The sequence below is a fragment of the Peromyscus eremicus genome, chromosome 7 (genome assembly GCF_949786415.1).
Source record: "Peromyscus eremicus chromosome 7, PerEre_H2_v1, whole genome shotgun sequence".
In the NCBI taxonomy this organism is placed as follows: domain Eukaryota; kingdom Metazoa; phylum Chordata; class Mammalia; order Rodentia; family Cricetidae; genus Peromyscus; species Peromyscus eremicus.
In genome coordinates this window covers 53,553,429-53,625,517 of record NC_081422.1, presented here as the reverse complement: position 1 = coordinate 53,625,517, position 72,089 = coordinate 53,553,429, and positions in this window count along the sequence as shown.

The window sequence follows — 72,089 nt, the reverse complement described above, 5'->3', positions numbered from 1 at the left end:
TCCACTGCACAAGCTCTTTCTACAGCTTGCTCTAAGGCATTACTAGGGATGCCCTAGCAGAGCAGCCTCAAGCTGGTCTCACGTCATATAGAGGTCTCTTAATTACTCAGTAATCTGTGTGTGTGTGTGTGTGTGTGTGTGTGTGTGTGTTGTGTGTGTGTGTGTATTTGTCAGGATGGGGGGTGGGGTGGACAGAGTCTTTCTATGTAGCTCAGGCAAGACTTGAACTCTCAATCTTCCTGGGGCTGGGCTGGGGTCCCAAGTACTGAGATAGTCACCATGTCTAGCTCAGTATCTTTTCTTTCTTTTTTTTTTCTTTTTTCTTTTCTTTCTTTCTTTTTTTGGGGGGGGGCAAGGTCTTGCTAGGCAGCCCATTATGGCTTTGAATTCATCACATAACCCAGACTGACCTCAAACTTATCATCCTCTTGCCTCCACCTCACATGTGCGGAATTCTAAGGGCATGCAGCAGCACGTCCATCTTCAGCATCTTCTTCAATACACTTCTTTTCTGTTTCAAACAACCAAAATTGGTTTCTGTTGCTTGCTCACTCAGAACTCTGGCTGATTAGCATGCATAATGCATGCTATTTTGCATATGTTAAATTGGCACAGAGAAAACCATATTAACAATTACGTTTGACAATGATGTTGGCCTGGGAGAGGTGCGGGGAGCTGCGTAGAGGGATAAGGGGGCACACAAAACAGGAGTGGACTTAAGACTGCGGAAAGGAGAATAACCGCATGTTTCGTGGTGCATCTCATTCCAGCTTCGAACGTTCAGTACGTTCACATTCTAGCACAGCCTCTTATCTGTTGAGAAGGACGTTTCCGGGGCTTTGGACAAGGCTGTATGTTTTTCAGAACATCCCAGCAGGCACGGTGGAGGAGCCAGGAATGGTAAGTGGTCCTTTTACCAGTGGACTCCTGACCACCTGCATTAGAATCAGCTACAAGTATGTTTAAAAATTCAGTTTCTGGATTCCACTGCAGACCTCCTGAATCAGATTGCTGCCTGGAGTGAAGAAGCCCAGAGTTCTGTAGCCACGGGACTGGTACTGAATACCTGGAGCCCAGAGTAAGCACGGAACTGCTTGGCACCTGTCCCAGGCTGGTGCTGTGGGCCCCGTCTTTTCAAAGCTGCTTTTTAAAGCCTTTCTTGGCTGTTTTTGCCCAACAGTTCCACTTCCTGGAACTTATCCTAAGGACATAACCACATGATGTGAAAGAATTATGAGAGAAAAATGTTCATCACGGCTCTTGCTTATATTAATGAAACATTTGGAAAGAACTCAGATATCAATCAATAGTAGAGTAGTTAGGATAAATCTGGCATGTCCATATGACAGACAGCTACATAGGCTTCATAATTGTGAGGTAGATGTCCGTGCAAAAATTAAAAATGTATCTACATATATTGTGCTTTATGGGAGGGGGAGAATCAGATGGCAAAAGAATAGGGAGCTCTCCTATGCGACAGATGGTACTTACATGTATGCATAACTGTGTGGTGTGGATCTATCTTGGGGACACTGTTTCTTACCCAAGAATACAGACCTATACACTATCATGGACAACCTTGAATCCATTCTCTCTCTTACACACACACACACACACACACACACACACACACAAGTAAAAACACTATGTCAGTGGCAAACATGTACAGACATTGCTGTAGTTGTTCTCTGAACATCGTGACAGCTATTTATATAGAATTAGGTATTGTCTTAGTTAGGGTGACTATTGCTGTGATAAAACACCATGACCAAAACAACTTGTGGAGGAAAAGGTTTATCAGCTTACACTCTCAAATTGTAGTTCATTACTGAGGGAAGTCGGGATAGGAACTTAATTAGGGCAGGGACCTGGAGGCAGGAGCTGATGCAGAGGCCATGGAAGAGTGCTGCTTACTGGCTTGCTCCTCATGGCCTGCTCAGCCTGCTTTCTTACAGAACCCAGGACCAACAGCCCAGGGATGGCATCACCCACAATGGGCTGGGTCCTCCCCAAACAATCGCTAATTTAGAAAATGCCCTAAGACTTGCCTACAGCTGGATCTTAGGGGGAGGCATTTTCTCAACTGAGGCTCCCTCCTCACTGATGACTCTAGCTTGTGCCAAGGTGACACAAAACTAGCCGGCTCAGGTGTCATAAATAAGGAGATAGTTGAAAGCATACAAGAAGGTGCGTACAGGTTATACAAATACTACACCATTTCATTTAAAAGACTAAAAGCATCCATAGGTTTTGCTATTTTGGGGTACCTCAGAACCAGCTTCCTCAGGGAATGTATAAAGCTCTCAGCGTACCTGTCATCTAGTTCCAGTAGTTATCAAGGCCTGGTGCTGAGTGTGTAGCTCAGTTGGTAGTGTGCTAGCCTTGAATGCACAAAGCCCAGACCCGGGTTCAGTCCCCACCAAGCACCACATAAGTTAAGTATAGCGGTGCATGCCTATAATCCCAGCAATCAGGGAGATCAAAAGTTCAAGGTCATCCTCAGCTACATTGGTAGTTCAAGACCAGCCTGAACTATATGAGATTTTGTCTCTAAATGAATTTAAAAAAAACATCAAGGCCAATTTTATTCCATCATAACTTTAACTTTGTATTTTTTCAACCTGGGGAATTTGAGAGCACATATTTTTTTTTCTAATTTTTTAAATTTTGTTGTTTGAATACTGATTCAAATAAAGGATGATACAAGTCTCTTTAATATTCTTTAAGTCTCTTTAGTCTACAAATTTTCTCATATATTTGTTCCCCTCTTGTTATTTTTTGGTTGAAAAAAATTCTATAAAGCTTCCCTGTGCAGTACAGTAGCCACATTTGACAATAACACCAATTCTGGGAAGAAATCAGGAAAACAAGCCCATATACCACAGCCTCAAGACTAAAAAAAAAAAATAGAAGACTGGGGGGCTAGCTCAGTCAGTAAAGTGCTTAAGGCGTTAGCATGAGGACATGAGGTAAATCCCTAGAACACACATAAAATAGGGACATGGTTCAAGGAAGTGTCCTCTAACCCTAGCACTGAGGAGGCAGGAGATGATGCATCTAGACGGATCCCAGGGCTTGCTGGTCAACCAGCCAGCCTAATAAGAGAGCCTCGGGTCTTCTTAGTGAGAAACTGTGTCTCCTAAAACAAGGTGGATGGTTGCTGAGGAATGACACTCAAGTTTAACCCATATCCATCACACACACACATATACATGAGTATCTACACACACACACACACACACACACACACACACACACACACACACGCATGCATGCATACATACCTACACATATTCACAAATATGAAAAAACCAATCAATAAAAAAGCCAGCATCTAGGACAAGTATGCTTTTGAAAAGTGGCTAGTGTAACTGAAGAACTAAAATTTAAATGGTATTTAAGCACAGTTAATATGAATTTAAATATAAAAGGGACTATTTGAATCTGTTGATGGGAAACTTGGAAATCTGGAACACATTGGTGTGTAAATTTTATGGAAACTGATGTAAGTTTAATGCTTCTGATGAAAATGTAGAATTAAGCTGGGATCTATTTCAAATGTGAACTAATAAAAATAAATAAGTCTTTCTTTAAAAACGGAGCTGGTGAGATGGCTCAGTGGTTAAGAGCACTGACCGTTCTTCCAGAGGACATGGGTTTGACTCCTAGCACCACATGGCAGCTCACAACCTGCTCTAATTCTGCTTCCAGAGGATCCATTGTCCTTTTCTGACCTTCTCGGGCACCAGGCATGTATATGGTTCACAGTTATACATGCAGTCAAAATATCTATACACATTAAATACATAAATCTTTAAATGTGAACTGCACATGTAAAGACCCAATATAAAAAGAGTATGTACTGTGGTGATTTGGATGAGAACAGCTCCCATAGGCTCACATGATTGAAGACTTGGTCTCGGTTAGTGGAACTCTTTGGGAAGAATTAGGAAGTGTGGGAAGAATTGGAGGACTGTGTCACCAGGGGTGACAGGTTCAGGGTCTCTCTCTGCTGCTGCTGCTGCCATTCTCCCCACCATGATGACAATGGATTCACCTCTGAAATTATAGGCAAGCCTCCAATTAAATGATTTCTTTTATAAGAGTTGCCTTGGTCATGGTGTCTCTTCACAGCAATAGAACAGTGACTAAGACAAATACTATCCAATAACTGGTTTTTACAATGGTTACACATTACAGTGATACCATTTTGAGTACACTGTGTCAAATAAAACATTATCAAAAATAATTTCAACGCATTCCTGGCAGTATACATCTAAAATACCAGCAGCAATGGCGATGTCGAGGAGAGGAATTTCATGTTTGAGGCAAGCCTGAGCTGTGTAGTAAGATCAGGCTCCCCCGAGACAAGGGCTGATTTTGTAGCTGAGTGTAGAACACTTACCGAGCATGTACAAGGCCTGGGGGTTGATCCTCAGGAACATGATTTTTTTTTTTTTAAACTTGTTCCTTTTCTTTTAAAGACAGATTACAGCCATGAAGGACTCTCTTTCCCTGGAACTGTAAATAACCAACAACCCTTTCTCCTTTAAGTTGCTCATGTCAGGGTATTTTATCATGACAACAGAGGAGAATCTAAGCCATTAGGCAGCACTCTAACACTGTGAACACCTCCAGACTTTGGGTCTAGTCTTAAGTCTTTCAAATGTGTTTCCCTCATGGAGATTCTGGATATTTCTTACTAAGTTTACACCTAGATACTGTATTTTCTTTTTGTTACCACAGACAGGCTACTTCCTTCCCCTCTATCTTCCTCATGGCCTATATGCCCTACCCCTGTTTTGCTTTGTTTAGCTTTGTTTTGTTTTGTTTTGTTTTTTGAGTCAGGACCTAATGTAGCCCAGGCTGGCCATGGACTAGCTATGTAACTGAGGCCAGCCTTCAATTCCCAGTCCTGCTTCCCTCTTCCAACCATAGAGATTACAGGCATACACCACCACACCTGGCTGGTTTGTGTCCATGAGTGATATAGATTTTTTGTATGTTGATTTTTAATTTGTTGCTTTGCAGAATTTCCTTCTCTTTAGCAACAGCATTTCCTTTGATTCCTATGGGGTTTGGTTCATATGGGATCATGTCTTTCATAAATACAAATAATTTAGCATTTTGCATCTATGTTTTCTATGTTTTCAGTTTGACCTTTGTTAGGTGGGGATTACTGTTATACCTATTAACTAATTTAATTTGGAATTTTCCCTTTTCATTACTCTAAATTAGGTAACACCAGACTACCTAATTTTTAAGCATTTAGTAGAATTTCCAAGTCAGGTTATTTGGATTTATGGGTTCTGTTCAGAGGTGGTCTAAAGTATGACCACAAAGAATCCTCAGGAGATGTTTTCAGGAGAGGGGATTGGTCATTATCTTGACTGTCCTATGGTTGTAGGACTGTGTGTACTCACCGGAGTCTCTAAGCCACACATTTATAGTGGGTGAGTCTATCACTCAACTTGGAGCTTGCTGATTGGCTAGACTGGCTGTCCACTAAGCTGCAGTTTCCACCTCACCTCACCCTCAGTTCTGGGGTCACGGGCATGCACAGCCATATCCAGTTTTCCACGTGGATGCTGGGGATCCAGGTCTTCACGCTCACACAGCAAGTGCTTTACCAACTGAGTCATCTTCCTAGGCCTGAAGTAGATCTGATCCCAGCTGTCTGGGCTCTGGTCCCTCAGGTCATTCCAGCGGAGGCTCAGAATGCGCTAGCATGGCACAGTGCTGGTCTTAGTCCACTAAATTACAGGGCAATGAAGTAGATGTGGGAACATGTCCCTTGTGTGTTAGTCTTCATTTATGAAATCAGGATTTTTATTTCTTTTTCTGTCTAAGTTGCCATCCATTTATCTTCTCAGGCCTTTCTTTTCTCAAATGACTTCTTTTTGTTTCATTTTGTTTTGTTTTGTTGTTTTTCAAGGCAGGGTTTGTCTGTGTCACAGCCCTGGCTGTCCTGGAACTTCGCTTTGTAGACGAGGCTTGCTTTAAATCAAATGACTTCCTTTTTAAGCTCTTCTAATCTTATTGTGCTGTTCTTTCACACATCTATCATTTTCTTAATTTCGTTGAGTTTACTATATTAGGTTGTGTTATCTTTTCTTGGGGAGGTCTTCTGAATGCCGCATCATCTATAAAAGCACTGTTCCTTACTTTCTTTTGTCTTAAGTGGTTTTGTGGGTAGGTTGGCTAACAGTCACTTTCTCTTGCTCACTTTTAAGAATGGGAATTTTTGTTCTTTGAGAAAAGAAAGGTAGGCTAGGACAAATTTCCTAGACTCACTATCTTAGAAGTTCTCCTTCTATTTTGACAAAATGATATTAAAAATATCTGTCGCTAGACATTTTCTGTCTTGAGCCCCACTACTCTCCCTTAAGCTTGATAATTTTCTCTTTCCCCCACCTGCCCTCTTCCTGTCGTCTCTGGGATACTCAGCTGAAATTTGTTCCTAAAAGGTACTTTGTCAATGCAGAACTTTATCCCCAAACAAAAACCGTGCTGATTTAAAAGACTTAGACAGCCCAGAACCTTCTAGAATCTTCCATCTTCGAGGGATCCCCTTGCACACATGTGCAAACTGGACTCTGAAACTTCTCACTTTCGTCTGATGCTCTCTGACTGAGCTAACAGGATTCTGAAGGCAAGTTTCTGGTTGTTGGTTCCTGGGCTCCCAGACTCCAGTTCTTCCTCTTCCCTGTAGATGAAATTCTAAACAGTCTTAGTAAATACGAAACACAGAGTCAAATACAGAGGAAATAGCCAAAGAGATCAGAGCAATAGCCACGACTAACTTTAGCTTACCACCAGAGAGAGCGTTTCTTCCTGTCTGACTTGTCTTTTTATTGCCTTTCTGTTCTGCCTTCTCATTGGCTCTAAGCCCAGCCACATGACTTCCTTGTCAATGCCTGTCTATACAGACCTCCAGGTCTCTACGGTTGGTACTGGGATTAAAGGCTCATGTCACCACGCTTGACTGTGTCATTGACCACACAGAGACTCTGCCTGCCATGTGATCAGATTAAGGGCGTGTGCCACCACTGCCTGACTCTGCTTATGGCTCGCTATGACCTCTGATCTCCAGGCAAACTTTATTTATTAACATACAAATAAAATCACATTTCAGCACAAATAAAATATCACTATACTTCCCAGACAATTGTCAAAGGTTCTCACTGTCATCAGTAGCTTGTGCTCACTTGTGTATATTTTGGAGTCTGTGACCATGTCTTTGCCACCCAGTTTAATCGGAGTTCATTGCTATTCACACCATAGAATCGGCAGGACCAGAGGCTCCCAGAGGGCTGGTTAATGCTCAGCTGCCACATCCCACACCTGGAATGTCTGAACCAGAGGTCCGTGCGAGACCGGGTAACGGGGATGCTTCAGAGTTGGAGACCCTCCCTCTAGAACAACAGTTATAGAAACCTGTGAGTTCGTTTTGTTTGCTTCTTTGTTTTGCTTTGCTAATCTCACCATTTTGTCTGTTTTTTTTTTTTTTTAATTTTTTTTTGGAGGAAACTGACAAATTAAAAAATTACAGTGCTGCCATTTTGGTAAACAGCCTGGCAGTTCCTTGAGATGCAAAACACAGTTCCTACAGGAGCTGGGAGTCCTGTTCCTAGATGGGCAAAGGTAAAGGAAAGGGGCTGGAGAGGTGCAGCTGAGCGCACCGGCTGCTCTTCCAGAGGACTCGGGTTCAACAGCCCTCACTCCCATGGCAGCTCCCAGCTCCCTGTCACTCCCGTTCTGGGGTCTGGTGCCTTATCCGGCTTCTGCAGGTATGTGTTTGGTACACAGACATACACGCAGGCAGAACATTCATACACATAAAATAAAAACTGAAAGAAAGGAAATGAAAATGTAAGTTTTCACAAAAAGTTGCACCTGAATGCCTATATAAGGGTTTTTCATGATAGCTCAAATATAGAAACAACTCAAATGTCCATTAATAGATGGGTGAATGAGTAAAGAAAACATAGTATCTTCATGCAATGTGATGTTATGCAGACTTTAAAAGGAATGAAATTCTAACACATACACCAACATGGGTGACCCTTAAGGGTCATTATGCTAAATGTAATAAGCCAGGAACAAAGGGCCAAATATTGTTATGATCCATTTCATGAAAATTCCAGAACGGGCAATTTTATATCGACAAAAAGTAGATCAATAGTTATGTATGTGAGGTGGAGGGTGATGTCTGGCAGGTGTGTGTAAAATTTCTTCCAAGACAGGGTTTCTCTGTGTAGCTTTGGAGCCTTTCCTGGATCTCACTCTGTAGCCCAGGCTGGCCTTGAACTCACAGAGATCCACCTGCCCCTGCCTCCCAAGTGCTGGGATTAAAGGCGTGCACCACCACCACCTGGCCAAAGTGTAAAATTTCTAAATGGATTGTGGTGATGGTTGTGGAAATATGTGAATCTACTAAAAAGGAAAACACATTGGATCGGAGCTAGAGAGATGTCTCGTTGGTCAAGTGCTTGCCACTTAAGCTTGAGATGAGTTTAGTCTCTAGCACCCATGTGTTAAAGCTGGGCATGGTATATGCCTACGATTCCGGTGCTGATGAGGCAAGGACAGCAAGATCTCTAGGGCTTGCTGGCCAGTCAGTCTAGCTGAATTGGTGAGCTCCAGGTTTAGTGAGAGACCCTGCCTCAAAAATAAGACGGAGAGTGATTGAGGAGGGCACCAGATCTCTGACCTCCATAATATACACACATATGCATGAGCACCAGCACACACATGAACACACACACACACACACACACACACAGGAAAGGTCTACCGAATTATACAGTACATAAATTAAATCCCAACAAAGCTGCCTGTTTTTAAAAAGCAACTATCTTGTCACAAACTGCCATCTACCCAGAATTCTCTTGTTTTGCAAAATGCCAATTATACACAAATGTCGGTCCTTCCATTCATTGTAACACGTTTCATGAACAAGGCCTTGCAGACAGTCACAGCGTGACATTCTGTCGCAGGGGCTGAGTGCCCCCTGAGCGAGGCTTTATGGTTTCGGTCTTTTACTCTCTGCATAAGCCACAGTGATGCAGAGCGGAGTGGCCATGGTAAAAGCCCCTTTTGGCCTCTGAATCAATCTCCTCCACTTGGGGGATCACAGCCCCTCACTGGCCTTCAGTGCAACCCACAGCCGGCTGCCATTGCCATGAAAGGAAACAGATATCTTCCTTGTTGACCATTCTTTTCCCGCCCCCGCCTCCGGCAGACAGACCCCTTCCCAGCCCTTCACTGGGTTCCAAGGGCTGTCAGGGTCACTTCCAACTCCCCAAGCCTCTCCCACCCCCTGCCCCGCCAAGACATATTCTGCTTTCCATCTTGTCAGACAACAAAGACACTGGAGGAATTTATTTATACCTCCAGACAGCTAATGAGACAATTCAATGAAAAGCAGCCCCAGCTTGCTGGAGCCTCCCTGGGCCTTTGATTGCCTTTTCTGTGTTCCAATTCCCAAGCATTTATTCTACATATAAATTTTCCACGGTGAATAGACACCATTCTTCTGAGAAACCCATTTGTTCCCTTGGCCATTTTATTTCAATCCCTTGTTTTGCTTTTTATTATTATTGTTAAACTGTAATTAATTCTTCTTCCATCAGCCCCTCTTTAGTGCTCTCTGCCTAATGTAGCATGAAGTGTCTTTGCTCACCCCCAACTGCACACCTATTCTTGAGAAGAATGAAGCCTCTGACAACCCCAAAACCCACAAGCTGCTAAATCTTTCCCTCCATGGAATGGGGTCGGGGAGGGAGACAGGGAGGGAGGCCGGTCTGGGCAGGCAGGCAGGGCTGAACGATTTCAAAGGCAAACGACCACTCAATCTCGGTAAAATGGAGTTTACTCAGCAGACAAACTCTACAGACACTTTAAAAGCTATATAAGAAGGGTTTAGAGAGATGCCTTAGTGGTGAAGAATACTGTTTGTTCTTCCAGAGGACCTGGGTTCAATTCCCAGTACCCACATGGCAGCTCATAATGCTCTGTAATTCCAGGTCCTAGGGATCTGATGTTCTCTTTTGGTCTCCACAGGCACCAGGTACACAACAGATGGGCATGCAGGTAAAACACTGATACTCATAAAAAGAAATTTAATTTTTTAAGTTATACGCAAAGGGGCTGGGGAGATGGCTCAGTGGGCAAAATGCTTAATGCATAAGTGTGAGAACCCATGTTTGGATTCCTTGAGCTTGGATCCCCATTCCCACGTGATAAAGCTGGGTGTGGGGGCAAATACTGGCATGTGTCTGTGAGCCGAGCCCTGGGGGACAGAGATAGGCTGATCCCTGGAGCTCACAGGCCAGCCAGACTAGACAAGTTGGTGAGCTACTTACTGGTTCAAGGAAGACTGTAGGCAGTGCTCCATGTTGACCTCTGGCTCCCACATTTAGGACAGACATACAGAGAAACTGATGTAAGCATAGAGACAGAGATTGGATGTGTTTACAAGAGACACTCAGCATTTCTGGGTAGTACCAGAGGCTCCAAAAGAACTAAATGGATTCCCTCCTGGTTCCAATGGGAGTGAGGCCCTGCTGACAGCTTGATTTCAAACTTCTAACCTCTGGAACTCTGAGAGGAAAAACGAAAAATAAAAACAAAAACGCTATTAGGTTGAGCCATTACGTTTACGGTCATTTGTTACAGCAGCCACTGGCAACTAACAGTATTTCCATAGTTTGTCAATTCATTATGAGCAGAGAACACAGGAGAGAAAAACTGAATGCTAGACACAAAATCTTTGCCTTCAGAGTGTGGATGACAAAACTGTTAATCAGTGGAGGCTGTCCATAGAACTCAAGCCTAAAGCATGCTTTGGATGCAGGGAGTGGATTATTGCTGAACTGGTTGTCCCATAGCTTTACTTTTCATGAACATTTTCTCTTATGCACTGAAGCATGATGTATGGTGGCTAGCTGTGACTTTGTTTCTACCTGACATTTTTTCCAAATGATTTTTTTTTTTGAGACAAGGTCTTACTAGATAGCCCTGGATGGCCTAGAACTAAGAGAGATCTGCTTGCTCTGCCTCCCAAATGCTGGCATTGAAAGTGTGTGCCACCACACTGATCTCACCTAAATGATTTCTAAGTTCAGATTTCTGGATTTCTGCCCCTCCCCAAATTTTCTCTCTCTATGGTTTTTAACACCTGGAAATAATTAATTTCTGAGTAGTTAGAGAAGTTTCCCATTGAAACTTGGGAATCCTTTTCAATGGGAAAGGTTTGCTTGGCATCCTTCTGAGAAGTCATATCATTTTTGTCTAAAGGAGTGGCATATTCCAGCAGGCCAAGACATTATATGGATGTTTCACCCCATCATCCAGGGTTCTGGCTCTTTGTTCATTCATTCATTCATTCATTCAACAAATGCTATAATAATGATGATGATAAATTATATTAGCATATAATTTATATTAAAAATACAATTTATTATTATGTATCATTAATATCATCATTATTGTTGTTGTTATTATTATTTTGAGAAGGGTCTCATATAACCCAGGCTGGTCTCAAGTTTACTCTGTAGCTGAGGATGACCTTGAACTTAGGGTCCTTCTGCCTCAACTTCCTGAATGCTGGGTTTATAGCCATGTACCGTCATTCCCAGTTTTATGTAGAGCTGGGGTCAAATCCAGGGCTTCTTGCATGCTGGGCAAGCACTGTACCAGCTGAGCTACATCCCAACCCTGTTCTGATTCTGTTTTCTTGTCAGTTGATTGCATTTTTTCTAAGGACCCAGTTTTCTTTGTCAATGTATTTGGGAAACTTCTAGCCATTTTCCTTGTAAACTCAGCTCATTTTTTCCCCTCCTGCCAAACTCTTAGGTCATATCTGATGGACTTCACTGCCTGGCTGTTGGGACTTCATTCCAGCTACTTTGGGTCCGCATTATTTTTTACTGCTCCATGGAAATAGTGCCTAACAGTGCAAATAGGAACTGCACATAAGTGACCCATGGCATAAAAGGCCAAGTTCCTACATGTTTTAATATACTTTGATATTATCCTGTGGGGAAATGTTTAAGAATATGTAAATTGCTGCTTTTTTATTATTTTAGATAGTATTCTCTTATAGCTTATAAAGTGGCTTTTTGCCCTAAATGGCATCTTGCTGTTTGATGTGTTGTGGTTGTATACATGTTTACACCTCTGTGTGTATGTGTGTGTGTTTGCACACAAAAATCCCTCTGGTAATAGAAAGTTTATTTTTTTTTCTCTTCCCATAACTCAAAAGTCCACTGAATGAATTTAATTTAAATTACTTCTCCCAACCAAAATAAATAAATAAATTATAAATACTGTAATAAATAGGATAAATTATGGCCTAAAAGTTACTTCTTATTTTTAAAAATTGAACAAGTGAGTCTGATTGAGTCTGTGAGTTTGTTGTTCAAATCCCGTCTGACTCTTGGCAACAACACCCTAAACAACTTCCCAGCTCAGCTCTGCGGCCTGAGCCCGCTGGCAGGGGCCCCAGCCTCTGTGCTGATGAAGGCTTTTCATTTCTGTCAGAGCCTGCAGTGACCCCAGACCTGCACCAGCAAAACAAAGAGGCGATGTAGAATTTACAAAGCTCAGAGGGACGATCGCCAATCGCCGCTAATTTGCTGGGCTTAACATCTTCCTCTGGCTTGAGTGCAGGACTCCAATGAGAAACAGACCCTTCATGCTTACAGAGAAGCCCCCAACACTGCCTAGGAACAGGGCTCCCCAGGAAGGCAAGATCTGGGAACCCCACAGAGAAATACTGTTAATTCTCTTCCATTAGCAGAGGCTGTCTGCGTTAATGGAGGGAACAGCATTTCTGGTGTTTTCTTGTTACCCCTGACATGCCTTATGTCCTAGCTGTGAGAACAGTGACCCCAAGAAGGCAGTGCCCTAGGGGGGGGCCTGTGGAGGACACTGGCTGAGTGTATTTCTTTAGGTTTCTGCTTGGTTGTTCCTGGTGACTGTTTAAAAAGACAGTCCCAGGAGTCTAAGGGAAATGTCCAAGGTTTCCCCACCCCTTTTTATGAATTCAGGGACTTATCAATTGAGCCATGCCTACTTGAGGTTCTGCTCCCAGATGGGGCAGAACAGATCCCAGGAGTGCTAGCATTCCAAGTGTCTCGTGTTTGTGGTGAGATATAAAAAACAGTACAAATTCTGGTTGAAGAACTCAGCCCATCCTCTTCTCCTAGCTTGCCCACTTAGGGTTAGCTGAGTACTTGTAACTCAGGCTGAGAGACAGAGGCCTCCATAAGGTGATCCTGGCCAGGATCTTCCCAGAACCCACTGGTGAGAGTTGATTCCTGCACTTTTCGGGTGGGCATGAACTTGTTGCCCTATTTCTTTGTCATTTATCCCCCACAAATTTTTCACCCACACATGAGGAAACAGAACAGAGAAGGGTCTATTTCTGAGTTAGGGAACCACCCTGAGGCCATCAATCAATCACTGTAGGTGTGGCTTTAGGCCAGACATGGTGAGATGGTTAACACTGACAGTCAACTTGGCAGGATCTAGAATTGCGTAGGAGACAAACTGCTGGCCATGTCGGTGAAGGATTTTCTAGATTAGGTTGAGATAGGAAGACTCATCCTAAATGCAGGTGGCACCATTCCCTGGGCTGGGGTCCTGGAGTGAATAAAAAGGAGAACTGAGCCGAGCACTAGCATCCATCTCTCCCTGCTTTCTGACTGTGGATGCCACGTGACCAGCCATGTGACCAGCTGCCTCTTGCTCCTCCTGCATCACATGACCAGCTGTCTCCTGCTCCTCCTGCTATGGCTTCCCTATGGTGAGAGATATACCCTCAAACTCTGAACCAGAAGAGACCCTCCCTTCTTTAAGTTCCTGTCAGGCATTTTGCCATGGCAACCGGAAAAGTAACTAATATACACAGAAAATATAAAACAGGCTACAATAATAGGGAGTCCCTAGAGGGTAGACTAATTGTTAGGTAGTTAGGAGGAAGAATCTCTTCAAAAAAGTGACACTCTGGGGCCTCTTTGTTGGAATTTGAATAAACTTTAAAAAAGGCACAGCCCAGGCTTGAAAGGCCGCAGGTTTGGCTTAAAGTCAGATTACAGTCAGATGTTTTAAGTTTGGTGATGGCCATGAGATAGGCCTACCATGGATGGTCCAGGCCTGGACGAGCCCGGGATCCGAGCATCCTAAAATTCTACTGTACTGCTTTCCTGCTTATTATTGTCCTATTGGCCTCAGGCATCCTCAGACCTTTAGGAAAGAAAGGAAATCTGACATGCGGAAAATCTTACACTATTTGAGCCTCAGAAAACAAAGAGTGGGAGACGTTTACCCTAAGGACAGATGACAATAGAAAAATGAGGAATTCTGAGGAGTCAGACATTTGAAGTGAGCCAACCCGGCAAAATATGGAGGCCCTTGGGACCCCTCAGAATTTCTGAGTAGGGCAGTAAATTTTCCATGACACATCATGGAAGCTGGAGCAAGGTTAATTGGCCACTGGAGGAGAGAGATTCCGAAAGACCAAAGATCCTAGGGGCTGTGTGGGGTTAATATAACTAAAAACATGCTAATTGATTTTTAAAAAATCAGAAACCTATAAAGAAATAAAAACTGCTGGCGTAGCATTCCCATCCATTTGGCGTAATACAGTCACGCATTAAAAAGTAAACTCACACGCTGCCCTCTCCAACTTCCCTCTCTGCAAGTCCGTTCGACGGTCCAGCTTTTAGAGTAATGCAGTCCACAGAGTCAGCAGCATGAAGATCCATAAACCATTTCGACATCTAATAGAGCTTTAAAAGGGGCCCTGAACACTGGAGGGTAAGTGGCCAGTAATGGCTGATCTGGGTACAGAGTGGGAGGAGAGAGGGCCCAGGGCTTCAGGAGAAATGGAATAGCCCCTGTAAGGAGAATTTTTACAGCAGCTGTAAAAGCAAGGCTCATGTGCACACACAGCTAGATTCTGTGTTGGCCACAAATACACCCGGGACTCCCACGGTCTGTGTTGCCAGCCCTGGCCTCGGTTCTGGCAGCTTCTATCTTAGAGACCCAGTGAAAACACTTCAAGAGCGAAAGAGGCACCACCAAGGTATTGTGGAGCCAGGACAAGGATGACTCCCGAAGGACCTCCCTGTTACCGGGAGCTACGTGCAGCAGGCGGTCCTTCCTGCCAATGGGCTCCTGGCAGGTGATAATTACTATTCAGCTCCAGCTTTTGGCTCTTGGGAACCAAACAATGGTGTAGGCTCAGGGCTGAGGGCCATGCCTGGCAAACACGGAAATGAAAGCCTGTACTTGCAAAATGCTATGGTTGAGGGATGTGGGCTCTGCAGCTCCTTCCCATAGGGATTCAGGGTGGAAGTGTTCAAACATCAATACTCCCTAAATTCTTGGAGAAGTTTGCACACATCAGCTTCCCCATGACTCCCAGTTTAGAGAGACTGGGAAAGGCAGGCTGGTTGGTCACACGCAGGCTGACAAATGTGGCAAAAACCCTGATTTGTGACATTTGCTGATTTCCACTGGAGTGTTCTCACCAAGTCACAGGGCTGGGAAGATGGGTTCACCATCCCATAATAGATGGAAGCTCAGGGACAGAGATCACAGTCAAACATAGCAAGAAAAATAAGGAAGTGATAATGTGCTTTGTGAATTAACCACCTTTGGCTTTTATATCATCTAATTTTAAATTTATATACTTTTATTCTTAATAATCCGTATATTTTAATACTGCCTTGTAAAATGACTGAGAATTTACCCACTGTCACTTGTGAACTAATAAACTAACTTATTCCAGGCCACCACTGGCCAATCCTTGGAATCTTCTTTTGGAGACAGGGGCTTAACTCTAGAACCCAGGCTAGCCTCAAATTTATGGTAATGCTCTTGTGCCAGCTTCCTAAACGCTGAGACCACAGGAGCGGGACACCATGTCCAGCCTTCTAGAGCCTTCTTGCTTTGGGTTGGATCTCATTTCTTTCTGTAAATTTCCCCTATGCCTTTATCTTCTTTCTTCTCTTCTATTTTTTTTCCTCTCTAGACTTGTCTCTCCACATCCTTACTCTTCCCTGCTGAGTATGTCTGTGGAAGAGGAGAGACTCACAGTGCCCACCCACACCCATTTACACTCTTCCTTGGGCACGGGGGTGGGGGTGGTGGTGGGGGTGGTGGCGGGAGGCGGGTAGGGTGTGCTTTTTCTGTCTTCCAGCAGTTAGGCAGAGCTATAGGACCAGCTCTGGTCACTGGGCTGTGAATGAATGTGACATGCTTCACTTGTAGACTGCAACATTAAATGATGATGTGAGGCCTTTTAATGCTCTCTTCCTGTGGCGGCAGTCTTGGAAATGGCCTTGTGTTAATGGCAGGGCCAAGAGCTACAAGGAGCTCAGGGCACTGGGTCGGTGCACAGGGGATAGCTGCCCAATCACCTGAATCCACAGTTGATTTTGCATAGGAAGCAAGCATCTCCACAGTGAACCACAGAGATTCTGGTGTGGTCTGTTAAAACAGCAGAACTTGGCTTGTCCGAATAGCCACAGACCAACTGTAGGCTTTTATTGCCAGGAACCCCTGTGCGTCTCTCTGCAGTCTGTCTTCCTCCACCAAGATTGTTAATTGTCTAGGAATCTCTGTGTGGTATAAGTATCTTTGGTTTGTTTTCCTGAGGGATTGGACATTTCAGTCAGCTCTTCCCAAGCAAAGGACCTGATCTATGGCTTGCAGCACAGAGTGGCTGCCTGAAGTATAGACAACCCTAGCTTTTGGTTTCTCCAGTACTGTGGTTTTCAATTCCCCACTGGTCTGGATCCTTACATTTAGTGATACTCATTTTCTCAGGTGTGTTCCAGTGAGATTTCAATCCCACAGATGTGAGGAGAAAGACCACCGACCCAAATCATGGCCCAATTAATTAAAGCAAGCTTTTTTATTCATGTACACATGCGGTCTCTCCCTAAGGAGAGGTTCAAGAGATCAGCGTTGGACATGGGGAAGATAAGGGGTTTTATAGCTTCGGAGTAGGGGGTTTCCAAATGGGGGACTTGGCAGGCAAATAGGTGGGTTACAGAAGCAGAACAGCCTCCTGAAACAAAGACACAGTTGCAAGGTGGTCATAACAACTTTTTGAAGCAAAGGTATGGTTGCTGTTTTCCGGAATAGGCAGTACAGAACCATTTGTAGTTAAGGTTACAAATGGCATAGCCTAGTCCTTGAGAAACAGATTTAATTATAAATAAGAATGAACTTCGTTTGTCCTTACTATATGATGGCTTTCAAGCCCAAGATGGAGGCGGGCTGGTTTATCAGAGACTCCCCACCATGGAGGGGCACAGATGGAAGGTAAGAAGCCTCATCAGACTGTCTACAAGATGATGGCTGAGAGTACTGGAGAGTATGGGGTCTGGAGTCTTAACCAAAGTACAGAATCTCTATTCAGGTTTGCCATTATAAATTAGGGATAAAAACAGTGCCAATCTCACAGAATGATGGGATTATTAAAGGAGACAGTGCAACTGTGTTTTGTATACTGCCTTATTGACCATTAGTGGGGCTGGGCAGATGGTTTAGGCAGTAAAGTACTTGCTATACAATCATAAAGATGGGAGTTCAGATCCTCAGCAACCATGTAAAAGCCAGGTGTGGTGGCCTGTCTGTATTGTGTCTGTAACCCTAGCATTGGATGAGGGCAGAGACAGGAGGTGGATTCTTGAAGCTTATTGCCCAGCCAGATGTACCAGTCAGTTAGCTCTGGGATCAGAGAGAGACCACCCTGGCTCAAAAAATAAGGCAGAGAAAAATAGAGGAAGACACCCAACTCTCTCTCTCTCTCTCTCTCTCTCTCTCTCTCTCTCTCTCTCTCTCTCTCTCTCACACACACACACACACACACACACACACACACACCCACCCACACGTCATTTAGCAATCATTGTTACTGCTCCTGCTGTTACTATGGCCAGCACTATAGCTGGAAAGACATGTGCTTTCTCATAGAACTGCTACAGCAAGAGGGAATTTGCACTTCAACCTGGATGCGACAGAATGCTGCGTGTTTCATGTCTCAAACCTAAACGATTCCTTCTTCATGGTTTTGTACAGAGTCCTTGCTGGTCCCTTTCTATTCTTATTAGATACCTTCATTTCAGGATTCTTCTTGAGGAAGAGCCCCAGATCTGAGAGGGAAGAAGTTAGGCAATAAGGTCATTCCTCCCACAGTCTCTGAATGCTTTCTTCAGATTGATTGTCTCAGTACTCAAATCATGCCAAGGAATATGTGTGTCTGAGGTGTTGTTATTGTTGTTGGTTGTGGTGGTTGTATTGAAGGGGACAGAGGGGTAGGAGTGGGGTGGAGATGGAGAGGTAGGGAGGACAGGGTGGGGGTGGGGGTTGTGTCACCTGGCATTGCCATAGCAGATGTAAGTTCTGCCATTCCTTTTTCCCTGAGCTGAAGGCTTGGCAATTTGCATATCTAAGGACAACACAAGGTGTTTCCTGTCCCCATACAGACTGACATGCAGCAGGCAGCTTTTCTGAACAGTAAATTAATTAATTTGAAAAGTGTAGCAGCAGTAGTACATAGAATATAAGACAGTCTGTCAGAGCAACCCTGACAAGTTTTATTCTGTGGTCCTCACAGTGAGCCTGTGAGATTTATGTGCAGAGGCAGCTCTATCTAAGTTTGAAATCTGGTCCTCTCTGGTCATCAAAGTGTTTACACCAATGTTTTCAGGCAGAACTGATAAAAGGGAAAAAAGAAAATCTTACATCTATAGGAGCCTGTTTTTAGGGTTTGGAAAAATATTCTAATAATGGCTAGGCCTCTCCTAGATGCAAATGACAAACTCACATCATACTGGATTATACAAAACCTGCAGCAAACTGGCTCAAGAACACCAAAATTCAGAAGTATCTGGCTTTGAGCAAGTCTGGATGTCAGTGCCCCACCCCCACCCCACCAGGTCTTTTCAGCACTCTGCTCTCCTTGTATTGGCTTAGCTTCCAGGCCTAGCCTCTCCCGCTGGAGACCTCAGAAGCTTCCAGGGCCCTCAGTCTGCCAACTCCAGATCAGGAGAGAGGAGACTGTTCTTTCCTGGAAGCTTCAAACCAAGTTCTATGATTGACTATCAAAAAGTCTCTCCTTGACCAAACCCTGTGCAGGTCTGGCTTTCTGGTCAACCCGGTATCATTCAATTCTACTAAGAATCTTGCTGAGTCAGAATATCCATCCTCCATGTCTGGTCAGTTTGCTGACCCTCCCAGTCCTTGACTGAAAAGAATCCTATTTGGTCACTGTAGCCAGAAACATTCTCATGCTTGATGTTTCCTCTTAGTAACTCTCCACCCACTGACCCCATACTAATTTTTTGTTATTCATTCCCACCTTTCCTGGTATCCAAAGAGGAGCCGAATCTTTCCCTACGCCAGATCCACTTGCAGTAGTCCCTGTGTCTACCTGATGGTCCCATATAGAGCTTGACTATTTAATAGCTCATGAAACATATTTTCTTTCAAGACTCATTGACTACTCAGCTTTGCTTTGGGCCAAGTACTGACTTGTGACACTGTTACAACCCGTAGAGTTGTCATCCTGAATGCCATAACTTTGAATCCTGGAAATTAAAATTCTCATAAAAAAAAAAAAACTATAAGAAAAGTATCAGAAGCTGAATTCTGGGAGGAGATTGACCATGTGCTATAGCAACAATGGAAAGTCGATCTTGTCTGTTTAGGGCATTTATATGGTAGTGTCTCTGTGTGTGTGTGCGTATACAATTACATTTGGAGACCAGAGGTTGGCATTGGGATCTTCCTCTATCACTATCTACCGTGTTTTTTGATATAGCATCTTCTCAGGGAACCTAGACTCACCCATTTGATAAGACTGGCTGGCTGGAGAGCCCCAGAGATCTGTCTGCCTCCAGAACTGGGGCTAGAGAAGTGGGCTGCTGCACTTGGCTTTTATGTAGGTGCTAGCAATCTGAACTCAGGGACTCAAGCTCATGCAACAAGCACTTTACCCACAGACCCACCTCTCCAGCCCCTACAGTGTAGTGCCTCAGAACGCATTATTTGTGAACACTGCGTCATTGCCAACTGCCAACCTCCCAGGTGCTGTTAATGAATCAGAGCCACGTTTGTCTGAAGAAGTCAGGGATGTCACCAACGGCTTTGAAAATAATTAGATGCACAATGGGAGTGCCACTGATACAGCAAGAGTGAGATGTCTTTGAGAACAATGGAGCCTTTCTCAGGAAACTATGAAGCCTCAGAAACTCCATGACCACCAAAGCCACTCTGAGCCACTGGCTTTCAGGTTCTTGTCTTAGGAATTTGAAGAATGAAATTGTCAGACCACAGAGGATCAGTTTTAGAGAGCAGTTTATTCTAGATTTATAGGTGGCAACTTAAGATGGAGGAGAGGGAGTGTCCCAGAAATGGGGTACCATTGAGCTGGGGCCTTTTAAAGGACTTATGGCATAAACTGGGGTGAGGCATGGGGAAGGGGTGAGCTATTCTATATAGGTGTCCCAGACAGGTGTCCAGGTGCTTCCTCCCAGTGTCAGTCACACAGTCACAGGAGCCCCTAGGCAGGTGCTTATCTAGGAGATAATAGAGAAACAGAAACCAGAGCTCTCTCCTGGGCTCCTGACCTCCAGTCAGGACATTCTAGGAACTGGTGCTTAGGATTCCCCGCCCATCTAAGCGATTTCTGCCTCCTGTTATCACTGCTACTTCATTATCAGTCTTATTTTGACAACTCTGTGGCCTGTGCATGAGTGAGTGAGTGCAGAATAGATTGGTTAGTTCCCAGAACCATGTGGATGCATGGTGGGGAAGATGGGAGAGTGGATAGTAATGTCTTTTTCTAGTCTGTACCTGGAATCACAGGGCTGCAGAAACAGCAACAATGGGCAGAAATCACATACGAATGCATTCTCTGAGGACAGCCCTGCCCTAAAGAAAAAAAAGTAGGTAAGAAGAAAGCAGCTATTCATCACAATTTAGTACTTTAAAAACATAGTTACTAAGCAGGCATGGTGGTGCATGCTGCCAGTTCCAGCACTTGGGAGGCAGAGGCAGCCAGCCAATCTCCGAGTCTGAGGCCCCCCCCTCCACTCCTCCCACCCCCAGTCCACAAAGGGAGTTCCAGGCCAGTCAGGACTACATAGCATAGTGAGACCCTATCTGAAAAAACAAAACAAAAACCCAAACCAACCAAACCAAACCAAACCCCATAATTAACGATCATGAACATTAGCCAGCTCTCACAGACCACCTCTGTTGACCTCACTTATAAAGCCATTCCTATAATATGCTTTTTCATAGACTGACTTGTCCTTTAAGTTTTTAAGTTTACTCTCCACTAGTCTACATTATTAGCATTATCTTTATAATTTTATAATGCTACGACATATATGTCCAGTATTAAAGACGTAAAAGATATGAAGACTTTTACAGTTTTATGCACTTTATTTTTTGCAAATTTGTGTCTGTAAGAGTGCACTATCACAGCACTATGTGTCTATATGTACCTAAAGATGTTGAGACGGATGCCATACCTGGTGGCACATACCTGCCATCCAAGCACTTGGGCAGGAAAGGATCAGGCGTTTGAGGCCAGTCTCAGAGACAAGGTCAGCCTTGGCTGCAGGAGACCCTGTCTCAAAAACAAAGGAAGGATATTGAGATATCCTCAATAAATGAAGATATGTCCTTTTTGTAGACCTACATTTGTGAAAGACACAACTTCGTCAGACTGAGCTGGTGAGGTGGGCTCAGCAGATACAGGTACTTGCTGGAAAGCCTGAGGACCTGAGTTTGATCCTCAGTGTGTGTGGAGGTCAGAGGAGAACTTTCTGGAGTCCCTTTCTCTTTCCACTGGATGAGCCATGGCATACACCTCCACCCACCAAATAAATAAATATAGTAACAAAATTCTTTTGAGACAGGATTTTACTATGTAGACCTGTCTGGTCTGGAATTCACTGTATAGACCAGGCTGGCCTCATCCTCACAGAGATTTGCCTTTCTCTGCTTCCTGACTGCTGGGATTAAAGCATGCACCACCACGTATGGCAAAATAATAATAATAATAATAATAATAATAATAATAATAATAAATTTAAGACATTTAAAAAGTTTGCCAGATTTTAGCATTTTAGGCAACTGAACCTGCAGTGATTATTTTAGGTCAATCTCACCAAAAGATAGGCTCTCTGCCATAGTATTTCAGATAAAAATTATAAATCTAGGAGCACATTATAAATTATAATATGAAAATAATTATATAAATTATTATAAATTATAAATCTCGGACTAACGTATATATATATTTCTATACTTCAGTATTTGAACTCTACTTTATTAATATAATTTGTGTACTCATAGTGTTATATCCACACAACCATTGGTAAGTCTGAATGTTAATGCTTCGCACAGAATGTGTGTTACAGTGGAGTTTTATTCAGCCGTAAAGAGGAATGAAATTATCTCATTGGCAGGAAAATGGATGAACCAGAGACCATCATGGTATGCAAAATAAGCCAGACTTGGAAAGATAAGTGTTTGCATGCTTACCCTCTTCCACCAGATCTAGATTGTGTGTGTGTGTGTGTGTGTGTGTGTGTGTGTGTGTGTGTAAAGATAAATGTTTGCATGCTTACTCTCATCCACCAGATCTAGATTTAAATGTGTGTATGTGTGTGTAAAGATAAATGTTTGCATGCTTACTCTCATCCACCAGATCTAGATTTAAATGTGTGTGTGTGTGTGTGTGTGTGTGTGTGTGTGTGTGTGTGTATGTGTGTGTGTGGTGGTGGTGGTAGTGGTGGTGGTTTGCATGAGAAATGTCTTCCACATGCTCAGAAATTTGAACACTTTGTCCCAGTTGGTGGCACTGTCAGTGGGGTACTGTGGCCTTGCTGGAGGGAGAACATCACTGAGGGTGGGCAGAGAGTTCATAGTTTCATACCATTTACAGTTCACTCTGCTTCGTGCTTGGCCGAAGATGTGGTCTTCCAGCTTCTTGCTCCAGGCCCCTGTTGCCACACTTCCACTACCATTATGGAACAGTAAGCTCAAATAAACTTCTAAGTCACCTTAGCCACGGTGTCTTATCTCACGATAAAAAGGTCTCTCACACACACAGTCTCTCTCTCTCTCTCTCTCTCTCTCTCTCTCTCTCTCTCTCTCTCTCTCTCTCACACACACACACACACACACACACACACACACACACATATCATGAAAGCAGAACTACTCACAGGGAGGGAAGGGACCAGCTAAAGGGGTTGTAAGGGTTGGGGGATGGTGGGAGAGCCAGATATGAACAAGTTACCATGATATATATGTACAAAAATATAATGATGAAACCTACTATTTTGTATGTTAACTAAAAATAGTAGTATGTATTATTTTGCCTATTTATTTCATAAAGTAGCTTATGAAATATTCTGTGCTGTTTCTAGTTTTTCAAATTAAGCTCATTTAGAAAATGTAAATAGGTGTTCCTGAAATGATTAAACAGTGGTTTTTTTTTTTTCTTCCAGAATTGCCTTTTCAAGATTTTGATCTTCAGGGATTTCAGCATTCTGGCTGCATCACTTGGGGTTATAGCTCGCATGTACTTACACTAGAATCTTAGGGGAGTTGGTGGGAACAGTTAAAAATGAGAAGGAATGATCCCGGAGTAACCAGAGAGTAACATAAAGCCAACCTATGTCTATGGAAAGAACAGAGGCTGCAGCTGTGCTCACAGGGATCCTGGCCTATGAGCTAGCTCCTAATATCTCCTACCCCAGAGGGTCCATGGCTGCTTTTGTTATTCTGAGGAACTGCAACTGTCCAGAGACTTCTGTGGAGTCCCAACCGGATGCTCTGCCTTTGCTGAGAACAATCTGGAGCAATCTGGAGCTCAGGTACACCCTCAGGGTACCCTCACTCACAGCAGCACTCAGAAGAGCTGGGTTGGAACAAAGCATGATCAATGTGTTCATAAACCACAGGTTTTAGTGTTAAGGACCAGGAAATTTGAAGGTGGCTTTCAACCCTGACTTCACATTATAATCACCAGGAGGTTTTATTTATTATTATTATTATGGATGATGATGCCTAGGCCAGGAGAGATGGCTCAGCAGTTAAGAGCACTGGCTCTCTGTCTGCCTCCAACTTGCGGATCATGATGTAAGCTTTCAGCTACTCCTCCAGTGCCATTCCTGCCTGTCTGCTGCCGTGAGGGTCATGGACTCTCACCTCTGAAAGTGTAAGCAATAGAACATCATCGAAGAACCCCCCCCCCATAACACTCATGTCATTTTGTACCCATGGACGTAACTTGCCATAGCAGTCATAATTGTAGTGCCAGGATTCATAGCTGGGTAAAACTTTGGTGACCTTTCTCTCCCAGCAGCCTCTGGTACTGTGAAGGCTGGTCAGCAGGGAGGGAGCTTCCTGGTCGGTACCAACTTGATTTCTCCATGTGACCAAAGAATGTAGTGTCCCCAATGATAAGACCTTGCCATCACATTCTGGTGGACAACCAAGAACACTGGCAATAGCTTGTACTATTTTGTGGGTCTCCCTGACCTTGTTACCTTGTTATCCAAGGGGAGATATCCTACACCTGCCATGTGCTTTTCATTTGGCAACCTATGGCTTCTGGGAGGAACATTATCCCCTGTGAAGGATAACTCCAATTATACTCTTTTATATGAGTATTTAACACACACACACACACACACACACACGCACGCACGCACGCACGCACGCACACTTGAGAGCACACAGAAGAACTTTATAAAATGGCATTTTCAGACACTCTTAGTGTTAGTCATCACTTCCCACAGGTCTCCCCTCTACTCAACCTCCCATCCCTCTCGACACATCCCTCCTTTCTTATTATTCCACCTTGCCCCTAAAGGGAGTTTTAAGGGTGTGGGGGCCTGGAAGAATCCCTTCCTGAATGAAGCAGGAAATGGCCCTACTGTTCACGTGTACAAATCAGCATAGAATAGATGGTTATGTAATGCAACCTCAACCCCAGACCTCAGGAAGGACCACTGTCCCAAGCTCCCTCCAGGCTCTTTGTGAGCTGGTGAGACCGAAGAAACCACCCCCAGAAAGCACATAAATACGCAGGGCTTTGTTTCATTTCTGATTGTATCAAGTCAGTGACCAACAATTAATGCTTTAGAAGATTAAATTCTCTGATAATGGACCTTCCCACTCATGTAATCCTAGGAAATACGCCTTCTTGACCCCTCCAGGCAATTTACTCAGACCATGAAATGTGCAATCGACACATGCATAATTGTGAATGTCATTAATGACAATAAAAACCATCCAACGCCTACAAAACCCAAGCCTTATTTCCGCCATAAGGACCCCTGCAGCAGATTGGTTATTCATGATGGAAAGATGTATTTCCTCTCCTTTGTGAAAATTTACCAGCCATTAATTCCACTGAATGAAAAACTTCTCATATTGTGGGCAAGTTGAAGCTTTGCCCAGAGAAGAGGGTTGTACACAGGAAGTTCCCCGCTTGGGGCTAAGGTGGCCTGCCGCATAGTCCTGGCTAACCTAGGGTAGTCATTTCCATCAGAAGCTGTCTATAAGTAAGTGCAAGTCTGTACCCTGGCTGTGTAAGACCCAGGACTAGTATGCTCTTGGGAGGAAGGATAAGGACACATCAACCCTCACTTCCAGTGCATATCGACTTGAATGTACTGATTAAAACATAATAGGCAAAAATGGTTTGGTAAATGGTGGGGTGTCTTGTGTTCTGACAAGATGTGTCCTGTTCCCAGTAGTCTGGGGACACCCTTACTGTTAAGCCTCCATCTCGCTGTTCTTCACCGCTTAACAGGAATAGAGAGATTATCCTGGTCCTCCTCACGACTAACAACCAGGGTCAGCACCTGATTGAAACTGGTCCAATCAGGATGTCTTCTGGCCAGAACAACAAGAGATCAATCTCCTGGATTCCCTGGCTTCCTCGGCTCAGGAGAGACCATTACTATCTCAGTTTGCAAAGGCCAACACGTGAAAAGAGAAATGAAGAGGCAGAGGAAGAAATAGATACAAAGTGGCGTCCAGGGGCCTTCACTTTGGCTTTCTCACGCCCTATTTCAGCCGGCTCCTCCTAATCTTGCCCTGAGGTCTGGCTGCATCTCTTAGTTCCCAGAAAAATATCCCTGATCGACACAACAAATTTCTTTCAATTTTTGAACTCTAAGGGCTGGAGAGACAGCTCAGTGATTTAGAACACTTGCTGCTCTTCCAGAGTAATCAAGGTTTTGTTCCCAGGACTCACTTCAGGTAGCTCACAACTGCCTGTCACTCCCGCTCCAGGGGACCCGGTGCCCTCTTGTAGCCTCCAAAGTCATTCACACGTGTGGCATATGTGTACATAGACACATAGATAAAGTGAAACTGGGGGCTGGGGATGTGGCTCAGTGGTTGAGAGTACTTCCTGCTCTTCCAGAGGACTCAAGTTTGGTTCCTAGCACCCATGTCAGGGGGCTCACTTGTGACTCCACCTCCAAAGGATCCAGTACTCCCCTTCTGGCCTCCATGAGCAACTGCACACACGTGACATACACACGAACACACATATACATATTTAAAAAGAAAAACACTGAAAAGCAAGGTAAAAATAAATATTTAAAAAATATATTACACTAGTTTTGAATGGGTTCTTGTGATGTTTAAAAAAACCACTGGAAATCATATAACCACTAAATGTTTACTTATAAATAAATTTTGGTATCAAGTGTAATTGCTTCTGAGATCATGATAGACCATTCAGAAAGCAGGCATAAAAGTATATAAACAGCATGATCTTAAAAATATCAAACAATGAATGAGTTAAAAACATCAAAGCAGCTGAGCATGGTGGCATGCTCCTTTAATATCAACACTTGGGAGGTAGAGGCAGAGGCAGGCAAATCTCTTGAGGCTAACCTGGACTATAGAGCAAGTTCCAGGACAACCAAGGCTACACTGAGAAACCCTGTCTTGAAAAAAACAAAACAAATCAAGGATCAAAACATGATGATTACTTATAATTAATGGTGTTACAAATAAGTTTTCTTTGTTGTCTCCTTCTGTGTATTTACATATGTTATAAAGAGAATTTGTATCTTTGTCTTTGGTTAGGCACTGTACATGTGAGGTATGGGCTCTCCACTGACCTCCAGCTCCAGCCCAAGAATATTTATTAATTTTATCATTATAAAATAAGATTTATTTGTTTAGAGATCAAAACAGTTAATAATCACCCTCAAAAATATTTGCAATGGGAGAGTCCATTCAAATCCATGCGTGCTGTCCAGGAAATCTGTCTAGGGGACTGGAGAGTTGTCTCTTAGTAGGAGATGTAGGAGCCTGTAAGGAGAAGGGTGGAGAGATGGCTCCATGGTTAAGGCATGCACTAATCTTCCAAAGGACCTGAGTTCAGTGCCTAGCGCCCATGCTGGGTGGCTCACAACTACCTGTAACTCCAGTTCCAGGGAATCTGATGACCCTGGCTTCCATGGGCACCTGCACAGGAGTGCACATACCTGTACTCAGAGACACACATATTCACAATTAACTAAAAAATAAATTCTTAGAGAAAAGAATTGCAAGCTGTTCCACTGTTTTCAAATAACAGGTGACTCCGTATATAGCTGGGTATTCTTCTCTCAGACCTGCCTCAGCCAGTCTCCAGTGGCTTTGGCCCCAGCAAAAGAATGTGAATTTAAATGAGAAGGGCTTCACTGGAAGGCAGGCAGGCAAAGGCAGCCCGGCTTTCCCTTCAGACCCTTCTGTATCTGGGTCACTACCAAAAGGTGTTGCCCGTTCTGGAGGATGGTGTCCCCCCCCCCCCCCCCCCCCCCCCCCCCCCCCCCCCCCCCCCCGTCAACCCTTCCAGAAAACACCTTCACAGACTTCACTGAAAACTCAGATGGCCTGAGGGGGATGAGCAGCCCATACTTGGTGACTGTATTAGTGACTCTTTTTGTTGCTATGCACAAATGTCTGGCAAAAGCAACTTAAGGGAGAAAGGGTTTAATCCGGCTCCAAGTTCAAGGGGCTGTCGTCCATCATGGCCGGGAAGGCAGGGCACTAGGAAGATGAGGCAGCCCGCCACCGCCGCCGTGTGTCTGAGGTCAGAGAGAGGAATGGATGAAGGTGCTCAATTTGCTTTTTCCTTTTTATTCAGCCTGGGACTCCAGCCATGGAATGGGACCTCTCACCTTTAGCATAGGTCTTCCCACCTCAATTAATCCAATCTAGCCCTCACAGACTTGTCTGTGATTCTAGATCCTGTCAAGTTGACAATCAATTAATTGTCACATGGATCCTCTAAATGAGTGGGACAAGTTAAGGGGTGGAGTTACCCCCTTTATCTTGTTGCTAATCATCATTCAGCTTTGATATCATGGAACCTGGGGGATAAGCAAGGGTGTGATGGTAACAATGCTTGACAGAAGCTGCATCCAGGGGCAGCAGCTGTCACATAAACGGATTAGAATGCCCAGCAGGTACAATGTTGGCTTCTAATTAATGCAATGGATCCCATGAATCCACAGCAAAGGCAGCCATGCCCAGAGGGTTGTGGCTGGTCTAGTGTAAGAAAGAGAGTACAGGAAGTAGGATAAGAGGCAATGGACCACATATTGCTAACTGGACAGCTACATGGAAAGCTGGAAGCTCACACTACTCCAGAAACATACAGTAGATCACTAATGCCCCCTCATTGGCTGAACATTGCTACATGGCCACCCCCTCCACAGAGGAAGCTGGAAAAACAAATATTCAACTGTTCCATTTTTTTTAAGGTTTATTTTATTGATGTGTACATTGTGTGTATGCGCATGTGTGCACAAGTGCCTGAGGAAGCCAAAAGAGGGCATTGGATCCCCTGAGCCGGAATTAAAGGTGGTTGTGAGTTGCCCAATGTGGGTGCTGGGCACCAAATTTCAGGCCTCTGTAAGAGAAGCAAGTACTCTTAACCACTGAGCCATCTCTGTAGCCCCAACTGTTCCATTCTTAATCCAGAGCTAAGACAGGAAGAGAGAATACTACGAATGATTACTGTGAGGGTTACCCTTGGTTAGTCAACCTGATTGAATCTGAGTCAGTTAAGAGACAAGCCTCTGTGAAGGTGTTTTCTGGAAGGGTTAACTGAGGGAAACAGCCTCCCCCAGAATGGGCATGACCTTCTAGATATAAAGGGGTCTGAGGGGAAAGCAGGACTGCTTTTGCCGGCCTGCAGTCACACCCTGCTAGTAAGTGCAAATACTCTGTTGCCGCTTCTGTTGCCTGTGATCCTGCTGACATTGGAACCTTTCTAGCTAATGCCAGCGACTCCCAGGAATCAGAATGTCAGGGTCAAAGCATCCGGCCTCATGGGCTAAGAAGCTACTGGGTTCTCAGCTTCTCTAGGGTTCAGATGGCCATTGTTGGTCTACCCAGCTCATGTCCTGTAGGCCAATCTAACAAATGCCCTATTGTCTATCTATCTTCTATCTATCTATCTATCTATCTATCTATCTATCTATCTATCTATCTATCTCTGTCATCTATCTATCTGTAATATAAATATAGTCCTTCTGTTGGTGTGGTTCCCCCTAGAGAACCCTGATTAATACAATTGCTTACTTGGTAAAGATGAATTTTAAAAAATCAGTGTAAAATATTCCAGAGGAAGATTTAGAAAGATTCCGTACTTTCATGAAACATAAAAAGAAAATATCATACATATCTCCATACAAAAATCAGCAAGCAAGCATTCATTTATGTTTTTGATGAAAATATTTAACAGATACTGATGTCATACCTACCAGTCTCAACAACTGACACTCCAACCTGTCAAGGATGGATCCATAATACCTCGTAGACTGAGTAGTCTTCTATCCCATTCTTCTTCTTTCTGTAGTTTGAGAACGGCTTTGTTCTTTTTAAAGATTTGTATTCATTATAAATATTAAGACCATACAGAAAAGTACAAAGAGTGAAGCAAGTTCACTTGTTAGCCTGAGCATGAGTCCAGATGTCCCTGGATGTGCACCTATTAACACAGCACACAAAGGGATCCTGCTGCTCTGTTATCTCCTTTATGTGCTTAATCCCAAGCGTCACCAATGAATTCCCATGTCATCAGATCCAGATCAACATTATCATTTTGTTTACTCCTGTACCATCATTTCGTCAACTGATGGTCTAATGCTACTGATAATCCAACTCTTTTTCACTATTATACAAAAAAAATGGAAAGGGAAATCTTTGTCTTTAGTTTTTTGGTTTTTTTTTTTTTTTTTTTTTAAGTATGCTTTGGCAATTATTGCCTTGGGAAAATGATGAGAGATGAGGTTGCTGGGTCAAAGGTCTATTCATTTAACATGATCATTTCTACCACCCCTGGGCACTTGAGAGAGGGACTAGATCAATTTATTCACCACCAGTAGAGCATGAAAGGGTGAGCCCGAGCCCCTCACCAGTCCAAGGCTTTGACATTCTTCTGAAGAATTCTCTTCATCCACCCTCTTCCTACCGTGCCCTTCTTTGTGGATGCTTTTTTTGCATAGGTTCCATGCTGAGTTTTTATCTCCTTGTCTGCAATTGATGCTAGTTCTGTCTGGGTCTGCCATTTGCTTAAATTCCTATAAGGGAGACCTTGACTCCTGTAGCCAGAGTTTTTCTGGTCCTGCCTGGCCCAGTCAGGACAAATCTCTCTCACCTGCCAGTCCCGCAGCCACTCAGACCCAACCAAGTAAACACACAGAGACTTATATTACTTGTAAACTATATGGCCGTGGCAGGCTTCTTGCTAACTGTTCTTATATCTTAAATTAACCCATTTCTGTTAATCTATAAGTTGCCACGTAGCTCATGGCTTACCGGTATCTTAACATCTGCTTCTCATCATGGTGGCTGGCAACGTCTCTCTGCCTGAGCCTTCCACTTCCCAGAATTCTCCTCTCTCCTTGTCCCACCTATACTTCCTGCCTGGCTACTGGCCAATTAGCTTTATTTATCAATCAATCATCCATAGCACTTTCCTTATGCCCTGTCCCTGGACTACTCTTTCTACTCAGAAGGCTTAGGGCAGCTGAGGGGTCACCTCACTCAGAAAGCCATCTATCTGCAGGTGGAGACCAGGGCTGTCACAGATGTCACCTATGAAAATGATGGGTAAGCAAGAGGCAGTCTCTTGTTCACAGAGCACAAGAGACTTCAGGGTATCCCTGTGATTACCTCAGTTTTGGGAGCTAGGAGGATTGTGGATTGTTTTTGCAGTGCTGAGCATTGAACCCGTGACCTTGAGCATGCTAGACAAATGCTTTACCACTGGGCTCTGTCCCTGGCTCCACAGTTTGTCTTTTAGGAATCCCACCTAACAGGTCTTTAAGAAAACATAGATAGCTACTGGGTGTGGTGACACATGCCTGTAATCCCAATACTTGGAAGGCTGATTAGTGGTGGTGGTGAAGGGGAGTTGTAAGTTTGAGACCAGTTTGGGCTATGAGGCAAGATTCTGTCATAAACAAGGAGGAGGAGGAACAGGAGGAGAGGAGGAGGAGGAAGTAGAGAAGGAAGAGGAGAGAAGAAGGAAGGAGGGAAGAGAGAGAGAGAGAGAGAGAGAGAGAGAGAGAGAGAGAGAGAGAATACAAGTACATGAATACCAAGGAACATCCCAGATTCTAGAAGCCATCTGATTATGCTGAATTCATCTGAATAATCCAGGATACTCAAGAGCATTTGGTAGAAATAGAAAGTATTTTAATACCTACAACTTTACTGCTACAAAGTTCCTTTTTAGTGTAACAGCACATGCACAAATCTCAGGTATGAGTTATGAGACATGGACATTTTTGGAGGCTATTCAGTTCACCATGACATTTTTTGGGGGTGTGTGTGTGTCAGGATTTATCTAAAATAAAAGTCCCTTCATGATCATTCCAAAGAAGAGTTGCATGACTCTCTCTCCTCCACAGACATCTTTCTATCAGGGACCAGTTGGCTTCGGCCTCCCTGATGTCAAACTTGCCAGACTCCTGCCGTGATGTAACACTGCTCAGGTAAGGCTGAGTACTTGGCACAGCCTTCTCCCCCTGGAAGGCTGAGGACATGGCTGCTACTGTCACCAGAGCCATGAATTGCCCAGTCTGTCTGTTCACTGCTGTTTCCTGAATCTGGGCCAATATGTCTAGGAAGGGCCCAAGGACTTTGGGCTTGGTCCAACAAGCCCATAAGCACAAAGCTTGGCTTCCCCCCTACAGGGGGCCATTAGAGGCTGGAGCTAATGTTCCAGTAGAATTACCAATATCATAATGGTATTAGAGCCAAGGCTAAAATGCTACCCTGCCAATCATCCCCTACCTCTTGAGATCCCATATAAGGAGGAGTGAAAGGACACAGATTTTTAAATGCCATTTGTTATTAGCTTGTTGGTAGCAGACACTCACATGCAGGAGCTGGCGAAGGGATGGATGATTGTATTAGACAGCTGGAGTCTAAAAGAGGTCCTTCATTCCCCCTCCTTCTAAATCTAAATCTGGGGTTAGCACATGCAGGTACTTTTTCCCAAAGGGTCCGAATCTAACTCACTCCCTAAGATTCTTGTTCAGGGGTAGGGAGACATGGCCAGTCCGGTGTGTGGAGGGGAGGCCTGGCCTGGATCTGACCACGCTACCCAGGCAGGAAACAAAAGCATGGTAGGCAGAGACTTCGACCTTCTTAGAATCAAAGCAGGAAGGAAAGAGAAAGTGCCACGGGTGGGTGCCTTTGAAGTGCAGTAACTCCACAGCTTATCAGCACATGGAGTCAAATAGGCTGGACTTTGACCTGTCAGATTAGTAACCGTAGAATCCTTTGAGCACAGCAGGGGGAGAGGAAGGAGCTGAAAAGAGGCTGTGTTGACACTTAAGAGTGGACAGCAGCACGCCTTTGTCTGCTCACCTGGTGATGCCCCTTACCTCCTGGGAATTGGGAATGACAGTGCCTGATGGCTCCCAGGAATGTCGGTCTAGACACCTAGACTAGATCTAGCTGCTACTCCTATCAGTGGACTGACACGACACCAACCAGCATGGGTGACTAAGCCAGAGACGTCAATGGCACAGTCACTTTGAGACACGCATATGCCTGCCCTAGTCTACGATCCTGGCGTGAGCTGTTCCCTAAAAGACATCCCTAATGCCTGAGATTCAAAGGACCATACAGGCTTTTTGTACCAGGTTTCCGTCCAGAGAGCTTTCTGGCCTGGTTTGCCTGCCTTCAGCAAATTCTCAAGAGTCTTGCCAGGAAGTTTGCATGGACGCCTGGTGCCTTCCTGTATGCCCCACACTGTTCCGAAATTGCCGTTCACTAGTCTGTCTCCTGTTGGAAGTCAAGGACTACGACCTCCCCCACCCCCACCATTTCCCTAGCGTCTCATAGGCTGTCACACAGAAGAAATTTAGCTAGTAGCTGTTGGTGAATACCAGGTCGCTCAAATGGCTGCCCTACCAGTGTTCCTGGAACAGACTGGCATTTCTCTATAAACACTGTAGCCATTTGTTCCAAAGTGACCTCTGTAAGGGTAGACGGGTGGCTCTGGTGGCTGGCTAGCGCGGGATACCCTGGCAGCCGTGTTTTGGCTGGAGGTGGAAGAGAGCGGAGGAGTCACGAGCCATGGTTACCGGAGTTAGAACAGGCTTTATTAGAGAGAAGAGGGGATAGGACAGGAGAAGCCAGGGCTGGCAGGTGGGAAACAGAGAGAGAGGGGCGCAGAGAGGCGCCAGAAACCGAGAGAGCACGTGGGCACGCACCTCTGGCTTTTAGACTGGGACGCGCCTGCTGATGACGCACAGAATGCTTACAACCTCATCCCCCAGAGCGGGTTTCTTCTACAGCTGGACCTACCTGCCAACATGGACACAAGAGGCTCCTAGTGACAGAGTTCTTGGAAGAAGCCCATAGCCATGGCAGCCAAGGCCCCGAGAGGGGTAGTTCTCAACACCATCCAAACAGTCCTTGCCAGCCCCAGTCTTCCCAGGCTTGGCGCTTTTAGAAGAGCCTTTGTTCTGATCTGCACATTTTCCAAGCTCACATGATCTGATCCTGTCCTATTCACCAGCTCAACCAAAGAAGGCTCTGTGTGTGTGTGTGTGTGTGTGTGTGTGTGTGTGTGTGTGTGTATGTGCGCACGCGCGGCGCACGTAGATGTCTGTGCATGTTTGTGGAGGTCCAAGGGCAACCTTAGGTGTCCTTTGGTCTCAACTTGCATAGAATTAGGGCGAGAACCCATGGTGAGATATGAGGCTGGTGCAGCCACAGGCATCCAACACTGTGGAAGAATTCCTGTTGCAGGGAAGGACTCCACGTGAAGTTTTAGAAGGAACAGTCAGTAAACCACCAAGACTAACGGCCTAGAAAACTATGACTGCGGCACAGCCATTAACACAAACACTGAGGACAGGAAATACGTATCGTCAGGACACCGTTTTGGCTCATCATGTGATACACTGAATTTGAGGTTTGGGTAGAATACCCAGCATTACTGTCCAGGAAGCAGTTAGGAATACTGACGTCAGTTTGGAGAGGGACAACCAGTTAGAGCTCCAGGAGCTGTGTGCATAGAGCATGCAGATAACAGCGTAAAAATAAATGCAAGTTTTAAGGGGAAAATTCTTAAAATTTTCCCTCTGCCTAGAAGGTTTTCTGCTCATAGCTTCTGCCCTGGTTATTTACTGTTAACTGAAAACTTCAAGCCTGAGTGGCTTAGAACTATGGGTATTGTATTATCTGAACTCTCATGATTCTGAGCATCCACTGCGCTTAGTTGGGGAGTTTTTGCTCAGCATCTCTGGGACAGCCATTCACTGCATAGTGTCGTTTCAGTCTGTGACAGGCCACATGTTTGGTGGTGGCTCCATGAGACTCTATTGTCTCATGATATCATAGCTGTATTAGTTGTTATAAATATGCTCTGTAATGTTCACGCAGTGATGACGTATACTAATAATGAGTTCTCAGAATACATCCCATTATTACTAGATTCAAGACATTGACTATGACTAGATAAGCCCTCTAAAGATGGCTCCTTCATGTGTCCAGAGTCCAAGCTAGAAAGAACCTGACAGGAAGAGGCATCACTGGCGCTCCCCAGGGCTCTCTCTGTTCCCACTTTATTCTCCTGCCTGGTGGTCCAGGTGGGCAGGGTAGCCAGACTCTCATGTGGTGGTTCCAATGCTTATACATACCTGCAGCCTGAGAGAATCAAGATGAATCCATGTCACCTTTTGAGGCCTAGTCTTGACCATCACAGAGCGTTCCTCTGGCACATTCCAACCATCACCTTACTCATAAAGGCTTCTTCACATTCAAGGGCAAGGAATATAGCCTCCAGCCTGTCACCTGTCAGTGACTGAAAATTCCTGCAAGAACACTGGGGGAATATCTGCCCTCTTTCCCCAAACTCAGTGCAAGAAGACCTCTCCAGCTCTTTAAGCTTGGCATGATTATGGACATGTTAATCTGGCCTTACCTGTCCACATCTGTTTAAACTATAAGCCTCTAAAAGCCGTGACTCCTGTCCTGTTTTGTTTTGGTGGGGTACCAAACAAAACAAAAGTAGCAAGGAGACAGAGTTTAGTCATTGAAATTTAATTTCAAAGCATGGGGAGTGGAGGGAGTGCAGGACATTGGATAAAAAAAAAATTTATATTTGAACACAATGAAGAGATATTCAGGGAGAACTTTCTCAAAGCCAAATCATCATCATCTTGGCAGAAAAACTGTGGACAATTTTACCACCTATGAACATTGTCATCGGATGAGGTTAACCATGTTGGCCATAATTAGTAACATCTGCAAATTCTCCACAATCAATGCTTCAAAGGAAACTGGCTGAGCAAATTCCTTATTCACCACAGTTGGTTTCTGAAGAGTTAAACCTCCGAAGAAATTCTAACTGCAAAATAGAACAAAAGAGAACTGGGCATGACAGCTAACACCTGTAATTCCAGCACCCCATAGGCATAGGCAAGAGGATTCTGAATTCAAGGCAAACCTGGACTATATAGTGAGCTTGAGCCCAACCTGGGCTACTTTAAAAAAGAGAAAAAACTAAAGGCTGTATGTATTTCTCCCCTCTACAAAATGTATGATTTGATAAAAAAAAAAAGTTGTAATTAAATCCACCAATAATCAAACAGTCTTAAATTAAACAAGATGCCATTTTGCATTTATCAAATTGGGAAATCTTTAAAATATATTTGTAAAATGGTCCACAGGTGCCTGGGGCGGTAGCTCAGTGGGTAAGGTGTTTGCTGTGCAAGCATGAGGTTGAGCATGGGCCCCAGCACCCACAGAAAACTGGGCATGGTGGCCCAGCTCTGTAACAGGAAGACCCCAGGGCCTTGTTAACCAGTCTGCCTAACCAGTTAGTGAGATCCAGGTACAGTGAGAGACCCTGCATGGAAAGCCGGAAAGACAACCATAACAACAACAACAAACAAAAACGTGAAGAGAGATGGAGGAAGTCGTCTGATGCCAAACTCTGGCCTTCACACATATATAGGCAAGCACCTATGCCTACATGCATCACATGCACTCAAGCACACACCCACACCCATGCATGCACGCATTCACGCACGCACAGATATACTCACACACACATATACTTGCAAGCACACACACACCATGCACACAATGACCCATTGCTGCAAATACTTACTCAGACATTTCGGATGTGAGGGAGGGTTGGACAAACCTCAAAGATAAAGGAGGGCTTTGAAGAACTCACTTCTTTCCAGTCAGCAATCTCACCTCTAGAGATTAATTCTAAGGATGTAATCCTGGATAGGCAAATATTATCCATATTGAGGAGGCTCACTGAAGTCGATGTTATGATAGGAAAATACTGGACAAATTAAGTGTTCAAATGGAAGCTGGTTAAATAGATTACAGTTAAATCATTTGCTAAAGCATTATGCACTCATTAAAAAATAATTTTAGAAAACTATTTGTCAGCACAAGAGCACACTCACAACACAGTGTTCTCTGTAAATAAAACAGAATAGAAACAGCATAAATTATAGGGAATCGTATGATCTCCACTTCATTCCAAAATTAAATATGTATGAGGACTAAAAGTAAATCCCATGAAATGTTAACAGTAGTTATGTCTAAGTGATGGAATTACAGGCAGTTTAAATTCTTTTTTCTCGATGCCTTTCTGTCATTTTTTTTATAATAAGCATATGATGCTTTTGTCATTAGGTAAAAGAAGATGTTTTAAGGTGGAAAGACTCAATAATTTTTCCTGTGACTGGCTTAGATGACTAGCAAAATGGAGAAACATTATTTTTTTTTTTGGTCTGGAAAAGAAATTAAATAATTTATGATAAAGTCTTGGGATAGAATAGCTCACACTTTCAGACACCCGAACATGCAGGAAGGCGGACTTGGATACAAACAGAAGTGCTATCTCTGAGGTGTGAAATTTCACACATGCTGCAGCCTGCATGTCCTGGGGAGCATTTCCTTTAATGGTACATGGGAACTTGCTGTCCTCCAGTGTTAACTAAGACAGACGATAATGGTCCTCCTCCGAAGTGCTGAGAGATGTCCTTCTGGGTCAGCCTCAGACTTTCTGGGTAATGAGGACCAAGTCTATTAACCTCTTTGAGTTCCTGAAGCTCTCTCTCTGACATGGAAGTCCATGGCCATCAATAGGATTCTTGAGGGCAAAGAGGAAGAAAGTAAAAACCATAGATAAAGTGGTTTTATACAGAATCCCAGGATGAAGGGATAGGGATAACACACCGCTGTTTCTGAGTGAACAGTAGGAACCTGCAGGTAAGGGTCTTCCCAGGACCCTTTTGTTAGTGACACTACTATGGGTACCTAGCACATGCTGATGAAGCTGCATGGATCCCTCCTCTGCTCCTCTGCTAGGACAAGCACTTTCACAGGAAATAGTCACTATCCCCTCACGAAGTTGTCTCTTCTAGGTGGTATATTCTGCAGTGGTGACAGGTTCCTGAAACACGACTTCTGTGTGGATACTAAAAGTTAGTCCTGAGAATGTAGATGGTCAATATTCAGGTCTTTTCCCACTTGTCAATGATCCAGAATATTAAATCGTATTTGTGGAATGTCAGGGTGCTGCTGTGAGGGCCAGCTTTCAGCAGCTCAGAAATTGAGGGGGAGCCATGGAGTGGGTGAACTAATCACTCAATTTGACTTTTCTATCTGAAGGAGTAAAACCTAATTCTCTGGGGCCAGTGAGAGGTGCAAGACTTAACTCTCTGGGGTTGACGAAAAAGGGAAAAACCCATACATACCTTTAGAGGCTTCCTATCATCTCTCTCTCTCATCTCTTTATTTCCTTTCTTACCTCTATACAGATGTATCCCTTCTGTCTGTCATTAATTTTCCCTTACAGCTTATATATCCCAGCGAAATCTTTTAAGCAATATAAAGATACAATATGAATAATTACAATGCATACAAGTAAAAACATCATGTTTATCATTTTTCTTAAATGATTAAACATTTTATGTATTACAGGTGGACATCAAATTATTTCCAAGGACCTACATACATTCATGTCTAAGCAACTTGGTATAGATTAACAGAGTGTAAGCAAGCAAGGTGTTTTTCTCAGCTAGTTCTTTTACTAGGAAGCTATATTTTCTGGTTACAAAGAAAGGATCAATCACTTTATTATTTATCTCAAAAGGTAATCTTACAAAAAAAATCTTAAAATAATCACAAGTCTGTTATTTTTTTCTTGACCTCTTTCAACTATGTGCCTCTCTAAACTTTAAATTGTTCCTCAAGATTTTATACCTCAAAGTCATTAACAAAAACACCCTAACCTAACCTTACTAACAATTCTACATGTCTAAATTCTTTCTAAGGGTGGAGGTTGAATTGTTAATCTGCTCTAGCAGCAATGCTGGGAAAAAGTCTATCACTATTAGTGTAAGTACCAGTAACACTGCCCAGTGAGGGGCCAGAAACCTCTGAGAGTTTTCATACAACCCACAGATTATGAGGGATGTGGTGACTATGAAGGGAACAATCAGAGCTATGCTCAGTAACAGCATGAGGTCCTCAGGATGTAGTGTGAGGGATTTGCTCTCCAAGGCTTACTCCCATGGCTTTGCCAACTGCCCAGTCATGTTCCATGAGTTCCAATGCTGTTGTTAGTTCCCTTGCATGGCTTCCAACATCAGGGAATCCACGTCCTAAATGTAGCACAGACAGAGCACACAGTAGGTAATATCTGAGTGGTAGTAGCCAAGTATAATACAGGATCCAGTTGTAGTCTTTAGGAGCATATTGTACAACGTGTAGCTGAAAGCGAAAAACATTTCAATGTAGGAAATGATTTTATTTAGTACTAGCAATTCAAATAGCAGAAGACCATCTGGAGCATTAAATAATTGAATAATGAATGTGTTTGTCGAGAAGGAAGCAGGCTGAAGTGGAGGAAGATGGGAAAGCAGACTGTAGCAGAGATTAAAGAGGGATGGTGGCAGGTTCAAGGAGTTTTTAAACAAGAATGACATGGGACTTTTATTAATTTACGTTTCGTATCCTGTATATCAATGTAACAGCACTTTCTTTCCGTTGACAGCTACGATGATGGGGGTAATTGTACAATGATTACACAAGAAAAGAGGGAAAGTGAGGGGAGAGCAGCAGTGCCAATCCATATTAAGATAACCTGGAGTCACGCGCCCGGGGACCAGTCTTGCCGAGACCAGCACACAATCTAAATCAGGACCTGCTTTGGCCACTCACCAGCTCCAGCTTGAGATTAGAGACACCTATCCTTGGAATCCAACCGTTGAAACTTGAGAGTACCCACCCCATGGGACAATTGGAAAAAGATTAAATAAGATCATTAATTTAAGCGTGTGTGTGTGTGTGTGTGTGTGTGTGTGTGTGTGTGTGTGTGTAAGCCACACACTACATTGAGTACATTGAGTATCTTCCTTGGTTGCTCTCCATTTTAATTTTTTGTTCGCTTGTTTTTCAAGACAGGGTCTCCCTATGTAGGCCTGGCTGTCCAAGAACTATATAGATCAGGCTGTCCTGGAGCTCACAAAGATCCACTTGCCTCTGCCTCCCAAGTTCTGCGATTGAAGGTATGGGCCACAACGCTCAGTTCCATTTTTGAGTCAGGGTCTCTCACTGAATCCATAGTTTATTGGTGAGGCTTGCTGGCCAATGAGCTCTGGAGACCCACCTGTCCCCATCCTCCTCCCGTACCCAGTGCTGGAGTTACAAATGCCTATCTCCATGGTAAACTTTTATGTTGGTGTTAGGGATCCAAACTCAGGTGTTCATGCTTGTTTGGCAGACCCTTTACTTCCCGAGTCATCTGACCATGCCATGTCTGGGTACATCCTCTCCATCCTTGGGAGATTGGTTGTATTTCCTCATGGATACCCAACTCTCTTATATAAAATGTAATGTTTAAATATAATCTACTTACTCCCATAGGTATGAAATTCTTGATCACATAATACCTAATACAATGTAAAAGCTATATAATTCATTGTTCTGATATAATATTTAGGGAGTAGCGATAAGAAAGAAGTCTGTACATGCTCAGTGTAGTCACAGTTTTAAAACTATAATGTCAGTTGTGATTGGTTAGTGCTGTGGATGAGAAAAATGTAAACATGAAAGGGCCAACCTTGAATGCTAAGTAAGAGTGATCATCACTAAGGAGGAGGGGCCGGAAAGATTTTAAGAGCCAGGGGTAGTGGATCTCTGTGGCAAAACGTTATTTGCTGAACCTGACAGGTCCATTACACACATGATCTCACAGCAGCTGTTACTACACAAATAGTACCTGTATGAAATCAAGCCAGCCCAAATCCCAGAATGAAAGGGGAGCGACTCATGAAGCCCCACCCCTAGCTGAGGAGCTATTGGGAATTGATGGCTGCTGTGCTTGTGGGGATGTGGGGGCTAGTTTTCTTCAGGGATGTGGGCACTGAGAGGCTATCCTGCTCCAGCAGATGCTCTCCTACTCATAGAGGCAGTACTAAATAGACTCAGTAGGCTAAAAAAAAAAAATAAAGAGAGGGAGAGAGCACATGAGGTTGGGAGGAAGAAAATGGTGGCAGAGATAGAGAAGGAATGGAGGGGAGAGACGGAGGGGTGAATCTCAACAAAACATTATGTACAGGTATGCAATTTTCAATAAAGAGTTGTTACTATTAAAATGGACTTTCCCCAATCTGTTCCTCCAAGCTTCTAAACCCCTCAAACATCAGGAGGGTATGACTCACATGTCCACTTTTTCTCTACCATGTGCCCAGCCTGTAGCAGACCTGACATGAGGAAAGGGTTCAACAAACATGGATGGGGAAAATCTACACGTTGCCACTGTTTCCTGTGGTCAGTGACTTCTTGGTTTTAGTTTTAGGTCGTTCATTTCCTGTTGGTTGGTGTTCAAGCACTTTATAATAAGTTACAGAATCACAATCCTTTATATATGTGTTTCAGTACATATCTAAAAATAAATCCCTCTTGCTTTCATAACTACAATATGATTAGCATACCAAACAAAATTAATAATTCCCCAATATCATATATAGCTACTTGTTCAGAGTTCTTCAACTACTCCCCAACATGCTATTACAGATTGTCTCCTCACAGCAGGATCAGAAGTGCAGTGGAGGAGGGGCTTTGAAGTCCCATGTAGAAACAGCATCTTGCTGTTTATTAAATAGCAACTTCTAAGCACCGGCTTATTAAAGACGCTGAAGAATAGATTCACCTGATTGGCTAGCTGAGGTGACACCTAGCATTCTTCTGTCTCCCCTGTCTTTCCCATGAGAGGGAAGCTAGTTATAAATTCGTGGTGTTACTCAAGTCAAATCTTTTCACATAGAAGGCATGGTAGACGATGCTGTGCCTGGGACACTGAATCACTCTGAGAATTTCATGTCAGGTTGGTCTATCTCAGGGATACTAAGATTGATCGTCAGCTTAAAGTGGTGGTGGCTTGATCCTCTCTCATTGCAAAGTGAGTCCCCACCCCTTTTATAACTAGCAAATAAATTGTGAGGTGAAAATTGGTACCCGTAAATTCATAGCTCACCATCAACATTTTAGCACCTACTGATGATCTTCACCTGAATCCTTTATCCCGCAGGGGTTGCAAAGTGCTAATTTTCCAATCCCACCCTCCCTTCTTTCTTTATTGGCTTGTGTGGTGCTGTAACAAAGGGCTTTCTCTCATCAACTGGGGTATATAGCTCCCAGTGAAAGACAGGGTATGCACGCAGCATTCTTCCCTTTAATAAGCCGTGTTCAAAATAAGTTATTGGTAAACAGCAGCAGATTTTTAAACACTAGAATTAAAGCAAAGTTTATGCCAAGGGTGTTCCTCTATACCCTGGCCCAAATAATTGTTTTTATGATAAGCCTGGGAAGGGGTGGATGCACAAGACTGTGACCACTGTCCAGAACGCTTAGTGTAAATCTCACATCCAAATCCTCAGATTTTTAAGGATAAGGCTGGCTGATCCTAAGTCTTAAAGTCGTTATTGCATCTCAGCCTATCCTGGTTATATGGTTTATGAGCCTGATGCTAATCTTCCCCTTGTGGTTATAAAAGCCTTTTTGAAAATACATCTATGTGTGCACATGCTTCCATGCATGTGTGTGTGTGTGTGTGTGTGTGTGTGTGTGTGTGTGTATCTGTATATATGCATATGCATGAGGGAGTGCCTATGTCTATGTGTAGTTGCTCACACACGTGTGTGAGATCAACCTCAGGTATCATTCCTCAGGCACCTTTTACTTGAGACAGGGTCTTTCATTGACCTGGAACTTCCCCACAGGCTGGCTAGCCGGCCAGCAAGCTCTAGGGAATCTCCCTGTCTCCACCTCCCTCCTTGCCATCACTGGGATTACAAGTGCATGCCACCACACTTGCCTCTTTACATTGGTTCTGAGGACCCAAACTCAGGTCCTCACACTGGTAAGGCAGGCACTTGACCGGCTGAGCCCTCACCACAGCCCTACAAATGTCTTATCACACACTTACCCCCATGCTTCCCTGGGGAGAACAGTCATTCCAAGGGGTCATGGAGTAAGTCTTGCCGCTTATTTTTTTCTTTGGATTAAATTTTTATTTTGAGCATTTCAGTGAAAACTCTTGATTCCAAAACCTCAGATCAGTTTAAATAACTCCCGCCTTCCCGCTGACTACACCATTCACAAACGGCTGGGTCAGCCGCTAGCATACAACCTCGATTCTCTTTCCAGTTAAACAGCGCAGACTGCCCTGAGTCCTTTAGTGTGGCCTCATAAATCCAGCCCAGTTCTTTGTTTCTTCATTCCCAGTCTCAGCTGCTCTCCTCCACTCACTGAGCCCAGCATGGCTGCAGGGTGCTCCCTTCCTGAAATCAGAGGCAGACTGTCCTACCCTCTCTCTGACCCCTTTGCCGCCAGGCTGCAACATAAGCTCCCATCTAATTGCTGCTCTGCCTCTCTCAGCAGAACTTGACCTCTTTCTGGGTCTCTCTCTTAAAGCAACTGTCTGTGTTTTTCATTATGTTTGCCAAGACATATTAGTTTGAACTTTTCCCGGACCTAACTGGGTTGGCTCCTTTTTCTTTAAACCTCTGAGGCAGCGGGTTCAAGAATGCAGCCTTTAGTGGGAGGAGGGATTTGGCCTAGAAGCCTTAGGAGCTTTCAGCCGGGACAGTTGTGTTAATCATAAAGTCCTCCTAGGACTGCGTGTGGACTGTCTCTTTAAGAAGTGGGCAGACTCTGGGTCCAACTTCAACTTCAGACCTCAGTTAGAAGTTGAAGCCGCAAAGAGAACACACACAGCCTGGCCAGAAAGCTGCCCGGCCTTGCCATGGACTGTCTCTTACTAGTCTGCCATCCTCAAATCCTCAAGCCCATCCCACGCAAACACAAATGTGTCCTCTCTAAACATCGAAGCCTTCGAGCAAGCCTCCGCCCTACAGAGAAGTTGAAAGCCAGGTTCCTGGGCACCATCCCGGGCTTCTGTACTTTTAGGCCCGTCACCTAGCAAGAAGCAGCACCTCCCGCCTACACCCGACCCACGTTCCTGAGAATTCCTTATGATTACTGTGAGGATGTCATCAGCAGATGAATAATTCCCTTGGAAATAAAAAGTGCTCATGAGCCCTGGGAGAGGAGAGGAGAAAACGCAGGGATAAGAATGCTAATCAGAATGAAGGGAGTTCTCCAGCTTTTAGCTTTGCTAGGGTAAAAAAGAATAAAATAAAAAGTCAACTATAAAAAGTGCTGGAAGGGTTTCATGCAGCCTGGGGCTTTTGCCAAGGGATGGATTTCCTCCATCAACTCAGTTCCTCCCAGGCCCTTTCCTCGTGTGGTTTCCTTTGCTTTCTTCTTTCCTTTATCTTTTAAGCAGCCCTACTCGGGCTGGGCAGCAGTCTTTGGGGCCAGTGAAGCTTGTGTTGGGCAAGTCTTGGAAATAGGTCCAGCCAGCTCCCTGCAGAGGGGGACATCACATAGTTCTGGGATGGCAGCAGGGAGACCCCACTCCTCAACCTGGTGGGGTCCCTCCAAGGTCACATGTAGGTCACTCTCTCTGCTTTCTCCACCCTCCCAGGCTTTTCCTCACCCACTGCCTTCTTCTGTTCCTTCATCTCCTGCAAGCCAGTCCTTTTGGTGGCCAGATAACTAAAAGCATCTGCCAGGCCTGCGGTTGCCTTTTTGAACCCCTTCTCACTCTTGTTTCTGACACGGCTCATCCACATGGCTTAGCACATCCAAGGATGGCCTTCTCCTGACTTCACTGTCCAGATGCATGACCGCAGTGTCTTTGTAAATAAAACGGTGTAATCCCAAGAGGTTAGCTTGCTGTGGAGAGAGAAATACATAAATCAATATGCAAATAAGTCTACATCAGACTCTGCAACGCTGTGATGGAGCACCTTGGAAGATGGATGGAGCAGCACTCTTGCTGAATTCTGTCCGAAGCACCATGATTCCAACAGTGGGCTTGGGGAGAAAGTGAGCTAGATGGAAAGTCCCTCCTGGATTGACTTTACTTAAATATATTCCAGGGACCAAGCTAATTGCTGGTTCAGTCTCAAACTTTGATTTTTCCATCTCTCAATTCCCTGCATCTCAAGCAGATTTTATTGGGAGTCTGTGAGAAGCCCTCAGTCCTATTGAGAATCTTTCTGGATTAGTTTTTATCTTTATTTTATGTGCATTGATGTTTTGCCTGAATATATGTCTATGTGAGAATGTCGGATGTCTGGAACTGGACAGTTGTGAGCTGCCACCCAGGTGATGGGAGGTGCTATGCAGGCCCTCTAGAAGAGCAGCCAGTGCTCTTAGCCACTGAACCATCTCTCCAGATCCCTCTTTCTGGATTCTTGACCAACTGTTCTGAGAACAGAGTGATGGGAATTTCTGTCCTTGGACCAAGGAAGAATTAGATGATCCCAGCCTGGAAGAGAGAAGCTGTTGGGTAACTTCCAGAGGGAAAGGCAGTGGTTCTCATCTTGAGTCAAAAGAACAGACACAGCCGGTTCTTGTTGTTCACACAGACTCACAGCCATCGTGCTCCTGGGGTGGAACACGGGAGAAGGTGGAAGAATTTCCAATCCTGTGTGTCCTCATGCACCTGGGCAGCACAGAGAGCCAGATTCTGGAGTCTGGCTTCACGGTCCTCTTCCCAACTCACAGCCTTGCACCCAGTCTGCTGCCAGTCTCCCCTGTGTGGCTGCATTACTGCTTCTCTCTCTCTCTCTCTCTCTCTCTCTCTCTCTCTCTCTCTCTCTCTCATCACCTTTCCTCTGATTCCTGCATCTCCTCTTCTTTTTCTAACAAAATCATATACTAAAAAGAGAGAAGAGTAGGACTTAGGAGCTCAGTAGTAAAACACAAAGAACTCGCCCTGAAAGCCTGAGGACCCAAGCTTGCTTTCCAACACCCAAGCTTGCTTTTTTTCTTTTTCTTTCTTTCTTTCTTTCTTTCTTTCTTTCTTTCTTTCTTTCTTTCTTTCTTTTTCTCTTCATTTCTTTCTTTCTTCATTTCTTCCTTCCTATCTTTCTTTCTTTTTAAAGCTTAGCATGTTGGTACACATTTCTAATCCCAGGTGTGGGGAAGTCAGCTAGTCTAGTTTACCAGACAATTTTCAGGTCAATGAGAGAGACACTGCTTCAAAAAAGAGGGGAAAACGGTGAACAACTTCCTGAAGAACAATGCTCAAGGTTGTCTTCTGATAACCACATGCACATGGGCACACGTACACCCCATGCATGCACCCTCCCACACTAACACAGGCACACATGCAATACATGCACAAAAAGAGAGAGAGAAAAGGGTAAAATGATGTTGCATTAGTTACCTTTCTGTTGCTGTTAAAACACCATAACCAAGGAAATGTATAGAAGGAAGAGTTAATTTGGGCTCACGGTTCCAGGGTTAAGAGTCCACAATGGTGGGGGGCAGGGCAGCAAGGGGCAGTGGTGGCAGGAGCGGGGCACTCTCATCTTGAACTGAAAGCAGGAAGAACAGAGAGTAAACTGAAAGTAGGCAAGGCCTTTTACTCTCAAAGCCCGCCCCCAGTGACACACTTCCTCCAGTGAGGCTGCATCTCCTAAACCTCTCCAAACAGCACCACCGCCTGGGGACCAAGCATTCAAATTTATGAGCCTATGGGGGCTACTAACATCCAAACCACCACAGATGCCCATGTTCTGTCACCTACCAATGGCTCAAGATGGCCAAACAATGGTCAATTCACAGCTGGTCCTGTTTCAGTTATATGCCCATCCCGTTTGCCGCCACGCCTCAACTCTCAGAACTTGGATAATTTCAAAGCAAACCTCACATTTAATCTGTGGTTCCTTGTTGGATATAATCACTCCATTATGATATCACACAATAATTCTTAATATCCCCAAACACACTTTGTCTGTTTTTCATGTGAGCCATGTGTCTTTATTTGTTGATTGAATAAACTGGATTATTTGAACTAAGAATCTCACTGACTACATTCCTGTGGCAGTGTTGAACACATTCCACTGCCCGCTGTGCCTTCTCACTCCAGTGAGTGAAGGAATTTGGAAGCAGACAGTGGGGTCTCCACCAGAGCAGCAGTTCTCAACCTGTGAGCCTCAACCGCTTTGGGGAGTTAAATGGCCTTTTCACAGGGGTCACTTAAGACCATTGGAAAATGCATAACAGTAGCAAAATTACAGTTATGAAGCAGCAATGAAAATAATTTTATGGTTGGAGGTCTATGAACTGTATTAAAGGGTCACAGCATTAGGAAGGTTGAGAACTATTGATACAGAGAGAATGTAAAGTCTATATGCATTTTTTTATGATAGTAGCAGCCACTGAGCATCACTGCCTGGATGTACCATTTCCACTTCTTCATTGATGCTGACATTCTATTCATCTTCATTTCAGAGCTTCTAGAAGGAGTAATTTCTTTCCTTAGGCCACTCATTCTTTGGAGATCTCAGGCCACATAGCCAGAATATTAAAGTGAGTTGTGGCCAGTGTCTTTCACACCTCAATGTAAAAGAAACTTCCTGTTCTCCTTAGCCATCTGTCTTCATTTTTGTTATTGTTGTTTTTTTCAAACACATTTCAAAAGCCATTCATTGGCCAATATATTGGCTTTGCTTCAGTGTCTATAGAGTCCATGTTTACCAAAAGAAAGATAGATTAGTTTGAGTAATTCAGAAAAATGTCTTCACTGAAACATGGACTCCCCTGCCATGTATGATGTTTGTGCTATAAATGTACACTTGTAGAGCCTTCCTTATAACTCACATCCCTACTTTTGAAGGGCCATCATCTTGGCTCTGAGGATGAAGAAGGCATCTTCCATGTAGAGAAGTCATTACCAGCCGAGGACACAGTTAAGAACAGGGTCCAGCTGCTCACTTCATGCCCCCAGCCTTGCGTACTGACCCCGATGGCTCCAGTCCTAATCCCTGCTGTTCACATGTGCTCTGAGAAGACAGTCCCATGGCTCAGGTTTCTTTGTGGCTGTGGAGATTAATAGACTGCAAGCTGAGTAGCTTCTCATTACACCATACCGACAGAGGCAGCTTGCTGACACCTGATGGGAGAGCCCAGGGGTGAATCACTCTACATGAGCTGTCAGAAGCATACTTCATACTTCTGGGGAATGTGGAAAACCCATCCAAGCAGATAATATTAAGGACCCAGGGTCCCTAGTCAGGACCAGGCCAGCTGGTTGCAGCAACAGGATCTCCAAGGAGAGCATCTCAATAAACTGGCCTGGATTGCAGCCACAGGCTTGAAAGCCTGCTGGCTACTGGCTGCATCTGTTACCCAGCTCCAGCTGGGATCATGGTTGCCTCAACCAGCGGTATGAAGAGATGTAGTAGTGATAGTATAGATCCTTCCTGATTTCCTGATTTTTTTTTTTGTCCCAACAGTCAGCTATAGAGAAGATGTTATGTATGGAGCTAGGCTCTACCTCCCTATCTTTGATGGCTGTGTTAAAGTTTGGTGTTTGGAACCCAGTTATATGGGCTTGTGTCTGTCTGCCTGTAAAAAATATGGAAAAAGGGGATAAGCATCTCTTCCTGAGACATTTACCTGCCACCCCATTTTCCTCTCTGGGCTTCTCACCAAACTTGAGGGAAGCCTACAGCTATACTCTGGTTGCTGCCCAGCATACTGCCCTCTTGGAGTATACTCAATAGACTGTTTTTTCCTATCCTGATCTAAAGCGGGAATGCATTCACTGTCAATCACTCTGCTGTTACCATAGTGACTAGGCACCCAGTCCACTACACTTCTCTCTGTGTAACTAAATCTGTTATATGGGAAAGGAGATTCTTTTTAAATAGGGTCTTAAAAATTCAGGGGTAAGGAGCAGTGTTGGGGAGATGGCTCAGTGGAGATAGCACACTTTCTATGGAAGTGTGAGGACTTGGTTCATGTACCCAGAACCCACATAAGTCTGGATGTTATTGTGTGTATTTCCTAGTACTTGGATGGTGAGATGGGAGGTGGAGACATGTTTTAATTACTTTTCTGTTGCTGTGATAAAATACCATGACCAAAGCAACTCATACAAAAAGATGTTGGGCTTGCAGTTCTAGAAGCTTAGAATCCATGATGACTGAGTGAAGGCATGGGGGCGAAACAGCGGAGATCTCACATCTCAAACTGAAGGTAGGAGGTAGAGAGCACAATGGGAATGGCACAAGTCTTTTAAAATCTCTAAGCCTGCATCCAGTGACACACCTCCTCCAACAAAGCCACACCTCCTAATCCTTCCCAAATGGTTCCACCCACTGGGGACCAAATAGTCAAACATATGAGCCTATAGGGTCATTCTCATTCAAATCGTCACTAGACAGGAGAATCCTCAGAAGTATTGGAGCTAAATGTCTCGGTGTACACAGCACTGAATGAGAGAGCCTGTCTCAAACAAGGCAAACAGATGAGGTTGTTCTCTGACCTCCACATACATGACATGGCACACAGTGCAGGACTATATTCTCCCTGCTCCTCTCTCTCTCTCTCTCTCTCTCTCTCTCTCTCTCTCTCTCTCTCTCTCTCTCTCTCTCTCTCTCTCACACAGACACACACACACACACACACACACACACACACACACACACATTCAAGAGGATTTTTTTGTTGAAATATAATCCCATTCCAAATTTGAGGGCTGCACATTGGTTCAATGGGCTCAATAAATAATCTGGCTCAGGTTGACCTGAGTCTAGGGTGTTGTGTCTGCTGAGTCCACAGATGAGGAGTACAGAATTGGGGTGGAGACTCTGTGCTCTCTGATGCTTTGACTCTTACCTGTACAGTTTGAGGTGGGTGGTGGGGACTGACGGTGAGGTACACATGACAGCCTACTATTGTTGCTCACCTTATGTTCACGATTTTATTTCCTGCTGAGAATCAGATGTAACTGGCATGAATCCCATGACTGACAACTTCACTTTCATGTCTTGGTATCAACAGACCATGCAAAATACTCCCTCCGACCACCTGGATAGGAACCAAGAAAATCTGCAACCTCTACGCTGAGCTGGGACAGATCTTGCCAAGTCTAGGGCCTGATTGCAAGAGGCTCACACCGAGATCTGCAAGAACTCCAAGGCGTGTAAGATTCTGGGTGCTACTCAGGGCCTAGTAGGTTCATTTGTTTTTGTCACAAACCAGTTTTGGGGTCAACTCTGACCGTTTCTAGGATTCACTAAAGGGGCCTTGCTGGGATCAGAGCCCCATTTACATCAGGAACTAATAAAAATAATAAAAGTAATAGATGCTGATGCTACTTAAAAATAACCTTGATTCTTTACCTCATGGACACATAGTAAGATAACTTTTCCTGGTCCGACTGTGTGTGTGTGTGTGTGTGTGTGTGTGTGTGTGTGTGTGTGTGTGTGTATGTGTGTGTGTAGCCACCACCTGAAAGGTTTGACCCATGAACTGTGGCAGAGGTGATGTATGCCATGTATAAGGTTGAGGGTTTCATTGCAAGATACTTCTCCATCTATTATGATTTATTTCTCTTTGTCCCTCTGCCATGGCAGCTGGTTAAATCTGAAATGGCAGCTTCTCTGTCAGTTTTAGATATCATCATGAGGACCACAGAGCAGACCCCTGCTGGGTGAACACTGTTACCAAATAAGCCTCGGTTGTCACAAACTCAAAGTCTGTCCTGACTCACACAATGAATCAGACGTACACGGGGTAAAGTGGCTTTTAGGGTATCCCTGAGACTGCACAGGCTTTTTGAAGCCCCAGGGTCTGATGGAAACTCCTGCTAATCTTGTGTCTTCCCAGCAATCGTTCACTTCAGTGACACATCCTGGCTCCCTCCAGATACCCAGAACAGGGCACCACACTTTTAAGGTACCTCGTGATGTACTTCACACGTTGGGCATGAGCCAAGGTCAGTGATAAGCCTTGGGAGCCCAAGATGTGGTGGGGAGGATGATGGCCCTTTGAGGATGTCTATTATCCTAGTACCCAGTTTCCAAGACAATGGCAAAAGGGATATGACAAGGTGAAAGATTTTGTGATGGGGAGATTGTCTGCACAGGCTCGGCACCATGCACAGGGGCCTAATTAATCAAAGAGGAAAGCCAGGGTGTCAGGGCCTCTGAATATCTGAAGATGGAGAAGAGAACTGGAAGCCAAGGAATGCTAGTGACCTCCAGAAACCACGAAGCCAAGGAGACAATTTCTCCTTTAAGGCCTCCACAAGGGACACTGCCCTGCCAACATTTCCACTGTAGCCCAGTGGAGATCCATTTCAGTATTCTGAACTTCAGAATGTAAAATAATTTGTTCATGTAATTTTGTGTGTGTGTTGGTGTGGGTATGCATGCACACATGTGTATGTGCCAAGTACATTTGGAAGCCAGAAGTTGACACTGGGTATCTTCCTCAGCAACTCTCCACCTTGTTTTTTGAGACAGGGCCTCTCCCTGAACCTGGAGCTCACGGATTAGCTGGCCCAGCTGGACGATGAGTGCCCAGATCCTCTTATTTCTGCCCTCCAAGCCCTGATGGGGGTTTTTACGTGGGTGCTGGCATCAGAGCACAGGTTCTTCCTGCTCACGTGGTGAGTAGTTCACAGACTGAGCCCTCTCTAGCCCAGTCAGTGTGGTTTAAAACTAACTTTGTCATGAGTTGTTACAGCAGCGACAGGAGACCAACACACAAGAGAAAACTCCTGCCCATGAGCTCTCTCAGGAGACTGTCACCCAGGCTCATCACAGCCAAAGCACAACATGTGTTTGGCAGGACTCCTGGAAGCCCAGAAACTACCCTATGACTGCAGGGCCAGTGGAGAGATTCTAATTCCCACAGTGGTGACTGTAGGCATTCTTCACCACCCGCCCTCCCCCCCCCCATCTTCTGCCCATTGTCCAACAATGCACGGCGTCGTCCTTATTCACTGTGATACACTGGGCATGTGGTAGGCATCACTAACTATTTGGTAAATGAAGGGAATGAATGAGAGATTACATCCCACAAAGCATTATCTGCCTGTGTTGCTCTTGATGATTTATTGAAAAGCTCCAGCCAGAAACATACCAAGCCGAGTGATGTGTAGTAAAAAATTCAAACGAAACAGCCAATGGATACAGAAGAGCACTTAATGCTTTGCCCACTCGCAGTTCTGTCAGGTGCAAACACAATCTGTACGATTCTCCTTAGTCGGCTGATTCTTTTGATTCCTTCAGCCATGCTTGTTTTCTTTGTGTGTGGGCTTGCAGTCGGGTTTTCTGACAGTGCGACCGATCTGTTCTCTCCTGGGCACCTGCTTCCTCTGGCTGATTAAAATTTCACTCGTTTCTTAGAGAAGCAGCATGATTGTTTAAGCAGGCATGTTCCCCGGGACTAGAGTGGAGCAAGCAAATCCAGATTGTAGTGACCTCAATAGAGTCTGATTTGTTTGTGTTTATCCCAACCCCATTGTTGAATGACAATTATGAAAACCATTAGTTTGTACCAAATGGCATATCAGATGAGCACTGGCCAGCACTTCCTCCCCCGCAAAATCTCACTTTAACTAATGTTATATATGTATATTTCACTTGCCAATATAATCTATTCCTGAAAAGAAAGTTCTCTCCCCAAACACTAAACATTATTTTAAATGGCAGAATACATTCTCTAATGACCTCAAACTCAGAGATAATTTTCTAAATATCTGAAGCATAGCACAATGCCTATTTATGTAACATCTGTCATATTTGCATATCAAATATTTTAACAACATTCCTCTGTAATCAAACAATGTACAAAGTTACAAAGTGTAAAATAGGTCTAGTGCATCAACGAAAAGTCTAAGACTATATAATTTCAGGGAAAAGAAATACTTGTGATTTTAGACTAGGTAAAGGCTTCATAGCTATAACACAAAAGCCATAATGTATGAATGTATGGAAGGAAAAAAATGCTAAATTGTACCATCAAATGTAAGAACTTCTGTCCCTCCAAAGACACTGATTTAAAAAACCAAAACTTGGGCTGGAGAGATGGCTCAGCCGTTAAAGGCTAGGCTCACAACCAAAAATATAAAAAACCAAAACAAATTACAGACTAAAAGAAAACATTGTCAATTATATATCTGATAATGAATTTGACCCGGAAATATATAATCTTTAAAAACTCTATTTGAGAAAAATAAATAATCTAATTTTAAAAAGAATCAAAGATTTAAACAGAGATTTCATCAAAGAAAATACATGGCTGATGAGTCAGCACATCAAAAGATCCTTATCCTCATCACTCATTAGGGAGATGTACACTAGACCTGTTAGTATAGCTGACTCGTGTGTGTGTGTGTGTGTGTGTGTGTGTGTGTGTTTACATGAGTGTGTTGTGTAGGCATAAGTATGGAGACCAGAGGACACCGTCAGGTGTTATTTCTCAGATGCCATTACTGTAGAACGCTGTCCTCTGAGCATTAACAGCCGTCATCTTCATCAGAACAGCTGTGACTACACACAAGTCGCCCTGGAGATAGGGCTTGCTGGCTGCTGATATTCTCACATAGAAAAAGAGGGTGGGTGGGGACATCAGACCTTCCCCTGAGAGTATGGCAGCTCTCTCCTACACCTCCTGCCCACTTGTGTGTCATTCTGCCCTGGTTGCACATGGTCCTGTAGTTTCAGGAGGTGCAAGACTACACAGAAACTGTGGAAGGGTAACAGAGAGACTCCATCCATGCAGCTGTGGGGAAGTTATCTTCTATGCGAAGGTGAGGCCACAATGGTGCAGCTGCTATGGGATTATTCAGATCCTGTAAGTAACCCCCAAAGCATGCTCCATAAACAAGCTACTAAACATCAGCCCCTACATTAGACTTCGGTTGGTTGTTTGGGCCCCAGATGGAGAAGGCAGGCGCTTGTTTATCACCTCCCGGGGAGAAATCCTTCCACCTTGAGACAGGGTGTCTTGCTGACCTGACAGTCCCACTAGACCCCGCCTGTCCGCCTTTCCAGAGCCAGGATAAGAGGGGACCACCGAGCTTAGCTTTCTTATGTGAATTCTAGGACTCAGGTCCTCATGGTTACAAGGCAACGTCATTGTGGACTGAGCTGTCTTCTGACCACAGCTGACATTTTTTTAAATTAATTTTTAAAAATTTATTTTACATACCAGCCACAGTTTCCCCTCCCTCCTCTCCTCCCCCCAGCATCAAAGCTAAGCGAGGCATCCCACCATAGAGAATAGGTTCCAAAAAGTCAGCTTGTGCACCAGGGACAGGTCCTGGTCCCACTGCTAGGGGCCCCACAAACTGACCAAGCTATACACCTGTCACCCATATTCAGAGGGCCGACGTCGGTCCCATGCAGGCTCCCTAGCTGTTGTCTAGAGTCTGCGAGCTCCCACAAGCTCAGGTCCACAGCTGACATTTTTAAAAACTGATAATACTAAGTACTAAGGACGTGGGGCAGCAGGAACTCCCAGTCATGGCTGCTGGGAACCTAAACTGATACAACCACTTTGAAAAACAGTGTGACAGCCTCTGAAGGAAACATGCAAAAACCACCTGGCCCAGAAAATCCCTCTCTAAATAGTTATCCAGACGGCACAGTCACACAAAACCTGTGTGCTGATACTTATGGTGGCTTTATTCATAAGAGTCAGAATGTAGAAATAACTCACATGTTTTTCAGCTTGGGAATGGATAAATGAATTGTGGTTTTCCATATAATGGAAGGTTATTAGCAATAAAAAAAGAAATGGACACATGCACGTCAACACGAGTGAATCTCCAATATACTGCACTAAGTGAAGGAAGCCAGACCTAAAAGTTACCTACTGTGTGAGTCCATTTATGAGAAGATAAAGTACAGTAAGAGAAGGCAGCTCAGATCTTGCCAGGGACAGCGGATGCGGTAAGGATCTGGCTGCAGAGGTGCACAGGGACATTTGGAGTGATTAAAATACAGTATATCTTACATACTGTGGCAGGTATATGATTACCAAAACTGCACTTTTTAAAGGTGCATATCAACAGAGGCAGGTCAGATCTTAATAAACAACAGCCAGAAAACAAAACCAGCTGCTTTGGATACAACAGCACGCATGCATGATTCCTGTGACCTTTGCGGAGAATGGGTGTGCATGTCTATGTATCTATGACCGCTCCTGATCTTGTCACAACATCTGCACATGAACCTGATGTTCTACTGTTTGTATTTAGAAAGGGAGTTAAGACTTTCTTTTCGTGTTATTTAGTTCAAATGTTGACACGAGGTTGGCTTGGGTATGTAAACATCATTATCTCCTATGTAAACACCAGCTAAAAATATATAGGCAAATACATAGGTTCAATAAGGCTTGGTTATTAAAAACCCAGAGAGATTCTACTGGGAAAACAAACCGAGAGACATTTTGCAGGGTGTGCCAACAGCAAGAGACTGCTGAACCCTATTTTTACATCCTGGCAGACAGCCGTCCCCACTGCCATTCAGCTGACATGTACACAGAAAAACTTCTGTAGAATAAAAGTCCTCTCTCATAAGCATTATTTTCTTCAGGCACTGACAGTCACACTAGAGAGAAAAATCCAAAGGAGCTGAATAATTTGAAGAATGACGACTATCTATTATTAATACTACTATTAATATCTATCCTCAGACCTAGAAAGTGGACAGTCTTCTCATGCTCATAGAATATTTACAGAAATGTGTATCTTAGTCTGAGATATTCCAAAACATACAGCAAGAATAAATTATATCCCCTGATTATAATTAAACGCTACTATAAAAAGATAATGGGAGAATAACCAAAATCTTCTAACGGCTTGGAATAAAAATGACAATTACAGAATTGCCTGGCAAATTTTAATATTGTGATTACTACATGTTGAAACTTATAGGATGTAGCCAAAGTTGGGCTTGGAAGGAAATGTATAGACTTAAATGTCTCAATTACCAAACAAGAAAAAGTAGAAATGAGCAATGGATTGAGTAATCAATTGGAAACTCTGGCATGGGTTAGGCAATGGAACGTTTAGTGCAGACAGGAGCTCGAGAGAAGCAGCAAAGTGAATGGGGAAAGCAGGGTGAAACGAGATCCAGGAAAGCATTTATTTAATCACTAAGTTTAAAGACATGAGAGTAAGTTGGATAGCTGAATGGAAGAGGGTGGTAATAAAACAAAGAGTTCGCTAATTTAAAAAAAAGAGAAAATATAGCTATTCAAAATTTAAAATAAAAAATGAGAGATGCACCCCTAAGTATATATGAATTCAAAGAATTATAGATGTACTTTCTACATTATGTTGTTCATCTGATAGTATAGATAAAATGAGAGACTGGCTAGGAAAGTTTAAGTTGTTCAAAGCCTATGAGCAGTGGGGTGGGAACACAGTCCAGTTAGCAGAATATTTACTTAGTAGGTACAAAGTCCTGGGTTCTAGCCCCAGCACAAGGGGTACAATGACACATGACTGTAATCCCAGCATTCCAGAGATAGAGGCAGGGGGCGTGTCAGAAGTTCAAGGTCATCTTTAGCTACACAGTGAGTTTGAGACTAGCCTTGGCCACATGAGACCCTAAAAAAAAAAAGAAAGAAAGAAAAGTCAGGTGGTGGTGGCACACATCTTTAATCCCAGCACTTGAGAGGCAGAGGCAGGCAGAGCTCAGTGAGTTTGAGGCCAGCCTGGTCTACAAAATGAGTTCCAGGACAGCTAGGATTGTTACACAGAGAAACGCTGTTGGAAAAACCAAAAAACCAAAACAAACCAAAACAAAACGAAGGTGGGGGAAGGAGAAAGGAAGGAAAAAGTTAGCTTAACCCTTCTTTAAAATACAAATGTGAGCTTCCCAAATAAAATATCAGAGTTCCTTCTCGGTGAGGTGTGTGTGTGTGTGTGTGTGTGTGTGTGTGTGTGTGTGTGTGTGTGCATTTGAACTTGTGCGCAGGCACAAGTGTGTAATCAATATTGCCTTTTTCATTTCTGATTATGTACTGTATTAGTTTCCTTTTGCTACTAGAACAAATTACCACGAATTCAATGATTTAACACACAGATTTATTCTTTCACGGTTTCAGAAGCCAGAACTCTGCAATTAGTTTCACTGGGCCAAAATGTAAGTGTCAGCAGGGCTTTGCTGGAAACCCTAGGAGAGACTCCACCTCCCTGCCTTTCCCAGTGTCTACACATGTATTCTTTGCCTTTTCCAGCTTCTACTCCCCATATGCGCTTCTTGGCTCAAGGAGCCCCTTTCTCCAACCTCAAAGCCCAAAGCATTTTCCAATCAATAGTCTCCTAAAGCAGATCAATGCAGTGTGTGTGCGTATGAGTGTGTGTGTGTGTGTGTGTGTGTGTGTGTGTGTAAGTGTACCTGTTCACACAGGTTCACATGTATGTGTGTGGTATGGAGGACAGCCTCAGGTGTTGTTCCTCAAGCACCGTCCACTACTTTTTCTAGCAAGCCCCAGGGATCCACCGGTCTCTGCCTCCCCAGTACTGGGATCACAGATCTGATAGCATCATCTGTGGCTTTTTGAATTTTAAATGTGGAATCAAACTCAGGACCTCATACTTGCCAGCAGTCACTTTTCCAACTTAGCCATCTCCCCAGCCTGTAACATCTTTTTTCTGTATCTTGAAGTCTCCCTCCCTCTGTCTCCCTCTTAGAAAAACACATGATTGCATTTAAAGTCTTCTTGTATGGCCCAGAATAATCTACCCATTTTGAGATCATTAGCCACATTTCCAGAGCCCTTTGTGCCACACAAAGCAACCACACTTAGGTAACATTACTTTGGAGGATATGGATATCTTTTACTAGGAACATTTTTTAGTCAAATCAGGCCCTTGACCTCCACAAAATTCACATCCATTCCACATGCAAAATGTATTCACACCCCAGAAGTTTAAACCCATTACATTGTAAAATGTCACCACCTAAATCAGGTGAGAGAAAGATTCTGGGTATGTTCCACGTCCCTCTCTACACTTGTGAACTAGAAAAGCAAGCTGTGTTTCCCCCAGATCTAATGCACGCACGGTCTAATGCTGTTTCCATTCCAGGAGAGGGGAAATGAAGGAATAATGGAGTCATGGCTTCCTAAGAAATTGCAAGATCTAGCCAGATGAATTCCTTTGGGTTTCAGACCTGGGGTAAATGCCTCTGCCTGGTGTTCTGCCCTCTGGGCCTTCTCTCTAAGGGGCAATGCACGCTTGCCACCGAGTGGCGCTATCCGTCCTGGTGCTGCTCATGGTTTACGGGGAGCCGAGAGCCGTCCTTTGTTTTGGCTTTTCTGTGTCCCTTTCATTCACAGTTGGCACTGTTTCTGCTGGACTAACATCCTCCAAAACCTTGTGTATCAGAGCTCTGAGCCATGAGATGAGAGGATCCTCCACGGATGCTTCTGGATAATCCTACATCTCTGTTCGGCTTCTCTTGAGATGACTGAGTGTAACCATGTGTCGTGCCCTTAATCAGTCCAGCACTAGCAAGAGGCTGTCCAGCCACACCCTTGGTTTTCGTTAGAGAGAACAATACCCTAACAGTGAATCTCTTGATGCTGCCTTTTCATTTTATTTTTGTAATTTCAGTAGGCTGACAATGTCTCAAACCATCAAACTATGTTTCTTTTTTGCTTAGCAGATTTTCTCAGTGTGTTTCACATTATTCATAATCAGTAAGAGGAAACCAGCTGTACCTTCCACACTTTGCTTAGAAATCTCCTTAGCTAAATAGTCAACTTCCCTGTTTGTAAGTTCTGTTCTCCTTACAACCACGGGATTAAATTCAGATGTACTCCCCGTCACTATGCAACAAGAATCTTTTCCCCTCCAACTTCAGTAACATATTCCCCCCAAACCAGCCTTCCTTAACAGCGTCTTTAACATCCATATTTCCAACAACATTCTACATATGATATGTGTGTATTGCAATAAAAGCTTCCCACGTTCCTCACCTCTTCCGGAGATCTCACTGGCAGACTTTAACATCCACATTTCCACCAACAGTCTGTTGAAGGGAGCTTAGGCTTTTCTTTGCATATGCTTCTGAAATCCACCAGCCTCTTTCCTTTACCCACTTCCAAGGTGGCACCCACATGTTAGGTGCTTATTACGCTGACCCCACTCTCAGGCACCACGTTTTTGTATCAGTCAGTGAGTCACTTGAGACAGAGAACCATCAAATATGTGAAGAGTCGATATGTGTAACTGTGGGGACTTGCCAGCAGTTAGGAAAATCAGGCTCGCATCCTCAGGCACAAACTTCGATCCTCAACGCCACTTCTCCTTCTTCAGGGAAGCCTCAGACCCACTCAGATTGCACATTCACGGTAAGAACAAATTAGGCATGGAAGGAACGACTTTCAATGTAATAAAATCATACATGCTAACACATCAGTGCTGTGGGATGGTCTGTATGTCAAGTGTGTTGCTGATTGGTCAGTAAATAAATCACTGATTGGCCATTGGCTAGGCAGGAAGTATAGGCGGGACAAGGAAAAGAATTCTGGGAAGTGGAAGGCTGAGGGAGAGACACTGCCAGCCGCCATCAGGGCAAGGAAGATGTAAGGTACCAATAAGCCATGAGCCATGTGGCAAAGTAAAGATTAATAGAAATGGGCTAAATATAAGAGTAAGAGCTAGACAATGACAGGCCTGAGCTAATGGCCAAGCAGTTTAAATAATGTAAGAGTCTGTGTGTTTATTTTATAAGTGGGCTCTGGGACTGGGGGACTTGGTGGCGGGAGCTGGAGAGAAATTCTCCAGCTACAAATGGCGTCCAACGTGGTGGCAAGAGTTTCCACCTAAAAACTTAGAAAAAAGATTCTAAAACGGAACTAAAAACAGCTTCCTAATTGTCTCTCTCAAATGAGCGGCAGCTGCCGGTTTGAGCTACTGGCGGGTTCCTAGTGTGCACTCTCGACCTGCAGTATGGTAGGAATGAGGCCTCTGCAAGTAACACATTAAGCTATGTGGTGGATTTAGCCTTTGCTAGTACAAAACAAAAAAAAAGAAGTTTCTGGGCTACACGCTGCTTGGATAAAAGCATAGACCCACGATAGCTCCCAGAGCTGGCGGTAAACGTAGCCATGTTGGGAAGCTGAGGTGGGCGGAGCCAGCAGCCACAGCTGCTGCAGTTTAAGGCAAGAGATTCACAATAAGACAGATTCAGATGTAATAGTTTACAATGTATGTAAAAGATACGTAGGCTTGAAAGAGACAAAAAAAGTGATATATAGAGTTATAGAAACAAATACATAGTTTTACAAAATAAAGTCTTTAAAGAGACAGTAAAGGTAGTATAAAAAATAAGCCACGTAAAGATGACTACCACACAGAGAATCTGGATTATGTTCCCTTTGATATTCGTAACTACAGAAAAACATTTGATTGTAAAAGCTGTTGAGTTATGCCAAAATGTATATTTTAAAGGTACCTTGACTTCAAAATTTGGATATAAGGATATGTTGCTTTGGAAAAGAGTCTCTGCTCTTGTTTCCACAGAAAGCCAGAGACTATGGATTTGTTCCAGATTAAGATACATCAGGTTTGCCGGGCGGTGGTGGCGCACGCCTTTAATCCCAGCACTCGGGAGGCAGAGGCAGGTGGATCTTTGTGAGTTCGAGGCCAGCCTGGGCTACCAAGTGAGTTCCAGGAAAGGCGCAAAGCTACACAGAGAAACCCTGTCTCGAAAAACCAAAAAAAAAAAAAAAAAAAAAAAAAAAAAGATACATCAGGTTTGACCAGCCAAGACCCCCTGAAAGTTCTCCAATGACACCATGGCCCAGATGATTCAACATCCAGAATGGTTTCAAGTCAACTGGCTCAGATATACAGCCTCACGGACTACTCCATGATCCTAAAATTTTCTTTCTGTCTCCAGAAGATACAGCGCCCCCCTCCAGCAGGAAGCAGTAAGAGAAGCTACGCCCAAATTCCCAAATATACCAAGCTGGCTTTAGAGATGGAATTGGCTCACTCCCCCTCTAAACCCAGACATATTGCTCAAAAAAAAAATGGTTAAGAGATTCTTGTGTCCCAAATCAGAAGAGCCCTCTGGTGTGGGACAGAGAAAAAACAATATTTTTATTTAAAGCAGGTTGATTATAAATACAATCTCTTTCTAAAGAAAAAAAGGGGATAGTTTAGATATGATAGGATGAAAGGGTAGATTAATGAACCTACTTTTAAAGAGTAACAACTTGTTTAAAATGTTTTACATTGCTATAGATTTTAGTTTATTGATACAAATTTAAACTTAATTTTGTTATACTGTATATATATTTCTATTCTTGTTTGAGGTATTATGTTTATGTAACTCATTTAAAATTGTAATGGATAATTAAAAAATAGATTAATAGTTAGTCATCTATGATAATATTTGTAGCCATGTTAGTTAAGTCTTCTAGGTATACATAGATATATTTCAGATAGATAGGTAGTCTTCAAACACTTCAAAGAACTACAGAATATGGCATTTAAAATGTTTTAAAAGTTTAGACTTTTTGGACAGTGAGACATGTCTGCTCCTGACAGCACCGATTTATTTCAGAGAGGAGGATGGGCATCGAAGACACTCCATACGGAGTTTATCTTCACCTTGACAAAAATAGCCATTTGGGCAAGAAACTGTTCTTGCCTGGACTGCCTGATCAACTGGACATGCAGGACCCATACAAAGGTGACCACTGAACTTTGCTTGACACAATGGTCCTTCAGGTTCCTGCTTTGCAGAGAAAACTGCCAGACATTCTACAGGACACAGAGAAAAGTGAATAAGAGACTCTAGGCCTGTGGGCTGAAGACAGATGCCCCAACCTTACAAGAGAACTTTGAATGACTGTCCAGGCTGCCAGCTGTCTCTGTCTACCCTATAAGACTCCTAAGAGTTGCTTATATCCTTCTCCATTTCTCAGGTAGTAGTATATCCTTCTGAGGTCTTTGATGTGGTTAAAGACTAGATACTTACAATTTTCCTTAGTTATAATAAAAGATAAGTTAGATATAAAACCTTAAACTTACAAATATAAGATAGATAGGATCTCTTCTTTAATATTGTAACTGTAATTCTTGCTTGATAATTGTTTTGTTATATGTAATTTTACTATGTTAAAGTTAAAACCTTCCTTTTTAAGAAAAGAAAAGGGGAAGTGCTGTGGGATGGTCTGTATGTCAAGTGTGTTGCTGATTGGTCAGTAAATAAATCACTGATTGGCCATTGGCTAGGCAGGAAGTATAGGCGGGACAAGGAAAAGAATTCTGGGAAGTGGAAGGCTGAGGGAGAGACACTGCCAGCCGCCATCAGGACAAGGAAGATGCAAGGTACCAATAAGCCATGAGCCATGTGGCAAAGTAAAGATTAATAGAAATGGGCTAAATATAAGAGTAAGAGCTAGACAATGACAGGCCTGAGCTAATGGCCAAGCAGTTTAAATAATGTAAGAGTCTGTGTGTTTATTTTATAAGTGGGCTCTGGGACTGGGGGACTTGGTGGCGGGAGCTGGAGAGAAATTCTCCAGCTACACATCAGGGACATTACGGGGGTGCCCGCTCACCACTACACTTTAAAATAGTAGCATTGTATGCACTGATAGTGAGATTACTGGAAAATAAATTAAAGCCATCCCATTTATTAAAACATTAATAAATAAATAACTAAGTAAATAGGTAAATAAATAAATATTTAGGACTGAACATAACCAAGAAGGTAAAGAAAACTATAAAACTTGATTAAAAAAAAGACTTCATAAATAAAAAGATAAAGGGCATTCCTTCTCGGTGAGGGCTGTACCACTCGGCTGTATCACCACCTTCAACTGTGTTTATTGGTTGGATTAAATAATGCTGTTAACCCAAACCATTGAAAGTGTCATGCAGATTCAGTGCAATCACTATTGAAATCCCAATGTTATTAAAAAAAGGAAGAAAATCTTAAAGTTCATAAGTATCCACAAATATAAATGCTAGAAGAAATCTTAATCAAAAGGGATAAAGTTTGAGGAATTACACTTCCTGATGTTAAAGTATACTAAAACCTGAGTTTGGGATTCCTCAGAACCCATGTAAAAGCTGGATGTGGTGGTGTCCATATCTAATCCCGGAGCTCAGGAAGCAGAGACAGGAGGAGGCCTGGAGCTTGCTAGTCAGCCAGCCTGGCCAAATGGACGAACTCCAAGTTCAGTGAGAGACCCTCTCTTTTAGAAATAAGGTGGAGAAATTGTAAGATGCTTCAGCAGGTAAAGGTAACCACCACCAGGCCTGAGGACCTGACTTCAATCCTCAGGCCCCACATGGTAGAAGGAGAGAGTCACCTCCCACAAGCTGTCCTCTGATTTCCATATGTACCCAGGAGAGCCACATGGAGACTGGGATGAGATCCGTAACGCAAACCATCTACAAAAGTCAACTCAAAGTGGACTTGAGACTTGTGTGTAAGATCGGAAGCTATGAACAGAGGGAAGCCTGTTGACATTGTGAGCAGTGATCTTGAGGCTATGCCCCGAACGTGCAGGTGATCAATGTGAAAATAGACAAGTGGACAGTGTTTAACAAAAGAGCTTTTACATAGCAAAGAGGGAAGGGACAGCAAGAAGGGGAGGAAACATTCTCACAGCATACATTTGAAACAAGGTTGAGATCCCTTGGACCAGAGAAATGGCTCAGTGGGTAAAGGTGCTTGGCACCAAGTCTTATGGCCTGAGTGTGTTTTGGGGTCCCACAGACTTCCAAAAGTTGTTCCATGACCTGGGCGTGGATGAACATACACACACACATGCATACACTAAATATAATTTAAGAAGCAAAGGTTAGTATCCCAAATATATATGGAACTAAAAGAAGAAGAAGAAGAAGAAGAAGAAGAAGAAGAAGAAGAAGAAGAAGAAGAAGAAGAAGAAGAAGAAGAACCTCCAAGGCAAGAAAATAAACAATCCTGTTGAGCAGAGAACTTAAGGAGACATTTCTCAAAAGATTGTATGTAAATCATTGTCTTAGTTAGGGTTTTATTGCTGTGAAGAGACACCATGACTATAGCAACTCTTATAAAGGAAAACATTTCACTGGGGCTGGCTTACAGTTTAGAGGATTGGTCTGCTGTCATCACGGTGGGAAACATGGCAGCATTCAGGCAGACATGGTGCTGGAGAGGTTGCTGAGAGTTCTACGTCTGAATCAGCAAGCAGCTGAAGGAGAGAGCACCACTGGGCCTGGCTTGAGAGTCTGAAACCTCAAAATGACACATCCCCAGTGACACACTTCCTCCAACGGGGCCACACCTTACTGTGGGATATCTTTCTGTATGCTGTGAATATGTGCTACTCTGATTGGTTGATAAATAAAGCTGCATTTGCCTATGGTAGGGTAGGATGGAGCCAGGCAAGAAAATCCAAGAGAGATAGTGAAAGGAGAAAGGAGAGTAATACAAGATGCCAATCCACAATCCAAGAAGCAACATGTAATGGGATGCAGGTAAAGCCACGGGACACATGATGATACATAGAATAATAGAAATGGATTAATTTAAGAAGCCTTCCATAGGCCATACAGTGTGGGATTGAGGGTGGGAGAGATTCGTCCTGACCACAGGGCTGGGTGGGACACAGAGAAACTTTCCTCTACAACACCTTCTAATAGTACCACCTCCTATGAGTCTTTGGGGCCATTTTATTCAAATCACCACAATCATAATGGGAATGTTTAAAAAAATATTCAATGTCACCAATCATCAATAGAATATAAATTAGATCCACAGTGAGTTTTCACCTCACATGTGTTAGACCGGTTGGTATCAAAAAGACACATGAAAGGTGGAGTGTATTGGTGGCATATAATTCTAATCCCAGTATTGGGGAGACTAAGGCAGAAGGATCATGAATTTGAACCCAGCCTGGGCTTTACTGTGAGAGAACCTACCTCCAAATAAATAAATGAATTGCAAATGACTGAGTGTTGAGGGTGTAGCATAGGGTACTCCTGCACACTATGAAGAATGCAAATTAGTACAGTTGCTGTAGGAAATAATTCCTGCACACTGTTAAGAATGCAAATTAGTACAGTTGCTGTAGGAAATAATACACAGGTTCCTTTAAAAAACTTAAAATTAGAGGGTAGGGCACTGGAGATATAGTTCAGTTTCTTAGCATGCATGAAGCCATAAATTCAATTCCCAGCACTACACAAACTATAATCCCAGCATTTGGGAGATAGAGATGGGAGAATCAGAAGTTCAGGGTCATCCTTCCAGCATATATTGGGTTCAAGGCCAGGCTAGGATATATGAGACACTGTCTCAAAGATATATTTCTAAATAGAACTACTATATGCTCCATCAAATCCACCACTGGATATTTATCCAAGGAAATTAGATCAGTATGCTTAAAAGTGAGTGGCATTCTCACGGTCACTGAATCACTAGACATAATGACCAAGCCACAGGAACACCTGAAGCGTCTATTAATAGATGGATGGATAAAGGACATGAGGTGTATATACATAGTAAGATTCTATCGTGTTTGAGAAAGAAATCCTGTCCACCAAGAACAATGTGGGTGAACCTAGAGGGCTTTGTGTTAGCAGAAATAAGCCAGGGACAGACAGTTATTGCAGGATCGTGCTTATATCTAGAAGTTAGAAAAGCTGAACTCACAGAAGCAGGAAGTAGAGTGGTGGTTACAGGAATCCTGGGGCGGGGTGATTGAGAAATTCAGGGGTTTACTAGATTAGATTAAGACAAAGAAGTCCTGGGGTATATCATGCGTCACTGTCACTGCAGTTGATAGTGATGGACTATGTTCTTGGAAACTTTTTATAAAGTAGATACCATTCTTGTCCTCACTCCATTTCTGTTGCTGTAATCAAACACTCCGACAAGAGCAACTTCAGGGAGAAAGGCTACTTGACTTTATAGATGCAGAGGGATGGAGTCCATCCTGGTAGGGAAGACGTGGGAACAAACAAGGGAGGGTGTAGCAGTAGAACCAGGAAGCTGGTTGATCACATTGCCCCTGCGCTCAGAAAACAAAGCAGGAACAGGAAGTGGGTCCAGGCTATAAAGTCTCAAAGCCTGCCCTCCGTGACATACTTCCTCCAACAAGGCTCTGCCTCCTAAAGGTCGCCTCCCAAATAATGCCACCAGTGGTGACTAACTGTTCAAACACATGAGCCTGTGGGGAATATTTCATATTCAAACCACATCAATGCTCATTGTAAAAAGTGAGCATGTGAGATGGGAGACACGTTAATGACCTTGACTTCATCATATATGCTGTGTACCATTAACAGTGCTGGGAAAGTACAAATATGTGTCCGTTAGAGTTAATAAATCCGGGGCTGGGGAGAAAAGAAACCACTCCTGCCTCCGCCTTAGATCCTCCAGATTGCAAGAAAGGACTCTTGTCATTTAAGCCACCTTCTCTGTGGTGCTACATTGTGGCAGCCCTAACAAATGACCATACAATCCGCAATTGGAGTGGCGTCATATAGTGCTTTGTCTCAGCTCCACGTCTTTAATTTTTCTCCCTCTCTGCTTGCTAGAGTTTTGTCAACTTGACACAACCCAGAGTCATTTAGGAAGAGAGACTCTCAATGGAGAAAAATGCTCCCACAAGATGGGCCTGTGGTGCGTTTTCTTCATTTAATGATTGGTGTGGGAGGGCCCAGCTCACTGTAGGTGGTGCCACTGCTGGGCTGGTGGTTCTCACGTATATAAGAAAGAAGGCTGAGCAAGCCATGGAGAGCAAGTCAGTAAGCAGTGTTCCTCTATGGCCTCTTCTTCAGTTCCTATCCCCAGGTTCCAGCTTTGAGTTCATAACCTTGATGTGGAACTGTAAGAGAAATAAGCCCTTTCTTTCTCAAGGTGCTTTTGGTCAAGGTTTTATCACAACAATGGAAGCTTCTTTTTATGTCATTGAGAAAAATGTACTAAAATGTCAATCTACACACATTGGGACATTTATGGAGGATGCACAGCATCTGTCTGTAGTTGACCTCAGGAGAGGGAGGACTTAATTCTACTGGAAGGTCCAGTTCACTGTTAGTTACTTCTCAAAACAGGAATTAAGGTCTAGTACTTTCATGGTCAATCCTTAAATAAGTTACTTTTCTCATTTCTGGGGAAAAATGGCCAACGCAACTCATAAATGAAGGAGTTTAATTTGGCATATCGTTCTAGAGGGTTAGAGTCTATGATGGCAGAGCAAAGGCATGGTGGCAGGAATAGCTGAGAGCTCACATCTCAAACTGCAAGTAGGAGGCAGAGAACATACTGGGAATGCCATAAGTCTTTTGAAGACCCAGTGACACACCTCTTCCAACAAGGCCATACTTCCCAATCCTTCCCAAACAGTTCCACCAACTGGGGACCAAATGTTCAAACAAAGGAGTTTGTGGGGGCCATTCACATTCAGACTGCCACACCTTCTTCACCAGACAGCAATAATGAAAGATTTTAAGGTGTCCAGATTTTACTAAGGAGAGAGTGAGACAAAACAAAAGCTATTTATGAGGAGGCAAGGAATTAAAAAAAAAAGGAACACGTGTGTTAGGTAACATTCAGAGAGACATAAAAGAAAAAAAACATTGTGGAAGTCCCATGTATCAGATATGAATCACTGTTAGCATTCTGGTGTACTTTTAAATACTTTTTCACACACACACACACACACACACACACACACACACACACACACACATATGCACGCGTGTATAACATTTATAAACCATTGCAATCCTTGAATGATTTTTTTTCCTGAAAGATGTACTTTAAATTTTTATAATTTACTTAGATTCACTATAATTTGTTTAACCAATCCTTTTCTGGGAATCCTTGCATTAGTCAGAACACTTTCTATTGCAAATGATACAAACTCAAACTAAGTTATGACAAATCAGGAGTGTATTGGCTTAAGTGACTAGGAGGTTATGACCCAGTTAGACGAAGATATAAATGATGTCAGATTTGGGGTTGGCTAGCCTGGGTTGCCTTTCTCTATTTGTTCTGCAAGATGACTACCCCGGCTCTAAGAATCATTGCTATGGTGTATACATGAAATGTCCTTCAAAAGGGCTTATGTGTTGGCGAGTTGATCCCCAGCCATGTATCCAATCATTGAGAGATGAAGGCTCATGAAGGCTCTGCCCTGATCAATGGATTGAACCACAGACATTCCTAAATTGAGGTAGTAATTGAAAAGGATGGGAACTTTTGGAGTTAGGGCCTCACTGGAGGAAGTGAGTCACTAGTAATCTAGGAATGTGCCCCTGGGGACCATGTTTTGTCCCGGGCACACACGTTTGCTCATGTCTCTTGTATTCTCATTTTTCCTTCTCTTCTTTTCTCTGCCTCTCCCTCCATTCTCCTCTTCCTCCTCTTTTCTTCTTCCTCTCCTCCCCAACCTCTCTCTCTGAGAGAGGTAAACAGGCCCTCCTACATGCTTCTATAGCTGTAATATTCCACATGGCCTCAGGTCTGAAGCAAGAGACCGGCCAACCTTGAACAGAGACCTCCGAGACCATGCACTAAAGTAAACCTTCCCTCTTCTAAGTTGTTTTTCTGGGAATTTTGTCACACGATAAGAACACTAACACTTTCACTTTCTCTAAGTTTACCTGGGATCCCAAAGAAACCCCAATTTCATGGAAATCAATGTACAGAGAATTTTGTATGACCTATAAAAGCACTGCAAACCACAGCACCATTTCAAATATAAGCCAAGATGTAGCCTTCATTGGCACTGCATGGTGGGAAGGCACTCACAGGGCAAAGTGCATGTACATGTGTGTTCATCACTGACGCTACAGTTGTGTTATACAGTGTGAAGGAGTTTGTACATACATGTTGTGTGTTCATCACCGACGCTACAGTTGTGTTATACAGTGTGGAGGAGTTGTACATACATGTCGTGTGTTCATCACCGACGCTACAGTTGTGTTATACAGTATGGAGGAGTACTGCCAGGAACACCCTGGATTCACCACACATTTGATGTTCAGATTAAATTTCGGTTGTTGTCCATTCAGAAAACTTTTGCTGTTGCCAACTTTTTTCACACATTTCTGTGCTCAGTTATGTAACTTTGCACGGGGCCACAACCTTCAGTTTAAGAAACTGGGGTTTAGATGAGTTTATTGTCTTACAATAGTAAAGCTACAATAAAGATAGATGTCTGCCACTTCTGGTCTTCTGTGACAAAAAAAAAAAAAAGCATCATCAGGGCTGTGTTCTATTTGGAGGTTTAAAGTAGAAATTACTTCGTTACTTCTGGATATTGCCCACATTATTTTGGTCACAATCTCCCCTTTCTTCTTCTCTCTCTCTCTTTCTTTTCTTTTTTTTTTTTTTTTTTGGTTTTTCAAGACAAGGTTTCTCGATGTAGTTTTGGTGCCTGTCCTGGATCTCACTCTGTAGACCAGGCTGGCCTTGAACTCACAGAGATCCACCTGGCTCTGTCTCCCAATTGCTGGGATTAAAGGTGTGCACTACTAGCTCTCTTCTGCTTTCAAAGCTAGCAACACAGCACTGTTCTTGGACCTACTGTATCTCTTCACGTTTCAGGGACTCTTCCAACTACCCTGGGCCACTTAGATAGTCCAGGACAATCTTACCATAAAGTCAACCTTAATTGTACCTGCTAATATTCTTTTACACTATACCATTTATTTTAATCACAGTTTCCAGGGATGTGGGAGTCTTTGGGGAGTCACTCTTCTGTTTATCACAGAGGAAGCTTCCTCCTGTGAGAATGGTGTCTACAGCCCCCATTAACTATCAGCTTGCTTAGTGTTTTTCCCTAAAGTTAGGAATGAAGCAAAGGTGTCTCCTCTTGTGGATTTATGCCAGAGGTTGTAGGTAGAGCAATTAGACAAAAGAAGAAGAGGAAGAAGAGGAAGAAGAAGAAGAAGAAGAAGAAGAAGAAGAAGAAGAAGAAGAAGAAAAGAAATGACAAATATCCAGATTAGAAAGAAAAAAAATAGAGCTATCTTTTTAAAAAAAATAATGATATAATCTTATGGATATAAAATTCTGACTAATCTCAAAAAATTCTATTTACCTAAGGGCCAATATTTAAAAACCAATTATATTTCTATATGCTACTAATAAAATCTGAATATAAAATTAAGAAGACAATTTCATTTATGATCACATGAGAAAGAAGAAAACTTTAGGGATGAATTTCACAAACTATGTATGAAATTGTAGTCTGGACAGTATAAACTATTTGTGAAGGAAACAGGGTCTTATATAAATAGTTGTTTAGAGTGACAGCATCATCCCAAGGTCAGGAGAATATTGTTAAGATGGTAATGCATCTGGCATTGATGTGCAGATTCTATGTAAGCTCTATAGAGATCTCAGTGCCTTTCCTCTGCACCCCAGAAATGGACAGACTGATTTTAAAATTTTTATAGAGAATGCAAGAGACCCAGAGTTCTAAAAACCTCTCAAAAGAAAATAAAGTCAGAGGAATTACACTTCCCAATAACCAGCTACAAACCTATGCCCTGACCCAGGATGGATAGATCAGGGTGACAGACCAAGACAGACCAACAGAACAGACTCCAGACACTTGAAATTCAGTGAAATGAGGGAAAGCATAATTTTCACAGCAAATGGGGCTGGCACAACTAGATCGCCACATGAACCAACCGAGTGGTATTGTGACCTCACACCATATGCACAGGTATTAAGTCAAGATGAGTAATAGACCAAAACGAAACAACTGAGACCATGCAACCTACCTTGAGTTGTGTGCAGACAGCATTGTCTGTCCATGGCCAGTGACAGTCCCCCAAAACAACAACGAAAGTAGCACTTTCTCCACTCCAGGGTTCCAGGACCTAGTCTGGGACAAGACGGAGGGTGTGTGGAAACTTTGTACCTCCCCACACTGACCTGTCATAACCTACAAAGCCAAGCATGTGAAAGTGCTGAAGAAAATTAGACACCAAGGAACTGTAAATCAGAAGCACAGTGAGGAGGGCTGGAGAAATAGCTCAACAACAGAGCATCTACCTTGTATGCGAGAGAACCTGGGTTCGAACCTCAGCACCACACACAGACACACAAGCAGATATGATTTCACACTCACCAGTGTGATAAAACAAACTCTGCAAAGGCTGTGGGAATGCTAAGATGCTCATATGTCTCTGGTTTGGTTCCTTTGGAAACAGCTTTTCAGTCCCCTACAAACCTAAACACAGATACCACATGCCCCAAGTGAGAGCTCACAAACAAACAGCGTGGTGGGTCCCACGGGATGGCTCAGTGGGTACAGGTGCGCGCTGCACAAGCCTGACAACCTGAGTTCAATCCCTGGAACCCAAGGTGGAAGGAGACAAGGCCTGAAAGTTGCCCTCTGAGCACCCCACACATGTACCATCACACACGCACGCACGCACGCACGCACGCACGCACGCACGCACAATATACTTTGAAAACGAAAGAAAGGAAGGAAGAAAGAAAGAAAACATGGTGAATGGCTCCTGAGGAAAGATGCCTGGTCTCCACACACATTTGCATGCACAACTGCACACACACAGGTACCTGAATACACACACACACACACACACACACACCACACACACACACACACACAGTGTCTATACAGTGGGGTATTAATCAGCTCCAAATCAGGATATATTGACATATACTACAATATGGATGGACCTTGAAAACATTTTTTTTTAATGAAAGAAGCCAGTCACAATAAGTCAAAATTCTATGGTTTGATTTATAGTAAAGGTCCAGATTAATGGGGTGTAGGACTTGAGTGAGGGCGAGAGGAAGAGAATTCAGAATGTTTCCAGGAATTGGGTGGTCTTTGGAGAATGACAAAATGTTCAACGATGAGACATTGAAGGCTGTTGCATAAGTAAGCTCTGAAAACTATGAAATTGTATACTTTATTCTTTTCTAAGACTGTGTCTCCTGTCTGGCCTCAAACTTCCCATGCAGCCAAGAATGACCTTGAACTTCTGATCCTCCTGCATAAACTTCCAGAGTTCTGGGATTGTAGGCATGTGCTATCATACCTGGTTTATGAGGTGCCAGGGATGGAACCCAGGGCTAGGTGAGCACTCTACCAACCGAGCAACGCTGCTGCCC